Here is a 71,144-nt window from a genome sequence, read left to right on the forward strand (position 1 = left end):
TGTTTAAATATTCATATATATATATATACATATATATATAGTGACATATCTGTAGTCCATGCTCCGCATACCCTTGTCTATGTCTATTATCCTGCACCCACAATACTATAAACAATACGACACCCTCAGCTTCGAACCCTCATAAACAATCTCACGCTCGAAATGGACCACGCGTAGCCGATTGCAGGCAATGTAAACAAACACCCTAAACTGGAAGTTGAACATAAAACGAGGGGGAACGTTGTGAGTTGCTGCGGACACCGCAACTCTACGGTTATACCCGATACTAAGTCAGTATGGCTCTCCTCCGGCAGACGCCGCTAATATTAAACGACACGACAAAGAGTGCGTGCGAGAGAGACAGAAAATCAGTCTGAGCGTGACGTCGGTCGCTGCGTAGCCACTGCAAATTGATTTGTTCCTATTGGCTATAAAAATGATCCGATCTAATCCAGATTCAGCAATCTGATAGATATGGTCATTATCTATGATTCTGCGTTTTTAGTTTTCTCGAATGTGCAATATTGTGGATGCAACAGATTTTCGTCTTTTGTGGGGGCGGAAGGGGGTGTGGCGAAATTTTGACACGAAACGGTCAAGGTCCGATATCACAGGAGTGTGGATACCAAATTCGGTTGCTCTGGCTCTTATAGGTTTTGAGATCCTTGAACTCATATTTTGCAATTGACAAAACCGACCATGAAACCTGTGTGTTAGAGAGAGACAGAGCGAGAAAGAATGAAATTGTTTTCTTGATTCTGGCTATAATAATTATACGATCTGGTTCAGATTTTGCACTGTAGAAGATATGGTCATTCTCACCGATTCTGCGTTTTTGGTTTTATCGTATCTTTCAAAATGTGGATGCCACAGATTTTCGTCTTTTGTGGGGGCGGAAGTGGGCGGGGCGAAGTTTTGAAATATTTTTGTAGCAGTGACATATCACAGAAGTCTGGATCCAAAACATCGTTGCTCTAGCTCTTATAGTCTTTGAGCACTAGCCGCTGAAGGGGACGGACGGACGGACGGACGGACGGACGGACGGACGGACAGACGGACAGACAGACAGGGCTCAATCGACTCGGCTATTGATGCTGATCAAGAATATATATACTTTATGGGGTCGGAAACGATTCCTTCTGGACGTTACACACATCCACTTTTACCACAAATCTAATATACCCCAATACTCATTTTGAGTATCGGGTATAAAAAGAAACTAACATGCCGCTAACAGAAATACACCTGAACCAAGCCTTGAAGTCAATCAGGCCAATTCCACCATACGACGGATGCCAAGAACGTCTTAGCTCGTTCATAAGCAGGATTGAGTACATCTCCGAATTGTACCCAACAGGAGACATCCGGCAACAAAGCATCATGTACGGAGCCACTGAGGGTCAACTGTGCGGACGAGCACAACTTTTATCACAAAGCCTACAACCCAACACCTGGACCGGTCTAAAAGCAGCCCTAATAAGCAAATTCAACAACCACACTCCATACGAAACGCTGCTACAACAATTACACGTCACCAAATTCAATGGGAATATTCAGTACCCGAAGAGAGTACTGGGAGTCCGGAGCTACAACATGATTAAGATTATAATCTTACTAATGTTCACCGTCCTACAGTCTTCCGGACAGAATATAGAGATAGATCCCATCAACTCAAGGAATGGATACCATTATCTAACAATTAATATAACAAGAACAGATGAAACATATCAGAGCTTACTAGAACAGGCAACCCAATTTAATAACGAAATCCAAGTTCAATATTTAGTCGAGAAATTGCAACGTGAATTCAACGGCATCAAAATAGCCAAAAGAAACAAAAGAGGCCTTATAAATGCAGTAGGCACAGTATATAAATATCTATTTGGAACATTAGATCAAGATGATAAAGGCGAATTAGAAGGGAAAATAAACAATCTGGCTAGCCACAGTGTTCAAGCTAACGAATTAAACTTAGTAATTCAAGCAGTAAATTCTGGCATAGAAGTTGTCAATAAATTAAACAATGATAATGATAGAAATAAGCAACTAGAGATATTAATATTTAACTTTCAACATTTTACAGAGTACATAGAGGATATTGAATTAGGAATGCAGCTAACAAGATTAGGGATCTTTAATCCAAAATTATTGAGGCAGGATTATCTGAAAGTTTCAGGCTGAAACACATCGATTCAGAGAAATTATTAAATATCAAAACATCTACCTGGTTAAAAACAGACACTAACGAAATACTAATAATTTCCAACATCCCACGAGAGATCAGAAATATTCCTATACTTAAAATTGTCCCATATCCAGATGAAGATAATAACATCCTCACTGACCTAACGCAAAACAATTATTACGTTCTAGAAAACGAGGTATATGAAAAAGAATCAAAACGAAAAATAAATGACGAATGTATTTCAAGTAGAAACAAAATGTCCATACACCAAAGCACACCAAAACTTTCAAATAAGTTTCATAGAACCCAATATATTGCTAACTTGGAAATTACCAAAAACCATATTAAACCAAGATTGCCTAAACCAAGAAATAAAAGTAGAAGGTAACGCATTAATAAAAATACATAATTGCAGTGTACAGTTAAATGAATTCTTAATATCCAACTCCATACCAGAATTTGCACAAAGCATCTACATCAACAATAACGTAACAAAAATTAAACCATTGTCTTATTTGCAAACTAAAGAAATCGTAATAGAAAATACGCGATTAAATAATGTATTACATGTAAGCTTAATACTACTATTTGTCATAATCATAATAGGATTAAGCTACAAATTGTTTAATCTAAGTAAAAGCAATAAGCCTAAAACCGACCCGCACATAGAAACACCCTTAGACGAAGACGAGGAATCCCCAGCAGGCACAGTTTTAGACGCACCTGAACTATATCCAAGGATAATCGCCTGAGGACAGGCTTAAATCTAACAATGGGGGAGTGACATATCTATAGTCACCCACAATACTATAAACAATACGACACCCTCAGCTTCGAACCCTCATAAACAATCTCACGCTCGAAATGGACCACGCGTAGCCGATTGCAGGCAATGTAAACAAACCCCCTAAACTGGAAGTTGAACATAAAACAATAGATGCCGCACTAGAATCCAGCCGCACTAGAATCCAGCCGCACCAGAATCACGCCACTCTTCAGAGATCAATTACTAATCGATTCTCAAGAATCACACCATCCTAGCTGACCAATCAGAGGCCCTATTCTCAGCCACCCCCAAGTAATGCAACACCGATCATACGCAGCGGAAGCCTTTCATCAAAAGCCGCCTTTCCCACATATCGATCGAGTCACGTCCTCCATCCCCGAAGCCGAAGTCGAAGCCAACGCCTCCGAATCCAAATCCGAATCCCAAACCGAGCATCATAATATATGTAAATAGTCTACATCTAAGTTCTGTTCAAGACAAACGTCAATCGCGACACCGTCGGAGAATTCAACCAAAGTTAATTCCGTTCAAGACATCAGACCTCAGTCATCGTCGGGGAAATAACTAACCAATGTACGCTAAGTTTAAGTGAAAGAATAAAACCTTTTTTAAAACTTAAACTGAAGTGTCGCATATTTAACTATATATATATAAGAGATAGTTAGATAGAGATAGAGAGGTAGAGAGATATAGGGAGAGCGAGCGTGGTTCGTGTAGAGAGTGTGTTATACATGGGTGAAACGATCGTTTGCTTTTATACATAAATAATTACATTTAATGCTCGGCTTAGGAATAAAACATATTACAATTTACAATGGTAGCAATGTTAACTTAGGCGTATGATTAATCAATTAATTAAACGTAACTAGTACAAATAAAAGTGCAAATGAATTTACAAATGACAAATGACAATCCGTTCCGATGCGATCCGTTCCGTTCCAATCCGATTCGATCCGATCCGTAGGGTTTAAATAAATAGTTTCTGCTTTTGGTGGTAACAGAAGAATTTTGTTATATTACAGCAACGCGCATGTGTGTAAGTACAGTAGTTCGATCGGAGTTCTTCCTCAACGCCTAGTTAAGTATGTGATTAATCGCTCAATCGGTCAATCGTTAAATGGGCTTCTTGTCTTAAGTACACACTAATTAAATTTTCACCTAAGCAGTTTGCTTTAACTTCTTCGTGTTTTTGCTTTTGTTTGTTTTTGTTTGTGGGGCTTCCTCCTTTTTACATTCATATATATCGAGTATAAACTTGATGCTTCAGTTTTTTGTTTCGCTTTTACTTGACTCCTTTCCGCAGATTTGTTTGAATTTCGCATATTTGGTTTGCTAATTTGTTTGAACTATTTACTTTAAATATTATAATATAAATATATGAAAAACAATTTTCGCGTGCAGTTCCTTAAAATATTCCATTGATCGAGGTTCGTTCGCCTCCCCCCCCCCACCTCCCGTCAAAACGCTCTCATTACATACAGTATGCCCTCCCCTCTGACAATTTCAACAACTTTCTGCATTTGATTAAAAAATTCGGTTTATTCTGAATGGAGCCCCCCCCCCCCCCCATCGTTCTGTCCAAATTCGTTCGCTGGGTGCCTAGTAAAATTCTTTAATCTTGATTTATTGCTTTCTAAATGTTTTTTTTTGTTATCGGAAGTGTTTTTCTGTGCGACCTTGCTCACGCTATCGTTATCGCTATCGTTATCGATTCTTAGTTTCTGCTTGCGTATGAATTTAAACGAGGGGGAACGTTGTGAGTTGCTGCGGACACCGCAACTCTACAGTTATACCCGATACTAAGTCAGTATGGCTCTCCTCCGGCAGACGCCGCTAATATTAAACGACACGACAAGGAGTGCGTGCGAGAGAGACAGAAAATCAGTCTGAGCGTGACGTCGGGTGCTGCGTAGCCAGTGCAAATTGATTTGTTCCTTTTGGCTATAAAAATGATCTGATCCAGATTCAGCAATCTGATATATATGATTCTGCGTGTTTAGTTTTTTCGTATCCTCAATATTCTGGATGCAACAGATTTTCGTCCTTTGTGGGGGCGGAAGGGGGGGGGGCGAAATTTTGAGATAAACGTTTTATAGTGAGATCTAACAGGAGTGCGGATACCAAATTTGGTTACTCTAGCCTTAATAGTCTCTGAGATTTTTGAATATCCCCAGATTTTCGTCCTTTGCGGGGGCGGAAGAGGGTGTGGCGAAATTTTGAAACAAACTGGTCTCGGTCCGATATATTAGGAGTGTGGATACCAAATTTGGTTGCTCTAGCTTTTGTAGTCTCTGAGATCTAGGCGCTAATGTTTTACTCTAAGCAAAGCCGCCCATGCTACGTGTGTGTTAGAGAGAGACAGGGCGAGAAAAAATGAAATTGTTTTCTTGATGCTGGCTATAATAATTATACGATCTGAATCGGATTTTGCACTCTAGAAGATATAGTCATCTTCTACGATTCTGCGTTTTTAGTTTTTTCGTATCGTCGAAATTGTGGATGCCACAGATTTTCGCCCTTTGTGGGGGCGGAAGTGGGCGGGGCAAAGTTTTGAAATATTCTTGTAGCAGTGACATATCACAGAAGTCTGGATCCAAAACATCGTTGCTCTCGCTCTTATAGTCTTTGAGCACTAGGCGCTGAAGGGGACGGACAGACGGACAGACGGACAGACGGACGGACGGACAGACGGACAGACGGACAGACAGACATGGCTCAATCGACTCGGCTATTGATGCTGATCAAGAATATATATACTTTATGGGGTCGGAAACGATTGCTTTTGGACGTTACACACATCCACTTTTACCACAAATCTAATATACCCCAATACTCATTTTGAGTATCGGGTATAAAAACGTCTTCATGGGTTTTTGCTTTTCGTTAAATTTGTTATTTGTTTTCTAAGTGCAATTGGTTTTCGTTTCGTTATAAAATTTTGAAAATATATGCATATATTTATATATATATTTATCGATTTTTGTTTAGCATTTGCTTGTATTAATTCTCATTGCTAATAAATTTAATTGATTTAGTAACCAAAGGTCAGCTGCAAGCAAATGCAATTTCAATTTCATTTTCCATTTCCATTTCAACAGTTTGTTTTTTGCAGTTAATTATGAAACATCAATCAATCATCGATTATCGCTATCGCTATCGTTATCGTTATTGCTATCGTTACGGCTCTCCTCATCGTTTCATTTCGTTTCGTTTCGTTAGCTTATATAGCACATACTCGTAAATAAAAATCTTATTGTCTTTTCATTTATACTGCTACATAGTCAGTTCTGCGAGTTCTTTCCATTCGGCCCTCCGACCTCCGCCGTCTACTGTACTCTGTACTCCATTGGGTGATGTATGGCCTGAGTAATAGTCTTCCTGGTCTTCTTCGCTTCCGCTTCCGCTTCTGTAGTGTGCTTTAAGGCGTGCAAGTACAAACTTCTGTCTGAGCTGAGGTACTGAACAGTAAGCAACTCCGTATAGGCCTATACGAGTATCGATCGCTGTATATATATGTATCAGTTCATTATAAATTGCAGTTAATTCATCCATAATTTGTTGTTTGTTTTTTAATCGTGCCTTAATTCATTCGAAAACTGTTCTGAGTGCGGGTATAATCTCCAAAATGATGATACTACGCGAACCTCCGCTGGCTGTGCAGCTGCAGGCGCCGGCGCTCGTTGTTGATCTTGATCTTGGCGATCCGTATCGACTCGGGCAGCACGGACGTGGGCGAGGTGGCCACGTACCCGCTGACGAAGGTGAGGCGGCTGTTGCTGGTGGAGCCGTTGCCGTTGCCGCTGTCGCTGACGTCCAGCTCCCCCTCGAAGAGATCGGGATAGACGCTGATATTGTCCAGGTTGTCGATGTCGATGTCCCCCGCCTCGTTGCGCACGTAGGTCAGCTGGTGGTAGGGCGTGGCCATCAGCTTCTGGGTGGACTTGCGCAGGGACTTCTTGGTGACTGGGCTGGTGGTCGCCGCCGTGACGGTCCCCCCTCGACTGGTATCGACTGTCGGCGAGGCCTCGGTGAGGGTGTTGTTCAGGTTGCTATTGATGTTCTTGTACACGCTGAAAATCTTGTCTATGAGGCCATGCTGCTGAGGCGGCGTTGCCGTCATCCTCTCCACAGTGGATGTGGATAGGGAGAGCCTCCTCCTGGGCGTCGTCGCGGAAGGTACACGCGTGCTGCCTGTTGGCGGCTGCAGTGGCAGCAGGAGCTTGTGCTGCTGCTGCTGCTGCAACTTATTGTCGCCCTGCAGCCACTGCCTGTGGTTCTCCTTGCTGTCACTGCCACTGCCACCGCCACGATGCCTGCTCAGCTTATGCGTGCTCGGTGCAAGATCAGTCTGGCTGGCGAGAGTGGTGGCTAGCTCCTGCTGCAGCGGCGTCTGCTCTATCACCAGCTGTGTGCCCGCTGTCGAAGTAGTTGTGGCTGCCGTTGCCGCTGTTGCCGCTGATGTTCCTTTGGTTTCATAGTCCGTCGTGGACACTGTCTCCGCGTCTTCCACCAGCTCTGCCTCGTACTGCAGCAGCAGCTCGGTGTCGTTGCCGCTCATCTCTGTCGTGGTGGTGGTGGCCGATGAGGCCTCGCTCTCCAGCTCCGTGATGAATGTGGACCAGGCATGGTAGTTGCTGCTGCTGCTAATACTGTCGTCTGATGTTGCAGTTGTGCTGCTGCTGCTGCTGCTACTTACACCCGCAAAATTTGGCGTAAAGCTATCAATGGTCGACCAGGTGGGCCAGGGCTCCAAGGTAGTGATGCTAGTGCTGCTGGCATTGTAGGGATCCTCGTAGCCCATGCCGCTGCTGCTACTGCTGCTGCTGCTACTGTAGAGGGAGTCGTCGGAAGATGTTGATGTGGCAGCCGTGACTGGCGGCGGCTTTGCCTTTGGCTTGCCCTTTCTTCGTCTCCCCTTGCACTTGATGGACAGTGTGGCTGTTGACCATTTGGTTGCAGTGGTCGTTGCGGATGTGGATGTTGCTGCCGTGGTGGCAGCTGTGGCTGCTGCAGTCATTCGTTTCGTTGGACTAGCTGTGACTCGTTGTTGCAACTGCTCCTTGCGTCGTCGCTTCTGCTTCTTGTCGTGCTGCTGCCGCCTGGCCAGCAGCGAAGGATCATTGTGATGGTGTCGCACTTGATGCTGCTGCTGTTTCTGCTGCTGCTGCTGCTTCTGTCGATTTAATGCTAATCTCCTTTTGTTAGTGCTACTTAGACTATTACTACTATTGTTAATAATAATGTTACTGTTATTATTATTATGGCCATGATGCTCCTGTTGCGGCTGCAACTTTTGATTTTGGTTATTCGATTTGAGGCGATTGTTTTTGTTGCTGCGCGACGGCAGCGGCAGAGGCAGCGGCAACGGCTTTCGGCCATTACTGCTGCCATTCCCATTGCTGGCCATCATCTGGCTGGCGGCCATCTCGCGCCATTTTGGTAACGTGTGCTGATGGAAAAACTGCTCGGCATCGATCTTGTTGAACATGTAGCAGGCATTGTTGACGGTCTTCTTGGGTCCCACGGGCTTACCTCGGTGCGTGAACCCGACACGGCGCTGCAGGTCGACAACGGACCGGAACACGAAATAACCGTGCACGATCGTCTCGTTGAAGTAGCAGGTATCGCGCAGTTCCCTCTGCAACGGAAGAGACGAACAGATATACAATACAGTAGAGATTCAACAGAGATCACACAACTTCCGCACACAGCACACGGCCGAAATGCGGAGGAGCATCGACAGCCCTGATGACAGGGGGGAGGTGGGGAGCTGCTTGCTGTTTATTTATCCGCTTATTTATAAAACACTTGAGATTTCAAAACGACAGCCGAGTGAAACGCGGCTTTTGACTTGGATGTTTTGCATACCCTGTGGAGCCCAGAAGCCGGCGAGGGTAGACTCGGCTGAGCCTAGAGGTCTTTGGGGAACCCTTTTGGAAACCATATCAAGGCTGGATGGTATCTAACTGGAAGTTAGGGTAACCCACGGTCGACAGCCTACCCATCGATTCAGGTGGCTGTGCCACTATCAGCAGTCCCATCTGATCCCATCTGATCCGGCGATTCGATGTGGCAAACGACGCAGATGGCAGCAGATCCGTTCCCAAGCAATTAAAGCTTGTGCCATATTTAGCGATGTTTGCACGCCGAATATTTATGGCGTTTAATTGCTATTTTTGAGTAGCTTCTCACCATCTCGAGTCGAGTGACCTAGAGCCGAGAATAGCAGAGTGTCTCTTGTGTTGGGTAAACAGAACGTTTGTTCTATTTCGAGAGGGGAGCGGAGCGGAACGGATCGGATTGGTGACTCAGGTGCGGTGCCACACATTGACCTTCCCCGACAAATGCTCGTTAGAGCTCCATAAAGTGTTAATATGTGTGCTTAAATCGCGGCAATTATTTGCCCAATAACTCGGCATAGATTTGCGGTCATAATCGCAATCGCATGACAAGTGCCGGCTGTGACCTTAGGGGTTCTATCCCATTGTTTGTCCAGAGCTAACTGTACCGGCTAGCAAAAGTGTTACAATGTCTCGAAAATTGTTCGATTTTTCGATTTCCTCCCGAATCTCAGTTCCAGTTGCGGTTTTGGGGCTGCACGCAACGAGCATGCCCCCAGCTGGGAGCATACCAGCCAAAAACTGTGCCAAAGTGTGCCCCGTAATTTTTTTATTTTTTTTATTTTTTTATTAAGCGTTGAATCCGTACATTGCATATAACGTATCTTAACATCACTGGTAAATAATATTGGGGTAGCCAAACCTAATGCTAAATGCGAGAGGACTTACAAAAAATATAATATTATAATATTGGGAGGGAAACTTAGAGTTGGCCAATAGTTTTGGCAAAACCCAATCTCTTCAACCGCCTCAAAGGCCTGGCAGGTAGTAATCGTCTGGCGAGCATACTATGGTGTCTAATTAGCCTGTCACTGTATCTGCTGTTGTGCCTTCCAATCTGCTCCTCTACTGTATGCAGATTCAAATCCCGATGTAGGGTGGAGCCGCGCACGTACCAAGGGCAGTTCGTTATTTGCCTCATGGCGCGATTCTGCAAGACCTGTATCCGTTTATAGTTCGATTTGGCAGCTATCCCCCAAATCTGCACACCGTAGAGCCACATCGGGGCTACACAGTGTACATAAACTGCTCTTTTGGCTCTCAGTGACATGGTGCTTCTTCTGTTAATCAGCCACCGCAATTGCTGCATTCTTTGCCCACATTTACGAGCCGTAGCTTTCAAGTGTGGACCAAAAGTAAGACGCTTATCAAGGGTGATACCGAGATACTTTGCTTGCTCTGGTTGGTCCAAAGTTACGCCTTCAAACTTTATGGGTGGGGTGTGGTCTATGAGCGCTTTCAGGGTGATGCATGGATTGGTGGTCTTCAGTGGGTTGACTTTTAAATTCCATCTTTTGCACCAAGCTGCCAAAGAGTAGAGGTACTCTTGGAGACCATCTGCTGCCTCAAGGCGGCACTTGGAGCTGTAGAGCAGTGCTATATCGTCCGCGTAGGTAGCAAGCAGAGCCTTACGGAGGGCCTCCATATGTTGCTCGCTTGGGGAGGGTAGATCTGCAGTATAGATAGAGTAAAGCAGCGGGCCAAGGACGCTGCCCTGTGGAACTCCAGCTCTCATTTGGCAAGGTGTTGAATGTGTGTTCCTGAACCTGACCATAAACTGACGTCCTTCCAAGTATGATCGTAGGACACCGTAGTATGGTGCTGGGAACAGTTTTTTAATTTTGCTCAGTAGGCCGATATGCCAAACTCTATCGAAGGCTTGCTGCATATCAATGAAGACTGCATTGCAGTATTCTAGATCATCATAGGCCTGTAGGATGTGTCCTGCCAATCTGTGGACTTGCTCCACTGTGCCGTGTCCTTCCCGAAAGCCAAACTGGTGATCCGGCAAGATACGGCATTCCTTGATTATACTACCAAGACGATTGGCAAGAAGCCTCTCCCATACCTTAGATAAGGAAGACAAAAGACTTATTGGCCGATACGACTCAGGGTCGTCCTCCGGTTTTCCAGGCTTATGGATCATCAGGATTGTTGCTATCTTCCACTGCTTAGGGAAAAACAGAATCCTTAACATGGCGTTAAAAATGAGCACTATGTAGAGTATCGCCCGAGTAGGCAATGCTTTCAGTGTGGAATTGCACACTCTGTCAATGCCAGGAGCCTTCTTCCTCGGTAGGGACTTGATGACTTCAACAATCTCCTCAGCCCTGGCTGGTTTAATGGGTAAGGCCATTTGTAGAGGTGTTTGCAGACTATCTTTTGTCTCTTTGTACTGCGCCTCCGTGGCGAATTGGTAATGGGTGAACCTGTCCCCTAAATGATGTGCAAACGAATTGGCCTGCTCTTCTTCGTTTCTAGCAAGTTCACCGTTGGGACACCGGATGGGAATCTGTCTGAACGGTTGTCTCTTAAGAGACTTAGTGGTCTTCCAAAGCGAATATCCAGCATCCACGGTGTAATCCATGGAAGCAAGCTTTTGTTCAAAGAAGTTGCTTCGAAGTTCTCTCAGGGTGTTTCGAAGTTGCTTGGCAGCCCGGTTCCATAGAATTCGGTCCCATCGGTCTTGAGATCGGATTGCGCGTCTGCTTTTGTGACAAAAGCTCTCTGGCCTCTCTTGTAAGAACTATTCCATAGGCGGCGCTTGTCGGAGGATGCGAGGGCGTTGAGGCAGCAGCAGCCATGTGTATACTCTCTGTGATGTTATCTACAGCCATCTCGATATCTTCCTCAGAGTTTAGCGTGACGTTCAGTTGAATCGACCTCTCCAAATGTTGCCTAAATGCGAGCAGATCAGTGTGCTTGGTGACTAGATGAGGGCTTGGATTTTCTATAATGCCATCTGTTTTAATGCTGATGACTAAGGCCAGATGGTCGGAGTCCAGATCCCAGCTCTGACTTATTGTTGCTCGAGAATCCGGAATACCATGATGTACTGCGAAGTCTATGCAGGACGGCGTGTGATTGAGTACATATGGGTACCTGGTTGGTGATCCAGTTGCAAGGATCTTAGCGCCAGTAGCAGAGATGGCTTCCGCTAGCTCTCGCCCCCTAGGGGAATTGTAAGTGTCTCCCCACAGCCAGTGTCGGGCATTCCAGTCACCACCAACCAAATACCTTTGCCCGCAAGCACGGAGTGCATCGATGTAATGTCTTTCCTCAATCCTGACTCTGGGAGGGCAGTAAATGGCGCTGAACTCCACATCGCCCAGTCCTGTGGCTACTTTTACTGCTGACATTTGCATGCTGCGTGTCTCAATGACCCTTTGTGGAAAATGACGAAGCGAAGTCTTAACTAAAACCGCAACTCCACCAACGCTATTATTATTCCGCGATGTCTTGAAGGCTGGATAGAAGGCATATCCATGTATTTTTACAGCTGCCCCTCTTTTAATTCTGATCTCCGTCAAAAGGAGAATGTCAACGCTATTCTTGTGCGCGAAGAGCTCAACTTCTTTTGCTTTCCCTGAAATGCCGTTAGCATTCCAGATGAGAACCTTTAGTGGGTTCATTGAGATGCTGAAACGTTGTTCTTGAGCTGAAGATTAGATCCAGCCCATTGCTTAATCGTGTTGGCCAATTCAAAAACCATTTTTTCAAGTTTTTCAAGGCGTTGATTGGCTTGACTATTATGCTGCTGCTGTTCTTGCTGCTGTTGCTGTAGCCACATAAGAAACTGCTGCTGCTGCTGCTGTTGGAGCTGTTGTTGCCATTGTTGAAATTTTGTCTGCTGTTGTTGTAGCAGTGCATGAACTTCATATGAATTCTGTTGCTGGTTATTCAATCCTTGTGGCTGATGCGCTTGTAGACTATGAAAACGACGCTGAGCAGGTGTAGCAGGTATTGCATTTGAATTACCATTTGCTACGGCAGCATAGGAGGCTCCTGTATTACTTCTAGTGCCTACCAAAGGTTGGTGCTGAACAATATTTCGCTGGTGCTGCTGTATTGTTGGTCTATTAGCCCCCTTTTTGTGACTAGACTGCAAGGTAGGAAATTGTTGCTGGTCTCCAGGAAGTGTGGTAGAGTAAGCATATGCCACTTGATTATTTAAGGGGACATGACCCGTCCTGTTCGTATTAATTGCCTTCTTTGCGGAGCCCATTGATCGGCGTAGAAACTCCTGATACCATTGGCATCCCTTGTAACTGGCCATATGGCTTCCAGAGCAGTGAATGAAGGTTGGCTGTGCATCTAGGGGGCGTGTGCATTGTGAGGTTTGGTGATTTTCACCGCATCTGGCACAGTTGTGATGTCGGCGGCAGTATTTGGCTGTGTGGCCGAAATCCTGGCATCGACGACATTGAGCAATCTCTGTGGATTTTTGCATCCTTTCAATCCTTATTTTTTGGCGGCAAAGGGTCTTGACTTGGTAAATTTCGTTAATTTTTGCACAAAGCTTAATATTAATGAAAAAAATATTACGTTTTTCGTCCTTGTTAGTCCTTGAGCTTGGATTATGGATGTGAAGGACCTCGAAGCCCAACATTTTAAAATCGGCGGTAATATCATTGTTTAGGGTGCTATGATGTAGGTCTCTTACAACAATTCTATGAGGCTTTTCAGTCTGCAATTGGTATGTGTGGAATTCTATTCCAATGGCATCGAAACAATCCACAATTGCTCTATAGGTATCACTGTCTTTGGGGAGGATTCTGACCGTTTCCCCCTGGTTAGCTTTGACGACAACGTTATTCAAATTTGCAACGTCCTTTATGACATCAAATAAGTCATTTAAGTTGCTAATATTGACAACTATTTGCGGTGGTTTTGGAGGGCCTTTAAGCTGATTACCAGAGCTCGTTGATTCTCCTTGAAGACACTGGTCTGTATTAACTGCTTCATAAAGGTGTTCATCCAGTTGGTCATTTCCAGCGTCTGCATCTACATTCATCCGAACTTCCTCATTATTACTATCACTTGGGATGTTCGTGTCAAGAATGGAAAATCTGTTGTTGGTGTTTGCCTGTTGGCTTGTAGTGGGGGGCAAGCCCAGGTCCCAGCCGCCGCTCCCTCGTTTAGATTTAGATGACAAAGTCTGATCGTTTTTTCTTTTGCCCGTTCTCCGTTTTTGAGCCTCCAGAAGTCGTTCGGCAGCAGTGCGAAGTGTTTTTGCCTCAGTGTCCTCGAAGCATGTGGATATGGAGTTTTCTTGGCTATCAAAGCTTAGTGCAGGGCAGATACTGCTTATTGTAGCAGTTGCCATGGTGTAGGTGGTGTTGTTGGTGGCACTAGTGAATGTTACTGTTGTTGTGGTTTCTGTGCATGTAGAGCGTTCAGCCTCTGAACGGTACTCAGAACGAATCTCAGAAGGTAAGTTGCCTGATATTAGAAGCATTCTCTCATGATCAGTCCGCTTATTTCTAAGCCGAGAGTCAGATGAACTATTCGCATTCATTATACCGTAGCTGATAAGCGAAGTTTTTATTGCCCCTCTTGTGCGGCTGTGCGCAGACTGAGGGGAATGTCTTGCCCGAAGGGCAGTGAATACAGTTGTAAAAACGTTCACAAATGTGTTTTTTGTTTTTGTCCAATTGCCGACACCGCACAAAGCAGCACCCGAATTTACGATGTATGCTATTTTTAGCACACAAGAGAATGCTCCGCTAAAGCAGAATAAAGAAAACAACTTTGTACAAGCGCGACACAATCGATCTCTATGAAAGTTGATTCGACATCCACTTCGCCGGGCCCCCAGGGAATAGGGAAGAGAGGGGGAGGGGCTGAGGGACTCCTACGGGCGAAAGTTCTAAAACCGGTGGGTTGAGGTGGGTGTCTTTATTGTGGTGGAATAAACGACAAAAATTTAATAGCTACCATGTGGATTTTGATACGCATTTAACATTTTGGGAAACTTCTAGTTCTGTGCGTACACCCTGCCTACTGCACCGATCCATCCCCCCAGAGCTCACACACGTGAGGTGGCTCACCCTTGTTTCCCTTCTTTGGGTCCGAAATTCTGTCCAACACGCACTGCTGTGGAAAAGCCAGGAATATTATAAGCTTACTTTGAGTATGTGGAAGCCTCAACGAAGCACAAAATAGAAGATTTGAGCATTAGCTGATCAGAACAGACCGATAAAATGGCAGTGCAAGCTTCCCGTATTATGGAAGAAAATATTTAATTCGGACGGATTGAGTAAACAATCGAAGTGGGTGTGAAGTAACTTAGCGGAACGCAAGTTCTCCATCTCTTTCGCGACAGGACAGTCCCGCTTGGGACTGTAATTGTAATCCCCGTAATTGCATATCAAATTGTTTCGAATTTTGAAATTACCAACAAATATTGTAATAAATATTTTGTTTACACTGCCTGACAGAATTGGTGCAGCAGCAGCAGCAGCGGCGGTAACAGGTTTACGAGTGTTTCGGACCCGGACCCGATCTCCCCGGCCATGTGTATGGTATTGTGTATCCAATTTGGCTAAATCGCTCAAAAGCATTGTTATATCGTTTGCATTAAACCATTATGTGGAACATGTCATAAATTATAGTGTTTGCACAGTTAGTTTGCATAAAAACAGATCGAGAGGGGGGGGGGGGGGGGGGGGGAGAGGGGGATCTGCGTTGCAATTAAAATAGTTGCAGCTGGCCTTGGCTATGGCTCTACGGCCCATATAAAGAGACAAAACAAATGTGACTATGGCCATTGCGGGCAATTTGCTTGCACCAGAGACCACCCCTCCCCCACATACATTATCTATCGTGAAATTCCGTTTGATCTTATTGCTCTCTGGGGAGGTACCCAAGGGCTGAGTCAGGGGTTGCCTACTTTCAGGGAATCATCAACGTCGGATCACTCGATCGCGGCCCGAGGTCGAAGGTCAATCTGTGTACTCACCATGCCAACTAATCTCCAATTGTCGTTGAAACACAAATACCTTTGGGTTTCTTTTGCGTACAGTGCTATTTTGAATTCGTTGTTCACATAATCCGGGAGGCCGACTATCGTTATATTTTCTGTAAAAATAAAAAACCACAAACAATTAAAGATTTGTCAATATTTGGCTGCTAAAACATGGATAATTAAAGGCAAACATCAGCGATTAAGCGGGCCGAAAGGTTCGCATCGAAGATTTCCAAAAAGCATTTCCCAAAATAGGAAGCAAATGCCTCAAGTAGCGCCAAGGTGCGCTCTCTTGCCGCTAATTATAAACCAGCAACAACAAAGTAAATCCAGTGCATACGAGTACGAGTACGAGTATATTGTACATATCTACGCTCGGCATGGCCTCGCCAGGCTATTGAACTTCAGGGCTGGGCGAAGGCAGAGGAAGGGAGGCGGTGGGGCAGGGCAGGGCGGAGGCAGAGCTGGGCCGGCCACAAAAGTCACTAATAAGAAAAGCACTTGAAAAGCCAGAGAAAAAGGCAACATGAAGAGAATAGCCACTCGAGTTAGATTGATAGGTTACTCTGGGTTCAGCCCAGAGTCTCGGTCGTCTCAGTCATCGTCGTCTGTCGTCTGTCGCTGGCCGTCTGCCTGCCTTCTGGCAGTAATTAAATTTATGCACAGAAATTTTTGGTAAAACATGGGGTCTGTGCCTGGGGCATGGGGCATGGGGCATGGATCTACTGGAAGCTCTCATATTTCATAAGCCCGGGCCGAGCTGAGGGCTTGAGTGACTTTGTGCTTCACCCCTTTGGCCGCCGGTGGCAGCCACTTGTGGTGCCCCAGGCAGGCTCCTCCAGGCAGCTCCTTTTGTTGCTGCAAGAAGCATTGCCTGCCCGTGATTCATGCGCCCTCTGGCTCTGCCTCTGCCCCTGGCTCTGCCGCTGCGACAGCTTATTATACCCGATACTCAAAATGAGTATTGGGGTATATTAGATTTGTGGTAAAAGTGGATGTGTGTAACGTCCAGAAGGAATCGTTTCCGACCCCATAAAGTATATATATTCTTGATCAGCATCAATAGCCGAGTCGATTGAGCCATGTCTGTCTGTCCGTCTGTCCGTCTGTCCGTCCGTCCGTCTGTCCGTCTGTCCGTCCCTATTAGCGTCTAGTGCTCAAAGACTATAAGAGCTAGAGCAACGATGTTTTGGATCCAGACTTCTGTGATATGTCACTGCTACAAAAATATTTCAAAACTTCGCCCAGCCCACTTCCGCCCCCACAAAGGACAAAAATCTGTGGCATCCACAATTTTAAAGATACGAGAAAACCAAAAACGCAGAATCGTAGAGAATGATCATATCTTTTAGAATGCAGAATCTGAATTGGATCGTATTATTATTATAGCCAGCATCAAGAAAACAATTTCTAACACACACGTAGCATAGGCGGCTTTGCTTAGAGTAAAACATTAGCGCCTAGATCTCAGAGACTATAAAAGCTATAGCAACCAAATTTGGTATCCACACTCCTAATATATCGGACCGAGACGAGTTTGTTTCAAAATTTCGCCACACCCCCTTCCGCCCCCGCAAAGGATGCAAATCTGGGGATATTCACAAATCTCAGAGACTATTAAGGCTAGAGTAACCAAATTTAGTATCCGCACTCCTGTTAGATCTCACTATAAAACGTATATCTCAAAATTTCGCCACACCCCCTTCCGCCCCCACAAAGAACGAAAATCTGTTGCATCCACAATATTGCAGATTTGAGAAAACTAAAAACGCAGAATCATAGATAATGACCATATCTATCAGATTGCTGAATCTGGATCAGATCAGATCATTTTTGTAGCCAAAAGGAACAAATCAATTTGCAGTGGCTACGCAGCGCCCGACGTCACGCTCAGACTGATTTTCTGTCTCTCTCGCACGCACTCTTTGTCGTGTTGTTTAATATTAGCGGCGTCTGCCGGAGGAGAGCCATACTGACTTAGTATCGGGTATAACTGTAGAGTTGCGGTGTCCGCAGCAACTCACAACGTTCCCCCTCGTTTAATTTTATGTTGATGAAGCTCATTGCTTGCATATTTGATTAGCTTTTGGCTGTTTGTTGGAGCTCTCCGCTCTCCTCTCCGTTGGAGTCTTGGTTCATGTTGATGGGCTTGTTTCATGCTTTTGACATTATACATCAAGATATGTGTTTTTTTTATGACCTGGCACAGCTGGAGGGCCTCCGAGACTTTGATATTTATAATCTTGGGGGGGAGGGGGATATTCGCAATACGGATTATCGTGGTCTTCTGGCTTTCTGTCAATGAATGCCCTAAATACCCGCTTAAAATGGGCACCACTTGGAATTCTATCTCCGGCCCAGAAACTAAGAATGTAAATCACTTCTCCATTAAGAGCATCGATAGCATCTATTGCTTCGGGCCTCAGGCCTCAACGAAAACGAATACGATCCGATCTGATCCGATAGGAACATTCCATTCGACCATGACTAATAACTTAATTAGAAACCCCGGCCAAGACGGAAAGACTTGACTTTTAATAACTCGGCAAAAATGCGACCCAATCGAAGCTTTTTATGGACTGAAAAACCAACCCCAAAAACGAAGATCCATAAAAATTCCAGAGCCTAAAATGCATTTGATGGGCCGTTTTTTTCTTCTCTCTCTCTCGGTGAAAAGTTTTCGAAACGAAATGTTTAGATCTGAAGGGACTTTAAAAATAAACCTTTGGGCTTTTTACCCCCGAAAAAGATGTTTGGAGCGTGGAGGGGGAACACCTTCAATGTCAAAGTCAGGGGGGAGGACTGTAGAATCGTAATCGAGTTCAGCGATGATCTAATGGAGCCACAAAGACCGCAAATGGCAGTGCAGTACCGTTGCCCATTGCGATTGGACCTGTACTTCCTGCTCCCATCGTGGGCCGTAGACCCCATAGGACAGAGGGGGATAAACAAACAAAAGACTGAAGCGGGAGAGGCGGGGAAGTGCACTCACAAGTGCAAACTCGCAGAGAGTGCTCCATGCACCACTCCAAGCTGCACCACTCCGCTGTCATGTGTCGCCAAACTAATGAAATCAACGACGGGGAATGTTGTGAGTTGCAGCGGACACCGCAACTCTACAGTTATACCCGATACTAAGTCAGTATGGCTCTCCTCCGGCAGACGCCGCTAATATTGAACGACACGAGAAAGAGTGCGTGCGAGAGAGACGAAAAATCAGTCTGAGCGTGACGTCGGGCGCTGCGTAGCCACTGCAAATTGATTTGTTACTTTTGGCTATAAAAATGATCTGATCTGATCCAGATTCAGCAATCTGATAGATATGGTCATTATCTATGATTCTGCGTTTTTAGTTTTCTCAAATCTGCAATATTGTGGATGCAACAGATTTTCGTCCTTTGTGGGGGCGGAAGAGGGTGGTGCGAAATTTTGAGATATACGTTTTATAGTGAGATCTAACAGGAGTGCGGATACCAAATTTGGTTACTCTAGCCTTAATAGTCTCTGAGATTTGTGAATATCCCCAGATTTGCATCCTTTGCGGGGCGGAAGGGGGTGTGGCGAAATTTTGAAACAAACTCGTCTCGGTCCGATATATTAGGAGTGTGGATACCAAATTTGGTTGCTCTAGCTTTTATAGTCTCTGAGATATAGGCGCTAATGTTTTACTCTAAGCAAAGCCGCCTATGGTACGTGTGTGTTAGAGAGAGACAGGGCGAGAAAAAATGAAATTGTTTTCTTGATTCTGGCTATAATAATAATACGATCCAATTCAGATTCTGCATTCTAAAAGATATGGTCAGTCTCTACGATTCTGCGTTTTTGGTTTTCTCGTATCTTTAAAATTGTGGATGCCACAGATTTTCCTTTTTGTGGGGGCGGAAGTGGGCGGGGCAAAGTTTTGAAATATTTTTGTAGCAGTGACATATCACAGAAGTCTGGATCCAAAACATCGTTGCTCTAGCTCTTATAGTCTTTGAGCATTAGGCGCTCAAGGGGACGGACAGACGGACGGACGGACAGACGCACAGACGGACAGACAGACATGGCTCAATCGACTCGGCTATTGATGCTGATCAAGAATATATATACTTTATGGGGTCGGAAACGATTCCTTCTGGACGTTACACACATCCACTTTTACCACAAATCTAATATACCCCAATACTCATTTTGAGTATCGGGTATAAAAATCATAAAATGCTAAACTGCACAGCATGAACAAAACCGAAAAAACAAAAACCGAAAAATCCAAAAAACCAAATAAAATACCATCCGAGGTGGGGCGTCAAAGTGTCGTGCCACGTATTTGCGGCACATGTACGAAAAACCCTCGAAAAACAACAACGACAGCGACACATCTTACGATCCACATGGAGATGGTCAACAACGTCACAGTCTCACACCGGCTGTTCCCCCCCCAATCAGGTTCCCACCATGCCTGCATCTCCATTCGATTGGTGGGCGTTGCCTGGGGGCCTGTGATAAGCATAAATCTCTGCTTATCGATCTCTATGATAATCAACAGGCCCCTCCCCCCAAACACAAATATTATCCTTGGGCATGGACTGGGCAGTCCATTGACCTGCTGGTCTCTCGTTCCTGGAATGTTGTCTGAGGCAGCGACTGCATTCCCGGAACGGAACCTTTCCGCTGACGACTCCACTCCGAGGCGTCTTAGATTCCGTTTACCCTGCGTTGGGGGGGGGGGGGGGGGGGGGGGGGGGGCCTTTTTGAATATATGTACCCTCGCACCGGCCACAGTCACAATAAACATTCTGCTCTACGATTTGTCACAAGCTGCAACTATCGGCATCGCCATCGGCTGGCTATCGTTGCAAGTCCACTCCTCGCTTATGGGCGTTTTGTCACGTTTCCTGGAAGAAAAACCGTTTTATTTGCTCGGTGCCAGCATTTCGGTTCGGTTTGTTTTGTAAGCCGAGAGCCGAGAGCGGAGAGCCGAGAGACCAAGCTGGGCGAAAGGAAAATAAACTTCAACTTGAGGCAACTTGAATGCACCCCCCGTACACCGTACCCCCGTCTGTGCCTCCATTCATTTATCAGTTGCTGTTGGGCATCTCTGGCCTGCCCCAGCAACAGCACCAACTACAATTTGAACTGCCCTAATGCTAATTGCATGGGCACGCCCAGCCCCCAGACCCCCAGCCCCCAGCCAGAGACCAACTTCAACTGCAATTCCCCTCGAATGCCACCAAATTAGCGCCATTTAATGTGGAGCGTACTCGGGCTTTACGCCCGATTCTTCCACTGACGGCACTCCTCTGGCATCGCATTGCATCGCATCGCGCCGGTGGGGCAGAGCAGTCGGGGGTCAATGAGTTAATTAGCGCACGATTTGTCGCCCCCACAATGGCGGGGCAGGGGGCCAGCACTTCATGTGGGTGGCTGCCACCGACACTTGGGAGAAAGAAAAGAAAATCTCTGCTTTTATTGGAATCATCGTTTCCCCCATTTCTGGGTCACACTCAAAACAGACCCAGACGTCTGTGTGCGTCTTTTATTTGTTTATAATTTATGTTTGAGTCCGATTGAATTTTGTGGTCCACCAAATCAAGAGAAAGCCATTAAAATTATAGAAAAAGAATTTCTGATAAATGTGATTAAAATAGCCATCAAAAAGTGAAGGAACCGAAATACGACCACGAAATTATTGCTCCAGTCCCAGGTGGTTAAAGAACCCACAAAATGAAGAGATATTTTATAATCGAAGAGTGGCATCACATTCTTGGGTATATCGGATACACATATCCCATGCGATAAGTTTTGCATGCAAGAACCTGCCGTACAGTATCGATGACCACAACGCAGCGGACCACACAGGCAGTCTGCTGGGGTTATTTACAGTTAATTGCTGCTGCTGCCGGCGACTGGGAAGTGGAGACTCGCCCGGACTGCCGACTGGGGAACTCGGGAACTACACTAATTGCGGTTTTATCTGAGCAAGGACGTTGGCCAAAACCCCACAAACTCAGATTGAAGTCAAGTCAAATCAAGTGGAAGCGAGACCCAGTCCCAGACCCAGCCCCAGCCCTTATCCCAGCCCCAGTCCCAGTTGAAATATGTGCAACAAAGTCCGAGTGTGGCACTGGATATACTTTTTTATTAATTAAGTGCAAACGTAGTCACTTACAGGCCGTTTAAACTGCGTGTCAGCCAACTTGAAATGGCCCCGGTAATGCGCCAACAGGCAAATAGAAAGAAAATCCGAAAATATATGCACATGCGCCTCCAACGACAACAACAACGAAAACAAAATTGTCAACCCGGGCGCATAGATTTGCCCCCAGGCAGCCCAGGCCCCCCCGCTCCCCGAGACACTTGTTTACGCTTTTCGGTTGCACGTTGCAACAGTGGTAGGCCGTAAAATTTATCTGGCTTCCTTTTAATCGTAACTCGCGGAGTTATTGTGACAATTTGCATTGTTTCTCCCCTTGGTTTCTCATATTTTTCTCAACATTTTCCATCCATCCATCTGGCCGCCATTGCGGCACTGTGGGGAGGGGGGGCAGGGGCAGGGGCAGTGGCAGGGATACACTCGCAAAAGCATTGATTACTTCACTATAAATTAAGATATAGTTGGCCAGAGATTTATGGCGACAGGTGTTAATATCCCCATCGATTGGCCAATCATCGTAATTCTCCTCCGAAGGAAGTCTCGCGTGGGCGCAGAAATTAGTCAACTAATGGCTTAACACGACGATAAAGCCATGTTTATGGACACTTCTGCACGGTGTCCAGTCGCCGGTGTCCGTGCATAAATATCGCGAATTAATTTTGCAGAAAATTTGTTCGATAATGGGATCTCTGTTCACTTTGGAATGGAAAGGCTCAAGAGATTGGTGTTTGGTTTTGGGAAAGGGAATTCCCATGAATTCCTAGATCTCAAGAGGGGACCACCCAATGGATCGAGGAGCGTGACTCTGCCACTTACAACACAATTATCCTTAGAGCAACACGAAAAAAAGGACTGGCCCGGGGCCTGCTCTGGCCCTTTAATGATGCCATTCATTATTAACTGAAATGACCGAGGCATCCCACCTTCCCACCTCCCCCTCCCCGAGGGGGCAGCTCTTGATTTACGCTCTCCCCTTCGGCTCGTGGGCCGTAAAACAAAAGTTTAGGACCTTCCTATGATCTATGCAGGGCGCCGTCTGTTTTTTGGCCCTGAGCAAAAGTCAGACGTGGAGAGCATAATAAAAACGTCATGTCCTTGTCCGCTTGGCCTACGACTGTGCGTGTGTGTGTGTGTGTGTGTGTGTGTGTGTGGCTACCAGGATCATTCGTAGGTGCCAAGTGCCGGCTGGACTCCGTTCCCTACTTTTATTGTCTGTCATTTCTGTTTTGTTCGTTTTGTTTTATTGTTTTTTCGCGCGTCATTATTTCGACTTTAGCATTTGTTTGTTTGTTTTCCAGTGCCCCTGCCCTGCCCTGCCCGGGGCTCTCGTTGGTCCTGCTCTTGGCCATCCATCTTGGCCCTGTCTCCCTCTCTCTCTCTGACATTGAGTGACATTGCTGGTCGTCCCTGCTTCCGCCTTAATTAAGGCTTCAGGTGTAAAGTGCTCATAAAACAGGGCCCACAGATCAGGGCACCCTTTAGATCTTCTACTTTTGATCAAATTTCAGTTCGATTCTGTGGAAAATAAACCTGATTTGTGTGGCACTGAACAAAGGTAGGGGTAGACCTCTGTTTACATCTGCTTCTCTGCTGTTCAATCATCGTTTTGGCTTCATTCCTGCCTCCTTTTGGCTTTCATAATTTGCACTAATCTTCCGCGCCTGAAAGTCAATGTCCTAAGGCCTTTTTGAAGTCTTCATTATGTTTTATGTGGCCAAAATGATCTCTGGGGCGGCGGCTGTGGCAGCCCGCTAAGAAGCGTCAATTTTGGCTTGCTCTATCAGGGAGGGCCAGGCTATGTTCATGGCTATGTTAGACCACAAATGAAGTGCATTGAATGCACACTCCCCGTCCACCCATCCACCCATTACCCTCCGCAATTACCAGCACTACAAATGTACGAGTCGCTGGCAAGGTGTCGGCAGGCACGCATTGTCATCTAACAGATACTTGGATATCCCAGACGGGGAGTGGGGTTGTGGCCTGGGACTGGGGCCTGGGGCCTGGGGATTGCGTGCCGCTCTTGGAAAAAGCCGGAGACACGCAAGGCAACCCCGAACCGCCTCCTGCCATTAACAACTGCCCAAAATACACAGGTATTTTATGATTTAAAGCTCCACTTGCATGCCCCGAAATGACAAAAAGGCGGGAGGGGGGGAATTGCCGCTTGAGTCATGCGAGGGGGCATGGGGCAGGGGCAGGGCCGTCTCCTCATCATAAGCTCATTAAACGGTAGTAAGACGAGTCGATGCGATATACACAGACTGCAGGACCCGTCCGACATTTGCGTAGCTGCGTAGCACGCGATGGTGCCCCTCTGTCCCCCCCTCTCTGACATTGCCCCCTCCTTTTGGGAGTTTACGTAATTGGAAAGTAGCGTCAGAAGGGAGAGAGAGAGCTGGGCTGGCAAATCAATTGATTTATTTGTGCGGCACGACAAATGAATGCATTTCCGTTCTGCCACAATGGAATGACAGCAGCAAAAAGTCGCCAGAGATTGCGGCATTTCCTACTCAACGAGTCAAAGAATTTAAGAGGAAAATGCTGGAAATACACTCGGAGAGATTCGGGGAAAACAGCACATTCCAAAGCAATGGATTTATGGATTTGATGGCGCTCTTAAACTGGGAGAATGTCAATGGCAGGACTGCTCCTCTCCCTTTTGTTTCAGGACCTATTACTCCTCCCTTCTGCAGCCCTATCTAGGGACAGCCTATCGCGCCACTCAATGGCCGTGGCCTCGAAGAACCCTCCGCAGAGGAATTAAGTTCAATTTGAGGGGTATTTAGGGATCAGCATCTATCGATCGATCGCCGCGGCTTAGCCGAGCGGAGGGGACCAAAAAAAGGTTTTTTATACACGATACTCAAAATGAGTATTGGGGTATATTAGATTTGTGGTAAAAGTGGATGTGTGTAACGTCCAGAAGGAGTCGTTGCCGGCCCCATAAAGTATATATATTCTTGATCAGCATCAATAGCCGAGTCAATTGAGCCCTGTCTGTCTGTCCGTCTGTCCGTCCGTCCGTCCGTCCCCTTCAGCGCCTAGTGCTCAAAGACTATAAGAGCAAGAGCAACGATGTTTTGGATCCAGACTTCTGTGATATGTCACTGCTACAAAAATATTTCAAAACTTCGCCGCGCCCACTTCCGCCCCCACAAAGAACGAAAATCTGTGGCATCCACATTTTTAAAGATACGAAAAAACCAAAAACGCAGAATCGGTGAGGATGACTATATCTTCTACAGTGCAAAATCTGAACCAGATCGTATAATGATTATAGCCAGAATCAAGAAAACAATTTCATTCTTTCTCGCTCTGTCTCTCTCTAACACACAGGTTTCATGGTCGGTTTTGTCAATTGCAAAATATGAGCTCAAGGATCTCAGAACCTATAAGAGCCAGAGCAACCAAATTTGGTATCCACACTCCTGTGATATTGGACCTTGACCCTTTTGTGTCCAAATTTCGCCACACCCCCTTCCGCCCCCGCAAAGGACGAAAATCTGGGGCATCCACAAATCTCAGAGACTATTAAGGCTAGAGTAACCAAATTTGGTATCCGCACTTCTGTTAGATCTCACTATAAAACGTATATCTCAGAATTTCGCCCCCCCCTTCCGCCCCCACAAAAGACGAAAATCTGTTGCATCCACAATATTGCACATTCGAGAAAAATAAAACAATAAACATTCTGCTCTACGATTTGTCACAAGCTGCAACTATCGGCATCGCCATCGGCTGGCTATCGTTGCAAGTCCACTCCTCGCTTATGGGCGTTTTGTCACGTTTCCTGGAAGAAAAACCGTTTTATTTGCTCGGTGCCAGCATTTCGGTTCGGTTTGTTTTGTAAGCCGAGAGCCGAGAGCGGAGAGCCGAGAGACCAAGCTGGGCGAAAGGAAAATAAACTTCAACTTGAGGCAACTTGAATGCACCCCCCGTACACCGTACCCCCGTCTGTGCCTCCATTCATTTATCAGTTGCTGTTGGGCATCTCTGGCCTGCCCCAGCAACAGCACCAACTACAATTTGAACTGCCCTAATGCTAATTGCATGGGAACGCCCAGCCCCAGACCCCCAGCCCCCAGCCAGAGACCAACTTCAACTGCAATTCCCCTCGAATGCCACCAAATTAGCGCCATTTAATGTGGAGCGTACTCGGGCTTTACGCCCGATTCTTCCACTGACGGCACTCCTCTGGCATCGCATTGCATCGCATCGCGCCGGTGGGGCAGAGGAGTCGGGGGTCAATGAGTTAATTAGCGCACGATTTGTCGCCCCCACAATGGCGGGGCAGGGGGCCAGCACTTCATGTGGGTGGCTGCCACCGACGCTTGGGAGAAAGAAAAGAAAATCTCTGCTTTTATTGGAATCATCGTTTCCCCCATTTCTGGGTCACACTCAAAACAGACCCAGACGTCTGTTTGCGTCTTTTATTTGTTTATAATTTATGTTTGAGTCCGATTGAATTTTGTGGTCCACCAAATCAAGAGAAAGCCATTAAAATTATAGAAAAAGAATTTCTGATAAATGTGATTAAAATAGCCATCAAAAAGTGAAGGAACCGAAATACGACCACGAAATTATTGCTCCAGTCCCAGGTGGTTAATCGACGAGTGGCATCACATTCTTGGGTATATCGGATACTCATATCCTATGCGATAAGTTGTGGGAAGTGGAGACTCGCCCCGACTGCCGACTGGGGAACTCGGGAACTACACTAATTGCGGTTTTATCTGAGCAAGGACGTTGGCCAAAACCCCACAAGCTCAGATTGAAGTCAAGTCAAATCAAGTGGAAGCGAGACCCAGTCCCAGTTCCAGACCCAGCCCCAGCCCTTGTCCCAGCCCCAGTCCCAGTTGAAACATGTGCAACAAAGTCCGAGTGTGGCACTGGATATACTTTTTTATTAATTAAGTGCAAACGTAGTCACTTACAGGCCGTTTAAACTGCGTGTCAGCCAACTTGAAATGGCCCCGGTAATGCGCCAACAGGCAAATAGAAAGAAAATCCGAAAATATATGCACATGCGCCTCCAACGACAACAACAACGAAAACAAAATTGTCAACCCGGGCGCATAGATTTGCCCCCAGGCAGCCCAGGCCCCCCCGCTCCCCGAGACACTTGTTTACGCTTTTCGGTTGCACGTTGCAACAGTGGTAGGCCGTAAAATTTATCTGGCTTCCTTTTAATCGTAACTCGCGGAGTTATTGTGACAATTTGCATTGTTTCTCCCCTTGGTTTCTCATATTTTTCTCAACATTTTCCATCCATCCATCTGGCCGCCATTGCGGCACTGTGGGGAGGAGGGGGCAGGGGCAGGGGCAGAGGCAGGGATACACTCGCAAAAGCATTGATTACTTCACTATAAATTAAGATATAGTTGGCCAGAGATTTATGGCGACAGGTGTTAATATCCCCATCGATTGGCCAATCATCGTAATTCTCCTCCGAAGGAAGTCTCGCGTGGGCGCAGAAATTAGTCAACTAATGGTTTAACACGACGATAAAGCCATGTTTATGGACACTTCTGCACGGTGTCCAGTCGCCGGTGTCCGTGCATAAATATCTTCTTTTTTTTTTTTTTTTTTCATGTGGAAAATTTGTATTTTATTGTAAACAAGTTTACTGCTACCTTTCGTGGCAACTTAATCTAGTTTTACATTTAAGGGGAAAAACAATTGATCACAGGAGATACATACTTAAACTTAATGTTACATATATGGATTAGGTACATATATTATTTAGAATATTTACAAAAAGTTAATGAGATGTTATAGGAGGGATCTAGTAGGGAGATCCAGTGGATGACTCCTTTTGAGTCTTCTTTTCCTTGGCGGGTTAATTAGACGTCTGGCTAGCGCATTAGGGTGACCACCAAGTCGTTGCAAGTACCTTGCTGCATGTAATTGTATAACATCGCCCACTTTGGGAACCTTTAGGTCCCTCTCAATGTCGCTGTTTCGTATGTACCATGGAGCATTGCATATTCGTCGTAGAATTTTTGACTGAGCAACTCTAATTTTATTTAAGTTGGTTTTTGACGCGATGCCGTAAACTTGAAGTGCGTATTTCCATATGGGGCTGAGGATGGACTTGTATATCGTGACTTTGCTGTACAGCGATAGCTTATTTCTTGGTGCAAGTAGCCACGCCATCTTTCCCGCTTTCGCCATCACAGACTGTCGAACCATGGTAGTATGGGTTTTGAAATTTAGTGACCTGTCGAGTACAACACCCAGGTATTTGTACGAGCTCTTGTGCGTAAGTGTGGAGCCCAGCATATTAATGCCTCCGCAAGAAAGTGTTCTCGTAGCAAAAGTAACATTAGCACATTTGCTGCTGTTGATGCCTATGTTCCATTTCTGAGCCCAGACCTCAAAGCTGCTCACATATTGTTGCAGAGCTTCCGTAGCTAGATTTATGCTTGGACTTCTGGTCAGCACTGCAGTGTCATCCGCGTAGGTTGCTATCAACACATCGTCCTCGTCCAACCCAGTTATTACCCTTGAGGAAGGCATATCGGCTGTATATAGGGTATATAACGTTGGTCCAAGAACGCTGCCTTGTGGGACGCCTGCACAGATTGGGCGCTTCGATGATTTTGCTCCATTTACAACAACTCTAAAACTTCTGTCCATTAGAAAGCTACTCACCAGCTGGAATAGCTGCGGCGGCAATATGTTTCTCAGCTTAAAGAGGAGGCCATCATGCCACACCCTGTCAAACGCTTGTTGAATGTCCATAAACACAGCTACCGAATACATTTTTTGCTCCATTGCATCAAGCGCGAAGTTGACCACTCGATGAAGTTGTTCTGGCGTGCCGTGACCTTGTCTAAATCCAAACTGCCACTTTGGAATTCTTTTCTTTACAGGTTCAAGCTGCATGATGCGGTTCAGTATCATTCTTTCCGCCATCTTCCCTAGCGCTGAGAGCAGGCTAATTGGTCTGTAGCCATCGACTTCTGTGTGTTGTTTTTCTGGCTTAGGTACCATGGAGATTAGCGCCATCTTCCAGCAGGTAGGAAAGTGTCCTATCCTAAGAATGCTGTTGAGGAGCAGCACTATAAATAGCAGCGCTTTTTTAGGCAGAAGTTTTAAAGTCCTGTTGTCCAGCAGGTCCTCACCAGGGGAATTTTTGGCCTTCAGCTTCTTAATTTGCTGCACCACCTCTTGAAATGTGACTGGGCTTGCTGGCAAGGACATTTGAAATGGCATTTCCAATTGTAGCTCGACGGCCCTTCGTGTAACAGCAGACGTAAGATTAAATGGCTTAAATCTTTGCTCTAAACTGTCTGCGAAGATATCAGCCTTTTGCTGACTGGAGTAGCACCAACCGCCTGCTGGATTTTTAATTGGCGATTTAGGCATGACTACTCTTTTAAATCGGCTTGTAAGCTTCCAGAGAGTATAGTTGAAAGATGCATCGGGGCCAGCTTTTTCTAAAATGTTATCAATGCTCGTCTGCTTGACTTTTGCAAGTACCTTTTGCAAACGTTTTGATAGTCTCAAGTAGATTTGATGAACTCGAGTATCACCCGTTCTCGCATACTCTCTTCTTACTCTTCTTTTCAGGCGCAGGAGAGCTACGGCACTTGGGGGGTGCATAAATATCGCGAATTAATTTTGCAGAAAATTTGTTCGATAATGGGATCTCTGTTCACTTTGGAATGGAAAGGCTCAAGGGATTGGTGTTTGGTTTTGGGAAAGGGAATTCCCATGAATTCCTAGATCTCAAGAGGGGACCACCCAATGGATCGAGGAGCGTGACTCTGCCACTTACAACACAATTATCCTTAGAGCAACACGTAAAAAAGGATACTCAAAATGAGTATTGGGGTATATTAGATTTGTGGTAAAAGTGGATGTGTGTAACGTCCAGAAGGAATCGTTTCCGACCCCATAAAGTATATATATTCTTGATCAGCATCAATAGCCGAGTCGATTGAGCCCTGTCTGTCTGTCCGTCTGTCCGTCCGTCCGTCCGTCCGTCCGTCCCCTTCAGCGCCTAGTGCTCAAAGACTATAAGAGCTAGAGCAACGATGTTTTGGATCCAGACTTCTGTGATATGTCACTGCTACAAAAATATTTCAAAACTTCTAACACACAGGTTTCATGGTCGGTTTTGTCAATTGCAAAATATGAGCTCAAGGATCTCAGAACCTATAAGAGCCAGAGCAACCAAATTTGGTATCCACACTCCTGTGATATTGGACCTTGACCCTTTCGTGTCCAAATTTCGCCACACCCCCTTCCGCCCCCGCAAAGGACGAAAATCTGGGGCATCCACAAATCTCAGAGACTATTTAGGCTAGAGTAACCAAATTTGGTATCCGCACTTCTGTTAGATCTCACTATAAAACGTATATCTCAGAATTTCGCCCCACCCCCTTCCGCCCACACAAAAGACGAAAATCTGTTGCATCCACAATATTGCCCATTCGAGAAAACTAAAAACGCAGAGTCATAGATAATGACCATATCTATCAGATTGCTGAATCTGGATCAGATCGGATCATTTTTGTAGCCAAAAGCAAGAAATCAATTTTCAGTGGCTACGCAGCGCCCGACGTCACGCTCAGACTGATTTTCTGTCTCTCTCGCACGCACTCTTTGTTAGCGGCGTCTGCCGCAGGAGAGCCATACTGACTTAGTATCGGGTATAACTGTAGAGTTGCGGTGTCCGCAGCAACTCACAACGTTCCACCTCGTTTTTTTTTGGGAGTGACGAAAGATCATGTCCATTAGGCCGTCTGCAGCAGCCGCCAGTTAATGGCTGGAACCCGAAAAAGGGTCACATTCGAGGAGAGAGCGGGAGATTGATATGTGTGTTTCGGGGGCCACTGATTATAGTTTTGTGGTTTTTAATATTCATGTCGATTATAAGGCAAGATCACAGTCGGATAGCGATATTTGTTTGATGAATTTATTGCCCCAGTGATCTCCGATCAGCGATCAGCGATCACCCGATCATCGCTCGGTCGGCGGCGTTTCGTTTTATCCGTGGCATTTCTTTAATGGGTTTCTGGGCTTAGAGCTCGTAATATGCACAACTTAACGGTGTGCGGCATGGAGTGTGCTATGGTTATGGGTCTGGAGGCTGGATTCTGGTTCTAAACGGGCTTCCATGTGCGCCCGTGGTGGGTTTTATTGATTAGAACATGACCAAAAAGAGACTCGACTGATAAAAAAGGTCGAAAAGAAAAGGAGCAGAACAAGGAAATGAAACCAGGGCAGGGGCCAGTGCAGGGGCAGGGGGGGCCCTGGGGGTGACAAATTGATTCACGAAACTGCTCCTCAGATTTATTCCCACGCAAACAGATTCCAAGAACTTTTCTTTGGGCTTCGCCGGGTCGAAGGTTGAAGTGTGTAATTGCTGACAACGAAGGCAGCAAGGAGCTCCCATCGCTCATTGCCCATCGAAGGGCAGCTGAAAGAAAGTCTCGGGGGCTTTGAAGACGAGCCGCATTGTTATTCACATTCGATGAGACACTCGACAGGGCCCGTACGGGCTGCAAGAACTACATCAAATTGGCGCTTAAATATTTCCCGAGCGGGCCCCGAAACTGTGGGAAACAACAATATTGAAACAGAGTTCAGAGGAGTTGGAAAGCCAAGAGCATTTTACCTTTTTTTTCCCCCCTTCTTCGGGGCTGGCCTCAACTGTAAGCTTGGCCAGCGACTGGCAGCGAATGATGGCCACTTGAGTTTTTGAAGCGTTAAGTGGAAATCAATGGCGAGACTTTTCCAAGTCTCAGTCTCCCATCTCCCATCTCTCTCCCTCTCTCTCTCTCTGTCTCTGCCTGTTCTTCGTTTCGACTGACGATCGGCAAGCGGTACACTTGTTCAGCTTTGTTGTTGACCATGTTTTCTTAACCGTTGCCCTTCACCCCTCCCTACCCACTGCCCTGCTCTGGTCGTGCGGTAGGTAAGAATCGTCTCAAATCGAATCTCTTTTGGAATTTTTCCTCGTTTTTCTGCTGACTTGTCGGCGTCTCTTGGAAATTTGTTTGTGCTGGACAACGGAAATGCATTTATTTGCTGACGTCTTGGACTGCAGCTGAAGAGGGGCCCTCTTCGGGGCGTTAATTGATGAATCCCCCTCCCCACCCAAAAAAGAACGCCGAAACCCTGGTGCTATTTCTTGGAATCTCTTTCACGGATTGATTTCCTTTCCAAGTCTAACTTTTCTGTCGGTTTTCCATATTATATTTTTCGGGGTTTCTTTCCTTCTGCCTTTCCCTCGTGTTAAACACATCTATTTATACTTTAATAATGTTTGTAATGATGGTGCTAAATATTTCCCACATTATTAGCACCTCTTCGTCGACTGGGAAAGATCACGGCGTTGCTCGAGTCATTGAGGGATTTGGAAAAGGATTACACACGTGTGATCTGTGCATTTATTGATGGGAGAGATTGCACTCATTTATAGAGACATACATACGATGCCGAGCACTGCTAAACATTTTTAATGAAGTACAAGGCAAACACAACTGGAGGGCTCTTCCGGTGCGGCTTCTGAGAGGGCCAGTGCTGGAGATGGGGGCCCCCGGGGGCCGGGGCCCACGTTTGTATTTGATCAAGAAATTAACGGTTTCGTTACTTGTTACATGAGCAATGGCCTCGCATCCCATGGGTTTAGGGTTAGGGTTAGGTGTTGATTGGGCAACGCCCTGGCGAGGGCAGGGGCCGGGACAGGGGTAGAGCCTGCAGCTGATTGCGTTCTCAAATTTATGGCCGCACATGATGAGCCATAAAATGTTTTACGGCCCCCGAGTCGTAGCCCGCCCAATCCTCCCTCGATCGACCTCAACAATTTTCTCCTTCTGAAATTAAATCACGTGATTTATTGACGTGTGGGCCCGCTTCTGTTAGTGGAAACTGGGAAAATGTTGTGGTTTCTTCTGCTTCGGCTGTTGGGGTGGTGAAAGTCCCCCCCCTTCCGCCATAGTCCCTTGATTGAGATGTCAAGATTCATTAGCAAAAGGGTAGCCCTTCTCCTTTTTGGTTATCTTCCAGCTAACTCGGGATCGGGCTGGCCATAAATTTCCGTGGGAAATTCCCACCCAAACAAGTGATGTCGACAAGTGCAAATCGACAATAGAACTTTTCCTTAAGTGGTGTCTCTGCTGCTTTGTTTTTTTTTCAGCTAGAACTCGCAACAAAGAATAATGTTTTGCACCTGTTGTTCAGGATTTTCTGCTGAACCCCGAGGCCCGGCTCGTCCTTTGTCCCCTGCCGCACCGTTATCCTGCTGGGTGGCTGCCTTGTTCGTGCTGGTCCTTGACTCGGCAGCTGCCGGCTCTCCTTTAATTGGCCGAGTGAAAGTTGCCACGAAGCGTAGCAAATTCATGTTTCTTTTCTTTCTTTTTTTGGCCATAAATTACGCATTTTAGGTGCCACAAAGGTGGCTGGAAAAGCAGATAAGGTTTTTCACAAAAAAAGGTTTCTAGAAACGTTAAGGGTAGATCAGTCAGAGGCACTGCGTGGCATACCAAACTTCTTTATTCCCGGGATAAACCCTTTGCTTCATTATCATTCCAGTGACAGCCGAGGAGATATAATTAATAGCTCAACAGCCGAAAAACTATCCCACTTGTCATGGCTGGTGGCAAGAGAGTGTGTGTGGGGAAGGGGGGTGAGGGGGGAGAAACAATAACAAAAATGTACTGTAGAATTGTTAAAATATTTTGGTGTAAAGACAGTAATTGTGTGGGCATTTCCTGCAGACGAGAGACGAGACGTGTCTCGGTAAACAAAAAAAATACAGACAGAAGGGGGGGGGGGGGGGGGGGCAGGAGGCTAAGTAGTAAATTTATTGGTTTATACTTACGTATCTGTGAAATGTCTATCACTGAGACTGTTCCTGCCGCAGCTAGGTGTATGGCTTTGTTGTGTGCACACTGTGACATTATTACGTAATCTTCTACTGTACATAATGCACCTGAAATCACCACCTGGAAGAAAAGAGAGAGAGAGAGAGTGTGGCATTAGTAAGAGTTAGATAGGGCAAAAACTGAAACCTAAATTGCATAGCAATGTTTACACCTTGCCTCCCCCCCCCCCTTTGCCACAATTTATATTGGGTTCCGCTATCGCACTATCTATTGTATCTAACAGATACAAGGGGCAAAAACTGAAACCTAAATTGCATAGTAATGTTTACACCTTGTCACGACAAATACCTTGATACCCCCCCGCCGACATATGTTGTTTGCTCTGCCACTCAGAGGAGTGCCCACTGTACCCTCTCTGCGGCGTACATCGGTAACCGTCGCCCCCTCCTCCACCCCCCCTGTCAATCGGTAATTTATCATGTTTGATTCGTTGTCTTCTTTTGATATATTATTACATTCATTAAAAATCGCGGTATTTGATTTAATGTATTTATTGTTTCGCCGTCCCCCCCTTTTTGGTGGGGGGTTCTATTGTGCCAGGTCAGGTCGTAAATCATATCGGCCAGCCCGGATTTACTAGCGATATTTATATAGAACGTGCGTGGCAGACACTAGCAGATCGTATTTCTTCCAGTAATTCCCAGCAAATTCTCAAGATTTATACATTCCAGACTTTTGTGCCTTGTTATCTTTGTAGGAAATGTACGGAAAAACTAAGGTATTTACTATAAGAAATGTTTCCAATTTTCATTCAAGTTTCACGGGGGAAAATCCATCTGTGTGCTATCCACAGATAGGTGCCACACCTTATCTTCATTCATAATTTCATCAAGCCACAAAAGAAACAGAAAAAGAAACCTTTTCTGTGCGGTGCCCTGCGTGGCGACGCTTTATTTATTAGAACTCTGTCGATAATTACAAAATAATGCGTTTTGCCCGTGCCCCGCCCCCCGCGCCCGGGCCCAGCACTCTAAACGAGGTTACACGGAGCATATTTTCAAGACGAAGAAAAGGGCGATAGCATTACTTTGAGTAAGAGTGTGTGCCTTGATAAGATTCGGCAGAGCTTCTCGGGTCCCAAAAGGGCCTTGCAACCTGGCTGGCTAATTGAGGCTGTGGGCCTTGACTACCCCGCCTTACGACTATTGTTTTATGGGCTGTACGTAAAGCTAGGGACTCGCCCTCTGGACTCACAATAAAAAACAGCAGTCTCTCTAACTGATTCGACATTCATTCGGCGATTAATGTACATAATTTGAACCCATTTACTGCCAGACGGGAGCAGTAAACTAATGCCTCAATAGGTGAGTGGCTGCTTGGCGATCAATTGATTGGGATGACATTGGGCGTCGTAATCCCCGTGTAATCGCGCTTCACTTGACCGATACGAGGTGGTGGCGGTGGCGGTGGTGGTGGCACACGGCTCTAGCCCGAGCTCATTTCCACTGTCCGCGAGTATTGTTCGCGTTTCGGTTTCACTGGGGAATGCAGCGGCAAATGAAAATTAAATCCATTGCAGAGGCACAAGCACACACACACACACGCGATGTACTTCCGCTTTTGCTGCGACAATAAATTTTGTTATATAATTTTATTTATTTTTTTTGCACCCTGCGGCACGTATTTGGGCATGGAGCGTTGAGGGTATTCGTTGGAGTATTCGTAATCGCGTAACGGCACAATCGCGGGGCACACAGGGCAGACACAACGTTGAACGTCGATTGAATTATCGAGACTAAACCGAAGCGAAACGTGCGACATATTTGGTTTTGTGTTTTTCTTCCTTACCACACGGCCAACAGCAGCAGCAGCAGCAGCAGCGGTGGCAGCAGCAGCAGCAACAGCGGAGGCAACATTAGCAGCCAGCAACAACAGTTTCAAAAGTTTCGTCTCTCACTTTTCGTGTGCGAGTGTGTGTGTGTGTAGCGGCCATTGCTGGCCGCCGGCTGCAGCTCTGCAGTGCGATTTTTATAGCATGCGAGAAAAGGTGTCTCAACAACAGCAGAGCTAACAGAGCTAACAGAGCCAACAGCTGTTGCCGCACGAACCTGTTGTCGGTCGCTGTTGTATGACTGCTGTTAGCCGGGGGGTTAACAGAGGCTCGATGCAGCGGCTGGAATTTGAATTTTAAAGGGAAGCCCATCCTATGTATACAGGGTATCCAAGACCGTGTAGCCTCTGCCCCCAATCGATATATGTAATGGCAGGTCCCGCACATCCTCTAATTAGTTTGACCCACTAATTAGTACACCTAATCGAATTAGGGACAGCCCATTGTCCTTTCACTCGTCTTCTAGCCGTTCAGCATGTTGCTGCTCAAAGTTTCTCTGTGGACTCTCCTCCTAGGAGTCGCTGCGTCCCAGCCAGGCGGCCCCTTTATCCGCCAGCTCACCCTCGAGCTAGGCATCAAAACACACATCTACTATGGCCTCTCGGGGGGAGTCTGGAGAGATTACCCCTTCGGGGCCATCCACCAAAGATAGTGCTCCAGGGAAACACCAGCGAGCAGCTGAAGACCCGGCACGATGCGCCAGTGCTCGTCGTAACGCCACTGGAAACCCATCTGGCTGCCAATCTGGAAGCTCTGAGGGTGCTGCAAGTGTATCTCCAGGATCGGCAGTTCAATGACATCCTGCTAATGGATGTGGACAGCCATCCGCAGAGCGAAACCATCTATCGGGACCTTTTCAAGGCCTATTGGATCGCAGGATTCGCCCAAGTTCTGCTGTGCTCCGGTGAGGATCGACTCTGGACAATGAAACCCTTTCCCCAGGTGACAATCAGCCGCACAACCCTGCGGGAATATCTCACCGAGCGAAGCAGCAAAGATCTGAAGGGCTATCCTGTTCGTCACCAACGATCCACCGCGTTCGTTTGTCGGCGAGGAGCAGTCGGTGGCCTCTGGGAGCCGCTACCAGGGGAGCATCATCAACAGCTTCAAGCTGTTTGCCGCACACTTGAATGCCACCTTCGAGGCGGTGCCCTTTCCCGGGCTGCAGCGCTACTCCACGCGGGAGTGCCTCGAGCTGGTGGCGTCCAACGAGGCGGACGCCAGTGGCAGCATCTTCGTGATGACCTTGCGCTACCCCACCAGCCAGCCGGTGCGTCTGAACCGCGTGGCCACCATGGCGCCCTTCGGCAATCCCATCGAGAAGTTCCACTACTTCTTTCGACCCTTCGACCCTCCGTCTGGCTCTGGACGTGCCTCAGTGTGGCCTACGTGGCGCTGATGGGGGCCCTGCTGCATCGGTGGCGCTTCGGCCGCTGGGATGTGGGCCAGTACCTCCTGCTGGCCGTCCAGAGTTTGCTGACCCGCAGCCTCGCACTGCCGCAGGGAGGCTCGGGAGGCGTCCGGCTGCTGCTGCTGCTGCTGCTGCTGCTCTTCGCCACCGGCCTCGTCCTGTCCAGCCTGTACGTGGCCCAGCTGTCGACGATGCTCTCCACGATGCACCAGCGGCCCATCGACTCCGTGGCGGACCTGAAGGCCGCCAATGTCAGCATCCTGCTGCAGCAGCACAACCTCCGGCCCAACTCCGTGTACGGCAGCTCCGAGGCGCTGCGCGTGCGCTTCATCCTGGCGGAGGAGTCCCTGCACAAGCTACGGCGCGACGGCCTGGACCCCCGCTTCGCCTACGTGGACTCCGAGGACCGCATGGACTTCTACCTCTACCAGCAGAGGTTCCTGCGCAGGCCGCGCATGAAGAAGCTCTTCGAGCCGGTCGGCTACACCTGGGCCGTGCAGGTGATCCGCCAGAACTGGCCGCTGGAGCGGCTGTACAACGAGCACCTGCAGCGGCTCTTCGAAACGGGGCTGCAGGCGAAGCTCGTGCGGGAGGTCCACGAGCTGGCGGTGCGCGCCGGCTTTCTGAGGTTCCTCCCCACCCAGGAGGCCGGCATCGAGCCGCTGCGCCTCGAGGACATTGCGATGGCGGCCATGGTCCTGGCCGGGGGCCACGCCCTCGCCGGGATCTGCTTCCTGTGCGAATTGCTGGCAGCCTCAATTAAGCGAATGGCAGGGCAATAAAGCGGTAGCCACCCCTCAAAGTGTATCGAAATTGTGGGGCGATTGGGGTCACAACAAAGCAAGGGACGCATGTGGCATCCGTTGGTTAATGGGGCAGCACCAGAAGCAGAGAGGAGTGTCCCGAGTGCAGAAGTGTGTCATGTGGGTGGCGTCCTCGGCGGAAGTTGCCGAAAATGCAACTCATTTGATTGAACATTGATTGACAATGTCCCTGAATGGCACACAACAGGAAGCAGGACTGACAGTCGATGATTTCTGCCTCCTGCCTCCTGCCACTTGGTGTTGCGCCCCCATTGTTCGCACAGACAATGGCTCGCCTCCTTTGTTGCCTGGTCCTTGTAATCCCCACCCGACTACGGGCCATTGTCCAGGAGCCGAATGCCCGACGATTGGCCTGGTCTCTGACGAGGGATCGGATAACCAGCTCCACAGCTCGTGTTTAAGACCCTTAAAATCGTGTTCAATTATGATTAATACGTGGGAAAGATGGACAGTGAAGTGAATGCGATTTCTGGGGATTATTTCCATATCTAACATTCAGTCCAAGGTTCAATCGACCACAATTTCATCAGAGGGCCTAATTCATGCCTCATTCTTACACTCTTACCAATACCCTCTAGCGACTGCTGTTGCCAACTGTCGCGGTAGCCAATTTCGATCCTCTTTCCAGGCCATAAAGACATCTAACGATGAACGTTGAGGAGGCCCTTATCGCCGTGACGTCGCCAGGGAATGCGCCACCCAAAAGATTGCCCTGCGATTAGATTTCCACCCGAAACCGCGCACATCATGATATATTTTAAGTCTGTGGCGGAATTGCGTTGTCAAGTGATCCAAAAACTGTACCGTGGATAGCACTTTCGTTATGGGAGTGCGCATCTTCGAGGTAGCTTTTTGGGGCCTTCAAGGGTCAGGCCCGTATCTGCAGCGGGCATCAATCTTCATTTGGCGAGGAGTACCGCAAAAAACTAATTAATTTTCTAATGGCTAATGGTGGCGGGTGAGAGGGTGTGGGCAATCAATAACAATGACTGATTGCGATTAAACCTATTGGCCTCCCATTCCTGCAAAAAAGATTCCATGACAGAGGGAGGCTCTATCGGTTATCGGTTATCGGCTATCGGGTGGCACCTGCTTTGCGTCTCGTCTGAACTTTTCTCCCGAATCGTATATTAGGCTGGTGCACAGCTCCCCCGTTATCGGAGCAGGATCTTGTGGTGGTCGACAGGAAGGGGGGGGGGGGGGGGGGGCAGGCACGTGTAACCGCAAGACCCCGCAATGTATTCCTACTCAGATTCAAGCAGCCGGAAGGGTGCACTGTTTCGCAGTTTGTAACCAGAAAACAGCAAAGCCAACAAAATATATCCCCCCTCAGGCCTCCCCCCTGCCCCCCTGCCACGGGCCAGACTTTTTATACCCGATACTCAAAATGAGTATTGGGTTATATTAGATTTGTGGTAAAGTGGATGTGTGTAACGTCCAGAAGGAATCGTTTCCGACCCCATAAAGTATATATATTCTTGATCAGCATCAATAGCCGAGTCGATTGAGCCATGTCTGTCTGTCCGTCTGTCCGTCTGTCCGTCTGTCCGTCCGTCCGTCTGTCCGTCTGTCCGTCCGTCCGTCCGTCCGTCTGTCCGTCCCCTTCAGCGCCTAGTGCTCAAAGACTATAAGAGCGAGAGTAACGATGTTTTGGATCCAGACTTCTGTGATATGTCACTGCTACAAGAATATTTCAAAACTTTGCCCCGCCCACTTCCGCCCCCACAAAGGGCGAAAATCTGTGGCATCCACAATTTCGACGATACGAGAAAACTAAAAACGCAGAAGCGTAGAAGATGACTATATCTTCTAGAGTGCAAAATCTGAACCAGATCGTATAATTATTATAGCCAGAATCAAGAAAACAATTTCATTCTTTCTCGCTCTGTCTCTCTCTAACACACAGGTTTCATGGTCGGTTTTGCCAAATGCAAAATATGAGTTCAAGGATCTCAGAACCTATAAAAGCCAGAGCAACCAAATTTGGTATCCACACTCCTGTGATATCGGACCTTGACCATTTTGTGTCAAAATTTCGCCACATCTATGATTCTGCGTTTTTAGTTTTCTTGAATCTGCAATATTGTGGATGCAAGGCGGCCCCCTTCCGCCCCCGCAAAGGACGAAAATCTGAGGCATCCACAAATCTCAGAGACTATTAAGGCTAGAGTAACCAAATTTGGTACACACACTCCTTTAAGATGTCACTATAAAACGTATATCTCAAAATTTCGCCCCACCCCCTTCTGCCCCCACAAAGGACGAAAATCTGTTGCATCCACAATATTGCAGATTCAAGAAAACTAAAAACGCAGAATCATAGATAATGACCATATCTATCAGATTGCGGAATCTGGATCAGATTAGATCATTTTTATAGCCAAAAGGAACAAATCAATTTGCACTGGCTACGCAGCGCCCGACTTCACGATCAGACTGATTTTCTGTCTCTCTCGCACGCACTGTTTGTCGTGTCGTTTAATATAAGCGGCGTCTGCCGGAGGAGAGCCATACTGACTTAGTATCGGGTATAACTGTAGAGTTGCGGTCTCCGCAGCAACTCACAACGTTCCTCCTCGTTTTGGTGTGTGTACACGAGGCCGTCGGGCGATTCATGTTTGACAAGTAATAAAAGAGATTAAAGCAAATCCAAACGCTGGCATTACCCTCTCCTCTCCCCTCCCCACCTCTCATCGGTGGGTCGATTCATTTGCTAATCAAAATGCAAATGTAATCAATAGAGCGGAAGTCGCCTTGGGGCAGAGAGACCTGTAATTTGGTTATTGTCCGTAAATGTAATAACATAATGGATCGCTATAAAGGGGGGGCCCCATTCAATCTCTGTTTCCTCTTTCGGGGCACGAGTCTAGTCCTGTGCCACCCGCGTGTTGCATGTCAAGCGACATGAAGCCACCATGTTGCCAAAGGTCTCCCCCTTTCAGTCCCCCCCCATGTCCTTGCTGGGACTGCCCTTTCGTTTGCCATTTTCCAGCGGAAATGTGCGCCAAAATGTTGGCGTGCCTCCTTTTTCCGCCCCGTAATATGTTGGAATATTTGAAAATTCCCAAACAACCTTCCAGTGGAGGAGGAGTGGGGCGTAGTGGTGGAGTCCTGGCAAATGGCGCCGGCAAATGCGTTCATTGAACTGCCGGCCATACGATGAAATAAAATCAACAGAAAACACATTTAAAAGGAAAATAAATATGCGGCGGATAGCTGGCGACAGCCAGAGGAGCTGCTGCCCGGATTTATGGGGTCGTAAGACGGAAGCGGAAAGACCCGCAACTTGCAACTGACACAGAAATCCACAGACGGGTGGGGGGCCGGGCAGGGAGAGGAAGCTGTCAAAGGGCTGTGCAACCCTTGCGGCCACTTCTGCTCCTTATCCATTTTTTGCACTGGCAAACGGAAACGGAATCATGTTGCCTTATGCCACAAGGATGGGGTTCAAGACGTTCCACTCAGCTCCTGGATGTGCTCCTGGGGTGAAACTGATATGCCACAGCCACAGACTGAGCCACAGATACTGTATCTCGCGTATCCCCCTGTTTAATGTGCACAAAATTTCAGATTTTAATCATCCATTCGGCGGCTATCGAATACTTTGTGGCGGCATTACTTACGCCTCAATGGGCGTGGCAAAATCTGAAGTAATTGCCCCAGCTGGTTGCATAAGCGGGCCACCACAACAGGTCTATAATCGCTGCCCCAAGGAGGGGGGCAGGCTGTGGTTTCGAAAAGGGGAGACGAGGAGAATTCCTTTATCATTCAATGATTCCAAACGAGAATTGCTATCAGTGACATTGCCATCATTTGTTGGCCATAAATTTGTACGTTCAAAGACAGCTTAGGCCCCGACTCGGGCCTGTCAGGCGGCGTCACTCTCTTTGGGGGCTCTTGGAAGTGAAGTGAAAAGTGAGAGCGAAGTGAGAGTGAGATTTTGTTGTTCATTAACTTATTCATATGCCGTTTATTCATGGTTTATTTCTGTTGATTATCGCCACAAGCCACTCGTGATCAGCGCGCTTAAGCCTGAACCGTTTTTCGGGTTTCTCATGGTCATGGACTGGGCCTTCCGGAATCCGGGTGATTTATTTGCATATGCAACATCGAAATGCACTCACAGTGGGCAGAGCCCCCCCCCCGTGCCCCACCCACGTGCTTTTAAGTGGCCGACCCTCGACTTTTCGGCTTTTGGGCCTCCTTTATCCCGAACTGTCTCCAAAGTGCTCCACATTTTGTTTGCCTCGAGCTCGGCATCTGCTTATCCAGTTTAATGGATTTTTAATGAGTCTCTCTCTCCCTCGCTGGAGGGAGGCAAGGAGGCAAGAAGGAACAAGTTTCGTAAAGTTTATTCGTAATCTGTTAACTGATATTTTCATTGAGAAAGCTCCCAGCTGCAATCAATCGTCCTCTTCCGTGAGCTCATCGTAGAAGGAGTTCACGACGAACATGCAATAACTGAGGACGACTGAAACAATGAATGGATGAATCGATTCGGGGCGTGTAGTCGGGGCTCTGCCTCTCACCGATTCGTATGATGGCTATGCCGCTCACCAGAGCCGTGACCATCGTGCAGATGAGAGCCACAAAGTTGACCATCAGCCAGGGACCAATGTAGATGGACTTTTTCTGGATCGAGAAGAGATTGGGTCTTGGGTCTTGGGTCTGGGTCTTGGGTCTGGTGTGTGGGCACTCACCCTGATGGCGCCATAGATCAGCATCAGGTCGTTGAAGGCCATCAAGTAGAAGGTGCCCGTGAAGCAGGCCACGCACGTCAGGGTGTCCATGGTCCGGAAGAACTCCACCACGTTGTCGGGGAACTCCCTCCGAATCACCATGTACGGCCCATAGCTGCCGATTATGATGTCCGTGGCGCCGAACTGACAGCCCGTCAGGATCACGCCCACTCGAAGGGGTATGCAACACAAGCATTTGGCTAAACGCATTACAAAATATCTGGAACGATTCCTACAAAAACTTTGACGCCTTTTGGGATGTACACTTTTCTGGGTGCTCCCAACAGTAGGTTCTGGCCATAATCCCAGGTACTCCACTCTGGAGTGGTTTGGGTGGGGTGTGGTGTGGCTATCTTTGGTTTGGTTTCCAGGAATTCCATCGAGTAGCGTTCGGTGCCGTTCTCTTGATCAATTCACAGACACGGAAGCGACGTAGATACCCGCCCGCTGATAACAGCCGGCCGAGCAGGGCCACTCGAATGTTACTAGTCATGGCTGAAATATTTGGCCAAAGTCTGTCGCCGGCACCCCCCCGTTGGACGCCCCCTTTCGAGTGTTGAGCCGCTGAAACACTCAGTGCCGGGCGTGTGAGTGCACTTTGCAGTCTCGGCCAAAGTTCAATCAATCGACTCCCACGATCGGAGTCTTAGGCGGCTCTCTGACGGTCATCGAGGGCACTCCTGCCTGACCGATCGGTTTTTAATGCCCCCACAAAGGTGCTCAAGATGCACTCCTGCTGATGGTTGAGAGAGTACGAGGTACAGTTACGCGCGCGGCACACATGTTGTTGGCGTGTGGCAGGGGAACACATGAAACAAACGCCGTGCAATATACAATATATATATTCTGTTTGCACTAGAGACAACGCTGGGCTCTGGTGCTGGCTCTTGCGTCTTACAGGAAATAAACAACAATGGTCGTAAGACCATTTGTATCGAGTATCTATGTATCTTAGGGAATGGATATGGCAGAAATCATCATCATAAACTCCGTCTCTGTTTCTGTTAACACAATCCACAATCACACAAAAAGAGAACGCCCGCCTGCGCTTCTACACTGAGCGGAAGTTTGGTTTCTGATAAAAAGGCATTCACGAGAAAGGGAGAGTGGGGCGGAGAGCGTGGAGGGTGGAGCGTGGAGCGGGGAGGGTGGAGTGTGGTGCTCCCCAAAAAATGAGTCTCTAGATTCCTGTGGGTCTTTTGAAAGTTAGACAAAGCGTTTCCTATGTGGGTCATCCCTCTGCCGTTGACGAAGTGCGCAAATGTGTGGAATTTCGTTCAGTGCAATGCTCGGACTGTCATTCAATGGCGGGCCTTCTATCGAAGAGAAATGCGTGTCAGATACGACGGGCAGGCGGGCGGGCAGGCAATAACAATCGTCGTATCTACCATTATAACAAATAACAAATAATATATAAAAATTACTGTTTGCTGTAGATGTCAGCGCCTAGCGCCAGGTGCCACAAAGGGGGCGGGGTTGGCCTTCTTCCCCTTTGGATACCCACCAGCCACAATTGGGTTGTCCGTATCGATATCTTTATATATTAATCAATAAAAGCAGCCATCAGCGACGTACGAGCCCGATAAGATTAGGAGTGGGGCTTCGTCTGCCGTCTGCCCTCTGCTGTGGGTGGGTGCTTGGCTATGGCATGGCTATCCCCGCCAGCAAAGCGAAGCTTTTTGGCCAGCAAAATGATAACATTGCAAGCTGACATTTGGCCGAAACGAAACAATTGATAAATCTAATGTTTGTCCAGCATTTATTATGAGCAAGTGGCCTGCCACTCAACCGCATGCGGTCATAATATTTACATAAACCAAAGGGGAAAACATTTGCCAAGCCAATTTGTTATTTAGAATATTTAGAAGCCATTCGGCGCGGTACGTTGCCGTTCGAATGGTTTGCCGAAACATCTGCGCGCGCTGGCAAATGAATTTTCTTTAATTTATTTTCCAGTTTTTACAGAGAAAGAGCCCCCGAGATAAGCTCTTAGTCCTGGGGGGCTTCTCTGCCTCACCCATCGATAAAGGGTGGCAAAGGCTTGTATAGACCCCGCCGCGTTTGTTTTTACAGCTGTCATAAATATGCACACCGAAGGTTGTAAACAGGAATCCCATGGAATTCGAAATCTATCTGCGAAAGACTAAGAAAATTGCCTTATTTGCCCAGACATTAGCCAAGTCAACAGCACGCCGGAGAGAAGCTTCTTATGGCGGCCAAATAGGAGCTAGAAGCTAGGACGGACAGCAGCATAAATCAAAGAGCCACTGGCCATGTCATACGGGATTTTCCATGGAAACCCTAGCCAAAGGGTGATCATATCATATCATATTATGTCGAGATAACCAGATTCGAAGGGACTGCCAGCGATAAGACGGACACCTGCGTAGCCGAAAAGAATCGGGCTTGTCGGGGTCACCAATCCCCGCCTGGAAGCACTCCCGTTCGAGAACTATCTTTTTGTGCTCGAAAAGGAAATTCGGCTCTTTATCTGCTACAAAAAACTTTTTAGCGATTAATCAAAGCTTGTCTGAGTGATTGCAAGAAACACGTTTCTATCGCCGAGCACGTTTCCAAAACGCGACAGAAACTTTCCGCTGTTGACCAAAACAAAGATTATTGCGCAGAAAGCATTAAAAATCGAACCGAAGCGATGTTTTGGATACGCTGTAGGTCTAGGGCGGAACAGAATCCCTGCCAAAAACTTGGTTCTTATCAAACTTACATATAGCTCTGGGTATTTATGGGGGTAATTCTTGGTACCCCAGAGGCTCTGCTCTGTTGCTGCCTCCCCGCACATCTATTGACAATTCAATTAACGTTTTGAAATAATTTCACGATAAGCGCCATAAAGCAGGCACCAGAGCCCTGGAATTGGGTCTAGAATCGAGGCACCAACTGGGCTTTTTTTCTGGTATACGCCAAGGAAAAACCTTAGTTTTCATTTAATTAGACCGTATAAATCAGGTCCTATCTCGCAACCGCCATCTGGGTATAAAAACTGGAGTTGTGCTGGAAACGAAATTCAGTTCCGTTCAAAGTTTGCTTCAGAAATGTAGGAAATTCGGGAGAAAGATAGTGGAAAGTGAAATCCCCGTGTTATCTGTTTGCGTGTCTGGATTTCATTGATGAAACGATGATTCTCTCAGGCGAACAGAGACGTCTGACAGCCTTGGGGAAATGCCAGTGCCAGTAAAGACATCGCCCGGTGATAAGATAGATAATTACGGAGAGTGCCGCAGAACTTGCGGCTAATTCGGGAATTAAAGTCCACAGTCATTCCATGGCGAAAGGTGTTTCGTCATCGATTCTTTGCACACGAGGTTTTTTTTTTGCGTTCTACGGCTAAATATCGGTTGTTCCATCGCCTGGCGCCAATCAAAACTCGTATCAAACGCTATCAAAAGCCCCCTGCACTAAGCCACCATAAAAAGCGCCGCTAATTTGGCCCTTGATTGCCCATTTATTTGCTCGGCACACGCTCATCGCGGCCCCAGTGAATCCCCGTGTAAACATTAGCCCCTTGGTGTTCCACCTGTGCATTAGATATATTAAAATTCGGCCCAACCATCCGTCCATCCATCCATCCACCAGGCTATAAAGAAGGCCTCTATCCCCAGGCCTACAGGCAGTCCATTCCATTCTGTCGAATCAGCGGCAGTTCAGAGGCCAAGGCTCCATCGAGAGGCCATAAAACTGTGATTTATTTTCGAATCAAGAACTAGAACTAAAGTTGGAACATCCGCATCACGTAAGATTTGTTTTATAACCATAAAAGACTGCAATGAAATCGAGTTAAGAGGCCCACAGCTAGCCTCCCATGGAATAAAAAAAATTTGAAGGCGGAAAGTGGGGGATACCCTTATTTATGCGGAAAAATCCTCTCCGCCTGCAAGATATCAACCATACGCCCTGTGCTACCGTCTCTAAATTTATTCAAATTTGTATACATTTGGAAATCTTTGAAAATACTGAGTGGAATCGAGTGGAATTCTTGCCAAAAATAATTACTGCCGTCTCAGAATTTGCATAGTCGAGTGATCAGAAATGTGTTGTTTAAGAGGTTCGGTACATGCCTAGGGCATGAGGCATACACTTGAGAGGCGGCAGCCTCCGAGCCCCAAGCCCCCTCTGGTCTCCAGCCACAACCTCCGCTTCGACCGGAGTGCCAACGCATGCCAAAAATACGTTCATTTTAGAACAAACAAGTAAATAAATGATGCGCGCAGTCATTACTCGCTCTCGGGGGAAATTCCATGGGAGGCGAGGAGGAATTTCAAAAATTTCAGTTATTTTTTTTCGGCAACACAGACGACACACGGCCCCCCCCCCCCCCCCCGCCCCCTGCCCTGTGGGAATCGATTGAGTGAGAGAGAGTGCACGGTGGGGCGAGGGGGGTGCAGAGGTGGCTGGGAAAAAACAGTATAATTTAATTAGCGATCGCTTGCCGTTTGGCATTTTTCGTATAATTATTTACTCGACATTTCCATTGTAGTTGCCCGGAGTTTCTTTTCGCGGGCCAATGTTTACCCAATCAATCGCTGATTGATAGCGACTTCTCTGATTTTTAGGGCATTTCCCCTTCTTTATTTTATTTTTGCTTCCCAGATAGTTCCGCTTCGAGGGTGGGGCAGCCGTGTTATCGCTTCGCGGTGCCCCTGAAGGGCGGCTCATTAGGCATGCAAATATTTGAATTCTAAATATCAAAGCATCCGCAGGGGCCGCGAATAATGAACTCAGGCAGGGGGGCAAAAAACACTTACCATCAGGAGGTAAATAATCTTGGCATAGACCGTAAGCTGTGGTAACCTGCAAAAGGAATAGAATGATAACAGATTAAAGAACATTCAAGACATCAAATGTTGGAAGGAAACAAAGAAAGACTCTTTCAACTCTCCTTCGGGCTCTTAAATCTTGTATTCCAAAGGCAACCCCCCATTCAGTGGCCATTATTCGGTTTGTGGCAGTTTGTTAATTGGAACGGAGCACCCACTGCCGCCGCAGCACCCACTGACCCCTCAATTATGACAGTATTCGGAGTATGTGGAGCACAGGGCACACCTGAGGCGCAGATAAATCACCTTTTTGCGACAGGAGAGTGAGCTGAAACACGCCATAAATTTGCTGGAATTTATTATGCAATTAGTTCAAGACTTGTGGCCGACCTTGAAGCGAAAGTGCAGCCAAAAAGGGGCCCGAAAGGGGGGACATCTGGCTTGCCATTATAATATAACTTTATGTCCAGCGTGAAAGTGGCCACCAGACGTCGCCGCCCGCCCCTGGGCCGGCGGTAGTAGTTGGTGTCGTTCAGGCGAAAGAGTCCGGGTCGCAGATAGCCAGGAATGCTGTAGTTCTCCAGACGGAAGTCGCGCAGATCGTAGAGGGCCTGCGGGCGGAGAAAACGCTGCTTTGGCATCGATTTTTCACCAAGCAAGAGGCAGGCGTACGTACGGGCTGGATGGGACAGCGGGTGGGAAGGTGGCCGTACCTGAAGACATTGCGGAGCCACACTTTCATGAGGCTCGACTGCAGCAGCTCCCCGAGGGTGCGGCAGGTGTCCAAGTCGTAGCTGAAGAGCGTCTGGTAGCCACCGCCCACCCTCTGCTGCAGGGTGATGGCGGTGCGCAGCCCCTGCCGCAGCGTGCGGTTCAAATGGATGTCCAGATTGAGGTTGCCCTGCGGCGTCAGCCTGCCCCTGATGCTGCCGCAGAACTCCGGGCTGTACTCCACGCTGACGTTGGTGAAAGTGCTCTGCAGATGCTCCTCTCAATCAATCAATCAGCTGGCCAGCCGTATCCACACTTTGTTCGAGTCACACAGCTGTCTGCCACATAAAGAGTCAAGTTCAGTTGCAACCGGCGGCCAGCACTGAAAGTTGTTGCATGCCACATGTGCACCGCTAAGCGGTGTTTAATTGGAAACACAGTTGGGTGTTGCTTTTGACCGGTCCTCCGGCTGTGCCTGGGGGGGCATCAACTTTCAGCAGCCTTGCGGACAGCTGATGGACATCCAGCCCGAATGCCAAGCAAATATTACGCATACGTCGCGTGGCCCCCTTCCCCCACGCCCCACGCCCCTCCAGCTCGCTCTAGTCTCTTCCTGCCACTCGCTTAATTGCTGAGCCGCGTGGAACGTTTAATTGCAAATTATTCAAATGCCTCTGCCGCAGCGGCAGCTGTCATAACCAGTCGCCGGCAGCAGCTGCCACGCCATTGAAATTAGGCGTGAAATGTCATTAGCGGCAAATGTCAAAGCGTTGAAAGCTTGGAAGGTAACCTAGTTTCCAAAAGGCCAGGGGAGCAATCAAATCTGGCCACCGAAACACCGCAATGCGGCGGAAATTCTGAGAAATTCAATGAAGCTCTCAGTGCTTGATCTTTCGACCCTTGACACAGTTCTCTATATATAAATCTAGAGTCGTGTTCCCTGGAAAACCTCGCGATCACGAGGCCCACACGTACCCGGCTTTGGGCAAACAACAAACACTAGAGGCCCCAGCGATCCGAAGATCGAAACGAATGGAAAATGCGCCGTACCCGCATCCGACGACCACCGTCGAGCGAGTTGCATGCCGTGTGAAGGTGATTTCTATTTTTAATCGGGAATGTAATGCTATTTTCAATCCCGTTTCGGTGTCTGACCCAGCTCTGGACTTGATTTATCCCATAGTTTATTCGGTTTGATGCCTGGGATGCGAGAGAGAACTGGGGTTGGCAGGGCCACAGGAAACCTGACTTTGGGGTTGCTTAGAGGTCATAACCCCCCTCCCCAATTTACGATGGCCAAATTTCAGCGATTTCCCCCCATCAAACCCCAGCAGCGGCAGCATCATCATCGTCTCGTATCATCTCGTCGAATTGTCATCTAATAAAGTGCTAAAAGCCCGCCGACAGCCACAGAAACAACAACACATTTGAATGCCATGCAATGACAATGACCGATAAAGGGGAGGGCGGGAGAGAGGGAGATTAAATGCCTGGGATAGTGGCCGGGCCAGTGCTGAGGGGGGAAGCGAGATAGAGAGAGATCTCCACTTTACAGTTAGCAAATGTCGATGCAATTCAATGCCAAGGAGCGGGGGTGTCTGTGGCCCTCCCCCGCTCTCCTCCGACACTCTGACACTCTGGCAATCAAGCTGGAATCTCCCCCTCCGACACTCAGGCAATCTCCCCACTCTCCCCTCTCCGCCTGGCCGCTCTCTGAGCTCAAGACATGTCCGAACACGTCTGCGCCATACCCTCGCCGAAGGGTACAACGATTTCCCACAGATGTTGCAGGTTTAGGGTATCAATGCAGCGGCGTCTCAATGATTTGCAGTCGCGGTGGCAACCCAATCGAGCACTTCGCCCCAAGGGGGGGCTACTGCATCTGGAGCCCATTAAGTGGTTACTAAATGAACGCGTATTGGCATTGAAAAGTTTCCCATTTACCCTTAGGCCCCTTTAAGGCCCCCATAGAGGGGGTGTGGGGGGGGGGGGGCAATGGTCATGTTTTTTGCGATAATATTTACAAATTGTGCAAACATTCGCACACAATTAATAAACGGCGACACAAACGCCCACGTGCGGAGGCGGGGAGGGGGAGGGAAACAAAGACAAAAGACAAAGACATGACAACATAATTCCAGGAGTCGGGAGCCCAGGAGTACCAGTGGCACCAACAGCCATTGAGGTGGATACAAGCCACTGTGCGAGTCCCCCACTCCCTCACACCCCTCCCCTGTTCCATTGGCAAGCAAAGCACGTAAGAGAGAGAGCGAGAGAGAGAGCTCTGGCTCCAACCATGAGAAGGAAACTTTTGTTGGCCCAAAGGCCCTCGGCCAGACCTGAACCTCGACTCGGATTCGGACAACATTTTGATTGATGAATGCAGCCTGCAGACTGCCCCCCCACCCCCCCTCCCCCCTCACCCACTAAAGACGCAAATTTATGCCGGCTTAGCGGCTTAGAGGACCACGGGAAGCCACCGCGACGGACATTTCTGTTGACAAATCAATTAAATGCTAAATTTAGAGATGGACAAACAGTAGCAGCCCACCACTTCCCTCCCAGGCCCGCTTCTGGCTTCAAAGTAGGACTCTGGCCAAAACCAGAACTTGTCGACGCTTATCGAAAACATTTATCCGGCCAGGCGAATCGTAAAGTGTGAAAACAAATTGTCCAGAGTCCCCCCCGACGGATAATTGCACTCGATTTGTAATTCAAGATTAAGGGCACTCCGCGGCCCGAGACCAGGAGACAGCTCGTCCGTTCTGTGCCCGTAATTTATGTACAGATCTCTGTCTGTTTCGGGCCCGATAATCGCCTAAAATGTGGGCCATGAGTTAAGTGATTATGTAAATTTGTTCGCTGTCCGCTGTCCGGGCTGGGCGATGGCATAACCTTCAATTGCTGGCGGAGATTGGGTTTGGGAAAGGCCAAAGAAGGGATATACAATATATATACATGTTTTTAGGATAGATTTTTTACTTACATCGTATTTACTTGACCTCATTTTACCCATTTATTTTGCATCTAATTTGCATTCGTATTTCGTCTACGCTTCCCTGTTAAATTCAAGCCACGCGTACATTTAGAAATCGATTTGAACACTTTTCTTTTTTTTTGCACTATTCCTGCACTATTGTTTAAAACAGTCTTTGATGTGGCGTGAATGGAAGAAGGAAGATGACTGCAAGAGGCGAAATCGTAAGCGTTACTCGGGCGACACGTGGCACGTGGCATGCAGCAGCTGACTGACTGAAACCGAAACCGAAACTGAAACCGAACGAAGAGGCAGGCCCCCCAAAATATCGCCCCCGCCTCCGGTTCAGGGCACGAACCACCGAAATACGGGACGGGCCAGAGGCAGGAAATCCATCCAATCCCCCCTTCCCCTTTTTGTGGGAAAAATCGTTAGGCAGCAATAAAAACAACAAAAATAACCAAAAACTGCACGGAACCGTTTGGTTAGAAGGAAAGCCACGTGAAAAATGCCGGAAACAGAAATCGATTTGCAGGCAGGAAAAACCCCACGGCAGGGGGGGGGGGGGGGCTGGGGGTAGTGGGCAGGGAGGTATTATGTGTGGTCCGATTTGCACTAATCTTTCGGTTTCCGTTCTCGAACGGAAAGTCCGGAGCAATTATGTTACACGCGCGGCGCTCGGAAGTAGGCAACGATTACGGGTGCGTTTTCGGGTCCATTCCGACACTTTTTTGAAGGGCAAAAATATGGTTCGACTTTTGATGGGTTTCCTGCTCCTCGCTGCGTATTACCCTTGCTGCCACACTGCCACTCCGGCTGCCACTGCGCTGCTGGTGCTGCTGCTGCTGCCCCACGCGCTGAAAATTCACGTAACAATTGATTTGTGTGTCAAAAATGTCACAAGTGTCAAAGGCGCGTGGCAGCGGTAGTACTAGAGAGAGCACACACGTGCAGCAGTGCCCACCAGAGAGAGAGAGAGAGCGAGAGAGAGAGAGTGCGCTACTGCGCACAGAGTGAGCCAAGGTGTAGCTTTCCTGCTCCTCGACTTCCGCAAGAGCACTTTCGGCCAAGTCCTCACCTTGTGCGGATATACCTTGGCCAGAGAGAGAGCGAGCTACCAACACGTGAGTGTCCCGACGATCGGAAAGAAGACAGCCTCACCTTAAACCCTTGAAGGAGGCCCTTTTCTACCTTGAAACCATGTAAAAACTTTAAAATAGAGTCCAAGTCGGTGTATTCTGGTATTCCAGCTAGCTAGTCCTCACTGTGGTCCTGTTTTCACTTGGCCATCCCCCGTCGAACCGGCGAAAACCATACTTTAAATCCTGAAAAGCTAAGCCAAAAAGGGGACCCGGTCCCGGTTTGTTTTTCCTCTATTCCTTGGGATCCTGGCTAAACGGCTTAAAAGGCTCGAATGTTCAAGGGGAAAATAGGGTTGCTACACACACACACACACACACACACAGAGACTTTTTGGTTATCCTCTCTCTTTCGTTGGATGAAAATTTTGTTTTTATTAATAATTATGATTTATTTAAACGCGAACACGCTGTGCCCTCGAATCCATCCGCGCCGCGTTTGAGTGCCTCGGTTTGTTGTTGGAAGAATGCGAAGAGAGGCAAAAACTAGCCGAGACGACCGCCAGGCAGAGTGGCAGGCAGCGACAGAGACAGCGAGACCGGCTGACTTCTGCAGTGGAGTGTGGAGTGCGGGTGAGGCGGCTAATAAGTAGAAAAAGAGAACAACAAGAACGAGGTGGAACGTTGTGAGTTGCTGCGGACACCGCAACTCTACAGTTATACCCGATACTAAGTCAGTATGGCTCTCTCCGGCAGACGCCGCTAATATTGAACGACACGACAAAGAGTGCGTGCGAGAGAGACAGAAAATCAGTCTGAGCGTGACGTCGGGAGCTGCGTAGCCACTGCAAATTGATTTGTTCCTTTTGGCTACAAAAATGATCCGATCTGATCCAGATTCAGCAATCTGATAGATATGGTCATTCTCTATGATTCTGCGTTTTTAGTTTTCTCGAATGTGCAATATTGTGGATGCAACAGATTTTGGTTCTTTGTGGGGGCGGAAGGGGGTGGGGCGAAATTCTGAGATATACGTTTTGTAGTGAGATCTAACAGAAGTGCGAATACCAAATTTGGTTACTCTAGCCTTAATAGTCTCTGAGATTTGTGGATGCCCCAGATTTTCGTCCTTTGCGGGGGCGCAAGGGGGTGTGGCGAAATTTGGACACGAAACGGTCAAGGTCCGATATCACAGGAGTGTGGATACCAAATTTGGTTGCTCTGGCTCTTATAGGTTCTGAGATCCTTGAACTCATATTTTGCAATTGGCAAAACCGACTATGAAACCTGTGTGTTAGAGAGACAGAGCTAGAAAGAATGAAATTGTTTTCTTGATTCTGGCTATAATAATTATACGATCTGGTTGAGATTTTACATTCTAGAACATATAGTCATTCTCTACGATTCTGCGTTTTTGGTTTTATCGTATCTTTAAAAATGTAGATGCCACAGACTTTCGTCCTTTGTGGGGGCGGAAGGGTGCGGGGCGAAGTTTTGAAATATTTTTGTAGCAGTGACATATCACAGAAGTCTGGATCCAAAACATCGTTGCTCTAGCTCTTATAGTCTTTGAGCACTAGGCGCTGAAGGGGACGGACGGACGGACGGACGGACGGACTGATCAAGAATATATATACTTTATGGGGTCGGAAACGATTCCTTCTGGACGTTACACACATCCACTTTTACCACAAATCTAATATATCCCAATACTCATTTTGAGTATCGGGTATAAAAACCGCAACGAGCGAGTGGCAAAGTACATCGATTTAGGGTGAGGTCTTCCCAGGTCTGGGTTCAGGCGCTTGGGGAGTCACACAGAGTGGCACCTCCACTCATCCAAATACACCTTGACTGCAACAGGAGCCATTCGGTTGAGAAGGCTCCAGCAACGACGCTGACTGCGCTGCTGCGCCGCGTGTTGTTGTCGGTGCAACTTTTGCAAGCAAAAACAAAAACAAGAATAAGTGGACTGAAAGAGAAATGAAATGCTGCTCTTTTAACGCCTTGCGGAAGCAGAGAAACAGACCGAGAGAGAGAGAGAGAGAGAGAGAGAGCCCGCATAACGGTCTATGGAAATATAGCATGCGATTAATTGTGGTTCTGCGCTGCTAGGAAAAGAGAGTGCCAGCGAGAGAGAGAGAGAGAGAGAGAGAGAGAGAGAGAGATAGAGCGGTGCCCTGTGTGGGGGGTGGAATGCCATTTATTGGGGTGACCATTGTTGAAAAGAAGAAAGCTTTTGAAAGCTCTGAAAACCGTTGAATCATTGTCCCTTCAAAAGCCTGAAGGCTGGGTCCGTTTTCCCTTGAATTTTGTTCTGCAAGCAGTTCAACCCGAAGCCTGGTTGCAAGCAGTGCGTGGATGAAACCTGTAAACCCTTCTGCCATACAAATCCGTTGACCGCCTCTCGCTCTCGCATGCGATAATTGCCCGCCACTCGCATGCAAGACGGCTCTGACAACAGGTTTGAGTCGGTTGCACGAACAGGGCAGCAACATGTTGCAAGTCCGTGGCAGTACTGGGGGCAGGATCCAAGCGACGATGATCATCATTAGCCACACGCGAGGCTCGAATCACGCAATGCTCCGTATCGGAGCACCAGAGACAAACAGCCCCTCGATGCTGGTTAGAAATCGGTTATTCGAGTGTCTTTAATCATAGATCCTTATGGAGTGATGCCTATTAATTTGGAAGGCCATGGCAGCCCGGCGGCACCTTAATGGTGTGAACACGCGGCAGAAACAAATTGCGAAACGACAACAGTTGCTCCGAAGGGCACCGCGGCTAGCCACCCGCTCTAAGCGAAGGACAACAAGCCAAAGCAAACAGGAAAACAACAACAAAAAACCATCGTTAAAAAAAGTTACACGCCTGCGCAGCGGGTGGCGCTCGCATGTAATAAAAACAGTGAAAAAGAGAGGGAGAGGGAGAGATGGAGAGAACCTACTCACATATCGAAGCTTTCGATCAAATTGCCTATCAGATGGTTGGATCGCAGGGTCCCAGGGTTCCAGGGTCCCAGCCGCAGGCCCATGGATCCCCGTTTTAATAAGCTCCCGTAAAATGCAGTCCGCGATATCTGAGCAATTAATAAATGACAATTATGAATTGTTCCCCCGCCCCAAAAGCCCATTCCGGTGAGGAGATCTGTAGATCTGTAGATGGAGATGCTGAGGCGGCGCTCCACGTGGAATGCCTAGCTCTGGGAGTGCTGTCATCGTGCCAGGGCATTAATTCGTTGTTTATCGCACCTTGTTGGAGCTCATCAAAGGGGGGTGCGGTGTGCGGGTGGGGGGGAGGATCGAAATTCCACAGATTCTACTTTTGGCAATGGAAAGATAACAAAGCTCGAGTAGAACCTTATCAATAAAATCTGTTCATATATGTACATGTACAGACATAGCTCCATAAAAATACCATTTGCTTTTTGGGGCTTGTGCTTTAGGCGGTAGCTAAAAATAGATAATATTTATAGCTGGTAGTTGGGTTCGGTTTTGTTTTTATGAAGAACTCAAACAACAGACCTCAACCCTATAGAGAACTTGTGGGGAATTCTAAACCAAGTCTTCTAAAACAGCAATTAAAAGGATTTGTGCCGAATTTTACAGGAAGAATGGAAGGAAATCCCCCCTCAACAACGTCTTGTAGATTCATTACCAAAGCGTTGCCCCACTTTTCTCAATCAGAAAGGTCATTACACTCAATATTTAAGTATATTTATTAAAAATTGTAACTTTTTTTAACCATTTTGTACATTTTGGAGTTGGTTTCAGATTTTTGTAATTATTTCGCTGAATATATATTTTCATAACTTGGTTATTGTTGTATTAGAACACTCTCATATAGAACTAATTTGAGACCAGAAATTGCAGCTGTAAAATATAAACTTTTCTTGATTTATGTTTAAATTTTTGGTGTAGTTCTTGTGGCTTTGAAGATATATATTTTTGATAATGTTTTAAAAAACTTTTAAGGTAAAAAAAACACGTTTTTATGAAATCTGTCAAACTTTGGACCCAAATCTTGAAAATCAAGCAAATATGATTATTAATAAAAATGTGCAGAGCAATGATACTTATCGAAAAAACACGGGCAGGGGCACGGCCAGGGGACACGGGACACCGGACACGGACAGCATACAAAACGCCATTTATTTATCCAGCGAATTCCGCAGGCAAACGGGCACTTCACATTTGCGCGTACCAAAAATGTCAACGAAAATACCACAAAAAAAGGCCAAAAATTTGGATTTAGTTCGGTGTCAGGGGCTAAACACTGTACCCTAACCAAAGAGCTGCTATATGGCCTAAAGCAGGAGGCTTGTGTATGGAGGGAGGGCAACACTTTCCAGGTTACAAGGGAGGGAGGGAGGGCACCACTTTCCAGGTTACAAGGGTTACGGATGGACCTACCTGTAAGGCATATTTGCTGCTCTCAAAGTAAGTTCCTTAATGGCAACAAATTTAATTGAAATAGCACAAATTTAAGTTCATAAAAAAAAGCGACTTTCGCTTTGAAAAATGTCTGAAAAAAATCATTGAAAAAATTCTCAAAAATCAATTAGAGTGTCCTTATTAGGAGAAAGAAAATTTGGGTTTTGACCAAGACCTTTTCAAAGGACATAAAAGCATCGAACGAAGCAGGTCCAACAATAATAAAAATAATTGAGAAAATTGCTAAAAATAGGTGGGTTCTGAGTGTTTCCATAAAGAACGGGTAAAATTAAGGCAAAAAACCAAAACAAAATTTCTATTTCCGAGACCTCAAATTCGATTTAAAAATCGAAAACTCTACTTTAAGCGAGGGCTAAAATAAATAAGGGTTTTGTTTCGAAGACTCCACACCTTAAGGGCCTATAATTCCTTGGTATTTTTGGACACGTTAGAGTATATGTCGCTTGTTTTTGTCAAATTCCATGCGTATAACATTTTAATTTTTTTTTCTTCATTTTTTTCCAGCTCTATCTGTGTTTTCATATTTTCTGTACAAGTTTATAGCAGTGCCTGTTGATTTATGCAAATTATTAAACGTTTTCTAATAACTCATTATGCCGCGTAAACAACGTGCCGCATGACTTGACAGTCCCCCCAGAGACAGAGACAGCGACTGAGACAGCGAGAGGCAGAGTCGGAGTACCATTTCCATTACATGTTCAATTGGCTCCAGTCTCCCTCTCCCCCTCCTAGGGGCTACTCCGGGGCAACTACTGTTGCGTCTTTTAGTTAACGTTTTCTTGTTTTCTAACACTCGTTGGCCTGCCGTTGTTGTTGCTTTTCCGTTGTTGGCTGTCAGTTTTCGCATATGTCTACCGCCGACTGGCAAAAGTTTCGTAGCGCTTAGCTAGATGTCAACTTTTAGGCATGCCAAATGCAAATATGCCTTTTGTCCGCTTTGTTTTCGATGCCCGGTAATTGGGTAAATATTTTGCCTACTGTCGATCTTCATTTGCATAGATTTCAGTGTACTTTGGCCCTGGGTTTTCTTGACCCATCCCATGCGAAAAGCTTTTACTTTTACTCGTATCGACAAACTCCGGTCGGGTCTGGGGTCACCAGAGGTGATCGCTACCGTAATGCGCGAAATTGCAGAGTGCCTGGAAATCTTACGAAATCGATGCAAAACCATTCCACATGCTTTTGCGAAAAGTGTCAGTCAATACATGGCTTTTCCCACTGCTGAGCAAATCTTATACAATATGTGGGCTTAAGCCACTTTCTATGGCCTTAGACCACTCAGAGGGCCACTCTTTATGAACACTATCTAGGGTACTACTCCTCCACCTCTCCTAACAAGTGAAGCACATCTTCCAGTCTCTCTGTTGTATTTCTCTCTGTTGGTATTTGTACTGATTGCGAATGCAGAGTCACAGACCGAAGGAAAAGCGGGTCCAAACAATCGGACTCATTGGAGTTGGACCTGGAGCTGGAGCTGAAGATTTTATATGTCTTAATTCCACTGCCACGCCCACAGCACAGAACAAACGAGATTTCTCACCTGTTGCCCATGTTACTGGTGGGGTTTTCATCCCCCTCCCCCTCCTGTGTGGGTTGAGACGCTTATCTAAGCGAACAGGCGAAAAGAGTGAACATGGAGGGGGGGAGATGCATGCATATAGACTCTGATTTCAAAGATAAATTGCCGACGACAAGCCCGAGACTCAGGGACTTCGACTCCGACTCCGACTCCAACGGGGACCTGTGCCGTTGGAGCCTTCCAGTGATAGATGTATTTATGCGCTGCTGCTGCCGTCAACGCGACGCTAGTAAAAATAAACAACAGTTTATTGGCATTGCCAGCCCCAGTACCCCAGCCCCCAGCCCTAGCTCCAGTCCCAGCCCCAGACCCAGGCATTTTCATTGTTTAACAACACGCAGTCTGCAGTCGCGAAAGGTGTCGGTTTTAGGTCCCAGAAGAGTCTGCAGAACCCTCCAGCCGCCTGCCAGCAAAAATATTTTTAGCGGAATTTTTATAAGGAAGCGATTTTTATGCCCTTGCCACACGGCGCTCGGATTGGGCGACATTTGATTTATGTTCTAGCCCCAAAAAGGGCTCTAAGACTTTTCCACATATCTAGGGAGTATCCTTGGGAGCTCCTCTTAGCCCTCAGGCAGCAACAGGGGGAAAGGGGGGCGGGGGGCGAATGCATATTGAAACCACAAATTAAAAACTACACTTGACCTCCGAAGTCAGTCGATCGGTTGGTCTGTCTGTTCCTCTGTTTGTGGAGGCTCAAGTGCCTTTTACAGGGGACTGGACCGGGAGGGGGGGGGGGGGGGGGGACTGGGATTCGTTAAGTAAACATGCCACGCTACAACGCGCTCCTAAAAACCTGGCACCGACTCTGGCGCTGGCCACAGTGCACCCATTCTTCGACCCATTTCCATTCCCATTCCCATTCGCTGGCGAAACCTCATTACGATCTTCATCATCATCGACAGATTGTGTCGGCTTCGCTTTGCATCTTTTGTTAATTTTAGTTTAAATATTGCCTGCCTCGGACCCTGCCTCTGTCCGTCTGCCGTCCGCCATGAAGAAGCCGTAGAGCCGATTCCCAGCTGGCATTTCAGGCACTTTTCATCTTTTTCAATCAATGTTTCCACCGGGGCCCCGAAGGAGTCCGAGTCCGTGTCCAGCGCTTAAAGGGCGCTTGTCCGAGGGCTACTGGTCCACAATATTTTCGCTGAATGTCTCAAGAGCGCGTAAATTAATCCCCAACTTAATTGGTTTTTTTTTTCTTTCGCATCCGAGGGTCTATAAATAGGTTTTGTGTTTGGAGGAAACTGTCATTTGGCAGGGGCCAGTAGACCGACTTCTGATTGCTTACTTAGGGCCACTCTCTGGAAAGGGCCACCCATCTCCCAGTGAATACCGCAGTCCCAGTGCATTCCAGGCCGGCTGTTCACAAGTGTTTTTTGTGGCCGGGGCGGAAATGCTGTGCAAAATTTACGTGCCAGCCAAAGTCTTGGCCAAAAACAAAAAAAAAACCTCCAGCTAAAAGTGAGGCAAGAGGCACAGTCTTCCCGTCCCGTCGATGGCGGCGCGCGCACGATAACAAGATTAGAAAATAAGATTTATCTCATAGATTGATAGATTCTATTACAAGCAGCGGCCGGCGATCGAAGACGGCGACTGGGGCGGGCGTGTGCTGGGCGGCGTGTAATTACAACAAAAGCAACAGCCAACAGCCAACAGGCAACAGGCCCAAGATCGAACAAGAACAAAACGAGCTGCGGGAGCAGACAGGCCACGGTCCAAGCACAGTGTCTCAAGATGGTCGAAATGGTGCCCCTTGCTCACCGTGCTCACTCTCCCGCTTAAAAAACTGAAGATACTCCCCCTTAAACGATTTAAATAGATTTTTTATTCCGAAAAATCTTTAACCACTGTGCCAGTTCTGGCTGCAGGCAAACTCTTTTTCTCTCTGGCGTTTTAATGGACTTTTAACTGGTTTTGGAGCCGGGCTGCTTGGTTCTGTGGCAAGGCAGCTGCACCTACAACAGCTTTCGGCTGGTGCGGTTCGGTTCGGTCCGATCTGGGATCGGGCGTTGCATATTTACTAATTTAATAATTCAAAAGCATTTAAATTCCTAATCATATCCAGCAAAGCGGCCGCTAGCCGCAATTTGTGAAAATTTCTCACCATTTTCATGGGCACTCCAGGAGCGTGGAGCGGCGGTGCACGGAGCGGGTAGCGGGTAGCGGTGTGTGTTAGATTTCCACTTTACTGTCTATGCAATTTGTTGGCTAACTAGATGGCTATCTCTGGCCCAGTGGTTGGGCGGTTGCCGTTTCTTTGGGCCTGCTGCTGAGCATTCATGTTCTTTTCATCTTTCTGCCTGCCTGCCTGCCCCTGCCCCCGTCCCTAGCCCTCGTTGGGATTCTGGTTTTCTTGTGCATCGCCTGGCGGTAGTGTTTTGCGTCTTATTAGAGTCTAATTGCATTGGCCGTGGGTCGGTGTCGGGGTTTTGGTCCAATTCGAAGCCGGCAATGAATGGAAATGAGCACGATCATGGCTCAAAAGGGTGCCGACCCGCAATGAACCGCTAGGCGGCCCAATTGAAGGGACTATCCCATCGATTGATGGAAATATAACCACAAAACAAAGGGGAAAACCCTTTAGACAGGGTAAATGCTATAAATACGGCATAGACCCCACCCAAATTGCCCCAATTTGAAGTAATTCTCTCGAAAACTATGACCCACTAAATGCCACCAGCGCCAGTGTGTCTGGAGGCGAGCCACAAGGACGCAAACAGTTCAAAGTCCATCAAGTTTTTCGGTGCAAAGAAGCCAGGGCCAGGACTTGGCGTCATTACGTATTGAGGCTCCCTCGGACCGCGATGAGTAGCCATTTTCTTCTATTTTTAGTCAAGGACCAAGGCATCCAATAACGGAATGATAATTTGAACTTGAAAGGACTTGTCGGCGGGAGGAGGAGGCAGGGAGGCATAGGCCCCTATAAAAGTGACAAACCCACCTGCTGCCTGGCGCCTGCCCCCTGCCCCCTGCCCCCTGCCCCTCCTGCAACCACCCTGGCAGCGGAAATGCCACACGGCAGACATGTCTGCCAAAATAAGACCAAAAATACTAAAAAACGGAAGCAAAAACTTGATTAAAATTTCATGACGACGCATTTGCCACAAGAAGCACGAGGCAAAAGCTGAAGACGGTGCTAAAAGGCACATTTAAGAATGCCACAACTGGCAAGAGCTGCAACGGGGTGCATGTGGGGCGAAAAAGTTGTTGAAACTTCATGGAATTATCGCACCCAAAGGAGTCAAGGAGCTTTTCCACCAGCTCTGCAGGAGCTTAAAGGGCAAATGGAACTGGAAAATGGGAAGTAATGGCCGCCCAGGGGACCGTGAATTCCACTCAACATCTTCCATTCGATTCAATCTCTGCTACGCCTTAAAGACTGTCTGCTCTTGACGTTTTCTGTTAACTTATTCGCCTATCATTTGGAAGGAGGATTTTATATTGCTGTTTTAGTCGGAGGCCCACAAATAAATCATTTGCCAGAAATGGAAAGTTTTGCCTCAAAGTTGGTGAAAGTTGGAAGGGAAGCGCTTTCGGGGCACGCAGGGTCTGCCCCGAACCGAGAACTCCGCTCCATTGTGCGGCATGTCACAACCACACAGAACTGTCACTTAATCCCGGCGCAGTCAATAAGCCAGGACACCTTTTCAATTTCATATGAATTATGACAGTTGAGTGTGTAGAAAAAAGGGCCACCACAAGGCAATGCCACACAGACGATCTACAGACGACAACTGCAGCACGTGATGCCCGATTCCCTCTATTCCCAAATGCCGTTTGCCCTGCCATATGACAGCTCTATAAATATGATATACAGCTCCTCCTTTGCGGAAAGTCACGTGCGATTGACAGACAAATTGAAAGCCAGCATCGGCCATTGGCAGACATTTGTTTTTGCCAGCGCCAAGGATCCAATTAGTTGGAGGACCTGACTAAAGCATCGACAGGGCAGGGGTGCCTCTCGAGGAGGCACTCGTGGAAGTACAAGGGGGTTAAACAAGTCCGTTGGGCCCTCAATTTGGCCACATTAAAGCCAATGAAATCTTAGATTGGAAATGCCAGCCATTGCAGAAATGTTTCCAGACTAAATTCGCCTTCAAGCGATCGATGATCTAGCCCCAGCCGGTGCCTCCACTGGATCTCAAGTGGCAGCGGCAAATGTTTTTGGCGTCCGTTAGTGCAGCCTCAGCGAAGAGGTGGGGAAGAGGAGAGGAGACACATTTTCTCAGCCGATTGCCAGGTAATGCGTTCAAACGGCGTCTGGAGATAAAAAACCTCCCTCCCTCTCTCTCTGGCCGCTTTCCTTTTCCACTTTAGACATCTGCCCGACTCGTTCTCCATCGTTTTGTGATATGTATATTTAGTTCATTTATGAATTTTATTATACCCGATACTCAAAATGAGTATTGGGGTATATTAGATTTGTGGTAAAAGTGGATGTGTGTAACGTCCAGAAGGAATCGTTTCCGCCCCCATAAAGTATATATATTCTTGATCAGCATCAATAGCCGAGTCGATTGAGCCCTGTCTGTCTGTCCGTCTGTCCATCCGTCCGTCTGTCCGTCCCCTTCAGCGCCTAGTGCTCAAAGACTATAAGACCTAGAGCAACGATGTCTTGGATCCAGACTTCTGTGATATGTCACTGCTACAAAAATATTTCAAAACTTCGCCCCGCCCACTTCCGCCCCCACAAAGGACGAAAATCTGTGGCATCCACATTTTTAAAGATACGATAAAACCAAAAACGCAGAATCGTAGAGGATGACTATATGTTCTAGAGTGTAAAATCTCAACCAGATCGTATAATTATTATAGCCAGAATCAAGAAAACAATTTCATTCTTTCTCGCTCTGTCTCTCTCTAACACACAGGTTTCATGGTCGGTTTTGCCAATTGCAAAATATGAGTTCAAGGATCTCAGAACCCATAAGAGCTAGAGCAACCACATTTGGTATCCACACCCCTGTGATATCGGACCTTGACCGTTTCGTGTCCAAATTTCGCCACACCCCCTTCCGCCCCCGCAAAGGACGAAAATCTAAGGCATCCACAAATCTCAGAGACTATTAAGGCTAGAGTAACCAAATTTGGTATCCGCACTTCTGTTAGATCTCACTATAAAACGTATATCTCAGAATTTCGCCACACCCCCTTCCGCCCCCGCAAAGGACGAAAAACTGGGGCATCCACAAATCTCAGAGACTATTAAGGCTAGAGTAACCAAATTTGGTATCCGCACTTCTGTTAGATCTCACTATAAAACGTATATCTCAGAATTTCGCCCCACCCCCTTCCGACCCCACAAAGGACGAAAATCTGCTGCATCCACAATATTGCACATTTGAGAAAACTAAAAACGCAGAATCATAGATAATGACCATATCTATCAGATTGCTGAATCTGGATCAGATCAGATCATTTTTATAGCCAATAGGAACAAATCAATTTGCAGTGGCTACGCAGCGCCCGACGTCACGCTCAGACTGATTTTCTGTCTCTCTCGCACGCACTCTTTGTCGTGTGGTTTAACATTAGCTGCGTCTGCCGGAGGAGAGCCATACTGACTTAGTATCGGGTATAACTGTAGAGTTGCGGTGTCCGCAGCAACTCACAACGTTCCCCCTCGTTTTTAGTTGGAAATGCGGGTCTGGGATGGCTGTGACTTACCAAAGCTGAATCATTGGCGACCGCAGCTGCAGCGCACACGCTCCCGCCCCCGCCACGCCCCGGCCTGGACCTGGACCTGGACCCGTGCCAAGGCCATGCCATCAGCTGCTGTTGCAACAATGCCGCACAAATTAGAGCAAAGACAAAGGGAAAAGGGCAAAGGGAAAAACTGTATTAAGGCGGCAAATTGCAGTAGCAGAGAAAGGTGAAAGTGTAGCAGCAGGCCCAAAGCGGGACAATAAATTATGGGCGAAAATTTCATCCAAAATTATGGGCCACATGGCATTCCGCTACGCCCGCTATTTGGTTGGTATTTAAAATTGATTTAAATTCGCCTCAGAACGAGGTTGAATGGGTGGCCGCTCGTAAATCCTCGGCGACCTTTTCGCAGCAAATTTCTCGATAATTTTCCGTTCTCTGCATGCAGGCCAGTGATTTAGTGGCCATTTCCCCTTGAGCAGGCAGGCCCCATGAAAATACCCTCGGCCTCAAGGTGAAGGTGAAAGGAGAATGAAAGCAGGGCTCTAATGGGCTCTATAACGTGGCCAAATGAAGGAGAAAATGTACAGTTCTCTTGAGCAGCACTTTCCTATGGAATAAAGGTGGTAGACGTATTATTTTGAAGGGAAATATATACGAAATATACCTCCACCCAAGTCCGTGTCTCCTCTAACTTCGAATCCACTCGAAATGCATTTCGTTTTCAAGTTTTATTCCCATAAATCATACATTTAGCTTATAAGCCCGATCAAAACAATATATCTCTTTGGCCACAATTGAAAATATGATGGGAATATTGGTTATGGACCGGGTATGGATAATATATGGGACCATTTTGATTAATAGTCGGCCGAAAGAGTCCTCCACAAAGGACACCCACAAAACTAACAATAACGAGGGGGAACGTTGTGAGTTGCTGCGGAGACCGCGACTCTACATTTATACCCGATACCTAGTCAGTATGGCGCTCCTCCGGCAGACGCCGCTAATATTAAACGACACGACAAAGAGTGCGTGCGAGAGAGACAGAAAACCAGTATGATCGTGACGTCGGGAGCTGCGTAGCCACTGCAAATTGATTTGTTCCTTTTGGCTATAAAAATTATCTGATCTGATCCAGATTCAGGAATCTGATAGATATGGTCATTATCTATGATTTTGCGTTTTTAGTTTTCTCGAATGTGCAATATTGTGGATGCAACAGATTTTCGTTCTTTGTGGGGGCGGAAGGGGGTGGGGCGAAATTCTGAGAAATACGTTTTATAGTGAGATCTAACAGAAGTGCGGATACCAAATTTGGTTACTCTAGCCTTAATAGTCTCTGATATTTGTGGATGCCCCAGATTTTCGTCCTTTGCGGGGGCGGAAAGGGGTGTGGCGAAATTTGGACACGAAACGGTCAAGGTCCGATACCACAGGAGTGTGGATACCAAATTTGGTTGCTATGGCTCTTATAGGTTCTGAGATCCTTGAACTCATATTTTGCAAATGGCAAAACAGACCATGAAACCTGTGTGTTAGAGAGAGACAGAGCGAGAAAGAATGAAATTGTTATCTTGATTCTGGCTATAATAATTATATGATCTGGTTTAGATTTTACACTCTAGAACATATAGTCATCCTCTACGATTCTGTGTTTTTGGTTTTATCATATCTTTAAAAATGTGGATGCCACAGATTTTCGTCCTTTGTGGGGGCGGAAGTGGGCGGGGCGAAGTTTTGAAATATTTTTGTAGCAGTGACATATCACAGAAGTCTGGATCCAAAACATCGTTGCTCTAGCTCTTATAGTCTTTGAGCACTAGGCGCTGAAGGGGACGGACAGACGCACGGACGGACAGACGGACAGACAGACATGGCTCAATCGACTCGGCTATTGATGCTGATCAAGAATATATATACTTTATGGGGTAATATACCCCAATACTCATTTTGAGTATCGGGTATAAAAACGGGATCGGGACCCCACACAATGTTGAAATGAATTTTGATTTATCTGAGAAGGAGTGGGGGAGAGGGGGAGAGAAAAGGTGGAGGCGCATAGAGAAATAGAGGGAAATTAGTTAAGGAATTCCCAGATGGAACGAAGGCCCACAGGTGCCTCGGGGCTACCAATTGAGCTCGCTTATCGGCCGACACACACAAACGCAGACGCACACAACTGGCAAATTGAGTTTTCAGCCAGGTTCGGAAAAAAAAGGAATTCGTGGGCCTTCTGGGGACCCGTCTTGGGCAGGCCCAGAACCAATTCTTCGGTTCGTTTTTAATTAATTACAACAACGCAGCAAAATTTAATTCCAGAGTTTGCTTATCGCCACGTTAAGATCTCTAAGAGATGCGATGCCGGCGATAGGGCACTCGCCCCCCTGCCCCTCGCCGCTCTCTCGCTTATGAGTCCATTACAGGCCAGGATCGGGGAGAATCTCTCTAGAACTTGGCGAGAGAAGCCAAAAGCTCAGAGGTGGCATATGGCATAAATTATGGTAGAAATTTATGAGGTTCTGGCTAACCAGATGTCTATCGGTCAAAGCCAGACAGAGAGAGAGAGAGGCAGAGAGGCCGTGCCAGAGAGAGATGTAATTCCGAGGGGCAGTGCCACAGAGCGTTGTGATTCCGAGGGACAGTGCCACAGAGCGTTGTGATTCCGAGAGCCATTGATCACGGCGATGATAGTATAAATTCCAATTAAGTTATCTCTGGCCCCGTGGCCCTTGCAACGGTAAAAGGCACTAGCCAATTCTACCCGTTCTTATCGGTGGCTCTGGCTGTGGCTGTGGCTGGGGGGCTCACGGGCGTATGTCTCTATAAAGCGACCAGCTCCTAATGAAATTATTAAAAATGCATTCAACTTTGAGAATGAGAGCCAGAAATATCCAAAATATGCATATGAACGGGTGGACGGGGGGGGGCCTTCCGCTGGAGCCAAACTAATTATGCATTCATTTTGTTTGCCAACAATTCAGTCGCCCGGAGGCGTGGCGCATATTTGTGCCGGGACAACGGTAGGATCCTTGGCCCCCCAAGAGTCTCCAGTGATTTATGAGGGGCAAGGCACTTCCAACGGATGGCATGAAGTGGAGCCGTGATCATGTCAGCCTATGATGACCCAGTTAGCAGTGGCATTTCGTGGCTCAAAGAAAGCCAGAGAGCCACCGAAACTCTTTCCCCAAAAAATACCCGAAAACAGTTGACCGCCGCCGTCAGGTTGGTATCTTTTGGTGGAGTCCAAGACGGAGTTGGACATTCAAACTGGTTCGACAATAAAATGGCCATTTGTAACAGCCCGAGCCAGAGCCCGAGCCAGACACCCACGTTCAAATTGGATGCCTGCCGCATGCCACATGCTGTGCCAGCAAAGAGTTCCATTTCAGGGGCGTTTTTCTAATTTCTTTCAGCGACAGGCAGCCCCAAAGAATTCCAATGAACAGAGTAATGCAGAAAACGCCTTATCCGGTCCAGGCTATCGCCGTGGCAGCGGCAGTGGCAGGGGCAGAGAACTGTCAACGCCAGGTCCAGGCCCAGGTCCAAGTGGCGGCCCACCCAAGTGGCTGGCTTCTGCGGTGCCTTCATTTGACAAGCGCTGACAGCAGCGACAATGCCCCAACGATTGCGGATGCAACTGGCCACCGGCGGGGCCCGGGGGGGTGACTTGATTTCTTATTTGAATATTTATTCCAGCCGCCTGGACACTGGCCGTGGTCGCCATCGATCGTGACAATCGCCAACGCAAGTGCAAGACTCTTCACTTCATGTGTCCCTCCACATCGACGGGGGTCCACCAGCTTCCGTGTGCGGCACTTGACGGCTCGTACACTAAGAAACCAAGGGGAGAGGAGTGGAACAGCCTCTGGAATAAACCTTTTGGACAGGAGATGGGCCTCAAATCGAAGCCTCTCTCTGGCTACTCTCCTACACTGCCCCCCTTTTCCTGGTGTTAGTTTTTCTTTCAGTGCACTTGGAGACGATTAAAAATTGACGTTTGTGGAGCTGCTTTACCCCCTTGCCCGCCGCTCAACACTTTCTTTGGCTAAACGTTTTCATTATTTATGAATTGATCAATTTGTTGCAAGGCCCTGCTGCATCAGCGGCCATCACGCTGCATCGTTTGGTTTGTTTGCGTTGGCCATTAGCGTCCCCCCCCCACTCGCCCATAGCCCCTTTGGGCTCCAGCCAGACTTAATTTATTTGAAATTGTTGCGGCGCGTCATCGGCTGCAAAATTATTTACCCAACTAATTTATGCAGATTTTTTGAAAACGTTTCAAATTAGTTGGGAAACGGGGGCCGGGTCACGGCTGAAGGTTAAGTGAAGATTGAAAACCGATATGCCCTGGGGTGCACCCTGGAGCCTGCCTGGGGAAATCCATGAGAGGAAGACTTTCCACAGATTCATGATTCATTTGAATCTGTTTTGTTTCCGGAATTAGGGCGAATTTTCTGGCTTTTTTTGGCTGCCCTGAGGGACCTGTGCCACATTTATTGCTTCCCAGAACTGCACGATGTCCTTGGGCACCCCCCCTCCACCACACATGCCCCACGATATATATCATTAACACACATCTGACATGGGCCGGACAGTTATTTGCCTTTTGTTTCTGTTTCTGTTTATGGACACGCGATGCAGGTGCGGCAATTAAAGAGTCGATCCAGGGGCATGCCCCCCGCCCCGCCCCGCCCCGCTAATGAAACCAGTCAACTATTTGAGCAATCAATTAGCACACAGACGTTAATTTAGGACAGTCCAAACATTGGCCCCCTCTTGGCTGTGCGAAGGCGATGATCAGTCGGCGACGGCTTCGTAGATTGGTGTCACTGGATGCACAGGAAGGAGGGCTACGAGACACACCCTCGGTGCGTGTTAGGGGCTCTCTGGGCTGTTAGTCGGGCATTACCGGGAGAGTCTTACGAAGATAAAAGTTTCGTTTTATTTTTGGATGCGTCTATTTCTGGGTTTCGATCGGTCACGGGCCGGATCGTGGGGCCGCTTAAGGCCTCCAATCGCACATGATTTATGGATCCCCCCAGGCAACTATTCCCGTATCCCCATTTGGCTCGATTCCGTCATCCGAGAGCCTCGAAGAGTCCAGTAATTTATCAGCAAATCCACTTATCAGCCGGTCGCTGACATCACTCTCTGCGACCTCGTCATTAAGGCGCAATTGGGCAGCATAAATACCTTCTTCGACGGACTATCGATTAGGCGATTAGATGTGGGGTCTGTCCACCCGGGGGGCTCGCTAAACGGAAAGCGGAAGGCGGTCACTCATCAGCGATTAGCCAACATCAGGCCTCCGTCTGGCTGATATTTCGGATTTATCTTTGCCGGGCTCAAAATACTTTTACCATTATCGTCGAGAGAGAAAGCCATCGTCGCTGTTGCCGTGGTCAAACGCCTGGCTAGATTGGATTTTGTGATTCTAGGTCAAGGACACACCGGCCAGCATATCGTGTATTCAGATAAAAAAGGCGACCGTCAAGTGGGGATCCATTTTCAAATGTTTTCGCATCGAGAATGATTTTTATTCACCGGAAATGCCTTATTCGAAAGGAAACAAGCTATTTCCAATTATTTTGCACCTAAAAATAACACGAATCCACTATCAAAGAGGCCACAAATCATTTCCGGCGCAGGAGGATCAACCGGAAGCATTTCCGAAAGGCATAAAGATTGCCCAAAGCCTCATGGGGCGGCACCCAATGCCGAAAGAGGCACATTCTCTACTACGTAGTTTTTGAGGCGATGCACTTGATAAGCTCAAGTTTTATATAAGCCCATTAAATGGCTTCCTCTATTGCGTATTTGAGGTGCTAATCTGGCATTCCTTTTGGCCATGACCATAGCCATGGGCAGGGCTTTCCAAGAACTTGCACACTAAAAAGTATATTATTGCTGGTCGGTTCAAGTGATTCGGGAACCAGAATAGATCGTAGATTGGATAGGTACTAAACGTGGGGAAGGGTTTACGGGTAGATAGCGTAGAACCCGCTCGAGCCGGTTTCTATCTGCCATCAGGGTCTTATCATCTGGCTAATTCCCTTATATATATATATGCCTGTAATGGCACTCGAGATCGGTTGTCGGCTGCTGCTTCCGTTTGCCGGGACATCTTTATAGCCAGACATCGATCTCCAGCCCGGCCATGCCATGTCCTTCGGCGCTAGCCACACAATTATCCGCATTTAGAGCAGTCCCTCGCATAGATCATGCCTGTCAGTGGTGGGCTCTTTAGCCGCAAAACGGAAGTCGCTGGCAGCTGTTAATTGGCCAAGTCTATAAAAGTGCGATCCTGTTGTCTATCAATGGGCGCATAAATCACTCGATGCGCTAAATGGCACTAATATCCTTTGATATTCCCCCGACTGGCAGCAAGGACATCAATGAACTGAGGTTTTACCAAGAAAAATTACATACCTATTAGACCTGGCAAATGGCAATTCCAAAGGCCTCAATTATGCACGCCGCGTCATATAAATTGTCCTGGCCCCTGGCACCTGGCCCTGGCCTATCTGTGGCAGCCTTTTTCTGGGCCCTGGCCTGTTGTTTTTTGCAGCAGCCCCGATGGGATTGTACCGCCCGAAGGGCTAGAAGTGTTTTATCTGGCACTTTACGTTTTTATACCCGATACTCAAAATGAGTATTGGGGTATATTAGATTTGTGGTAAAAGTGGATGTGTGTAACGTCCAGAAGGAATCGTTTCTGACCCCATAAAGTATATATATTCTTGATCAGCATCAATAGCCGAGTCGATTGAGCCATGTCTGTCTGTCCGTCTGTCCGTCCGTCCGTCTGTCAGTCCCCTTCAGCGCCTAGTGCTCAAAGACTATAAGAGCTAGAGCAACGATGTTTTGTATCCAGACTTCTGTGATATGTCACTGCTACAAAAATATTTCAAAACTTCGCCCCGCCCACTTCCGCCCCCACAAAGGACGAAAATCTGTGGCATCCACATTTTTAAAGATACGATTAAACCAAAAACGCAGAATCGTAGAGGATGACTATATGTTTTAAAATGGAAGATCTCAACCAGATCGTATAATTATTATAGCCAGAATCAAGAAAACAATTTCATTCTTTCTCGCTCTGTCTCTCTCTAACACACAGGTTTCAAGGTCGGTTTTGCCAATTGCAAAATATGAGTTCAAGGATCTCAGAACCTATAAGAGCCAGAGCAACCAAATTTGGTATCCACACTCCTGTGATATCGGTCCTTGACCG

At 47.4% G+C, this 71,144-nt stretch overlaps 3 protein-coding genes and 1 pseudogene across 5 annotated transcripts; 1 reads left to right on the forward strand and 3 right to left on the reverse strand.

Moving 5' to 3' along the window:
- Positions 1 to 5,779: 5,779 nt before the first annotated feature.
- Positions 5,780 to 51,440, reverse strand: LOC117185809 (putative GPI-anchored protein pfl2). Of its 3 annotated transcripts, XM_033397958.1 has the most exons (6): positions 47,849 to 47,871; positions 47,765 to 47,786; positions 47,447 to 47,492; positions 33,815 to 33,938; positions 15,834 to 15,952; positions 5,780 to 8,610 (listed from the first exon to the last, which is right to left on the reverse strand). In XM_033397958.1, exons 3-6 carry the CDS (start codon positions 47,447 to 47,449, stop codon positions 6,607 to 6,609), a joined length of 2,250 nt encoding a protein of 749 aa, XP_033253849.1. In that variant the 5' UTR covers positions 47,450 to 47,492; positions 47,765 to 47,786; positions 47,849 to 47,871; the 3' UTR covers positions 5,780 to 6,606. The 3 variants fall into 3 exon arrangements, with proteins under 3 accessions (XP_033253849.1, XP_033253847.1, XP_033253848.1); XM_033397956.1 differs by lacking the exons at positions 47,765 to 47,786; positions 47,849 to 47,871 and adding an exon at positions 51,156 to 51,440 and having other exon boundaries at positions 5,781 to 8,610; XM_033397957.1 differs by lacking the exons at positions 47,447 to 47,492; positions 47,765 to 47,786; positions 47,849 to 47,871 and adding an exon at positions 35,073 to 35,633 and having other exon boundaries at positions 5,781 to 8,610.
- Positions 36,185 to 37,902, forward strand: LOC117192837 (annotated as a pseudogene).
- Positions 42,290 to 42,950, reverse strand: LOC117193207. The gene is made up of 2 exons (XM_033397959.1): positions 42,645 to 42,950; positions 42,290 to 42,576 (listed from the first exon to the last, which is right to left on the reverse strand). The coding sequence occupies exons 1-2, from the start codon at positions 42,891 to 42,893 to the stop codon at positions 42,370 to 42,372; spliced, it is 456 nt and encodes a 151-aa protein (XP_033253850.1). The 5' UTR covers positions 42,894 to 42,950; the 3' UTR covers positions 42,290 to 42,369.
- On the reverse strand, positions 47,802 to 48,574 carry LOC108159828. Its single transcript, XM_033397597.1, has 3 exons — positions 48,500 to 48,574; positions 48,135 to 48,434; positions 47,802 to 48,069 (listed from the first exon to the last, which is right to left on the reverse strand). The coding sequence occupies exons 1-3, from the start codon at positions 48,572 to 48,574 to the stop codon at positions 47,818 to 47,820; spliced, it is 627 nt and encodes a 208-aa protein (XP_033253488.1). The 3' UTR covers positions 47,802 to 47,817.
- Positions 51,441 to 71,144: the final 19,704 nt, after the last annotated feature.

Source organism: Drosophila miranda (genome assembly GCF_003369915.1).
Source record: "Drosophila miranda strain MSH22 chromosome Y unlocalized genomic scaffold, D.miranda_PacBio2.1 Contig_Y2_pilon, whole genome shotgun sequence".
In the NCBI taxonomy this organism is placed as follows: domain Eukaryota; kingdom Metazoa; phylum Arthropoda; class Insecta; order Diptera; family Drosophilidae; genus Drosophila; species Drosophila miranda.

Coding starts and splice junctions, on each gene's coding strand:
- LOC117193207 (XM_033397959.1), bottom strand. CDS start 42,893: ATGCGTTTAGCCAAATGCTTGTGTTGCATACCCCTTCGAGTGGGCGTG. Junction 42,577..42,644: donor TGATCTATGGCGCCATCAGG/GTGAGTGCCCAC, acceptor TTCTCGATCCAG/AAAAAGTCCATCTACATTGG.
- LOC117185809 (XM_033397956.1), bottom strand. Junction 33,939..47,446: donor AGATTATTTACCTCCTGATG/GTAAGTGTTTTT, acceptor CTTTTCTTCCAG/GTGGTGATTTCAGGTGCATT. Junction 15,953..33,814: donor GATAGACATTTCACAGATAC/GTAAGTATAAAC, acceptor TTATTTTTACAG/AAAATATAACGATAGTCGGC.
- LOC108159828 (XM_033397597.1), bottom strand. CDS start 48,574: ATGTGGCATGCAACAACTTTCAGTGCTGGCCGCCGGTTGCAACTGAAC. Junction 48,435..48,499: donor TTTATGTGGCAGACAGCTGT/GTGACTCGAACA, acceptor GAGCATCTGCAG/AGCACTTTCACCAACGTCAG. Junction 48,070..48,134: donor CCCGCTGTCCCATCCAGCCC/GTACGTACGCCT, acceptor CTCCGCCCGCAG/GCCCTCTACGATCTGCGCGA.